Source organism: Pseudophryne corroboree, chromosome 4 (assembly GCF_028390025.1).
Source record: "Pseudophryne corroboree isolate aPseCor3 chromosome 4, aPseCor3.hap2, whole genome shotgun sequence".
NCBI lineage: Eukaryota > Metazoa > Chordata > Amphibia > Anura > Myobatrachidae > Pseudophryne > Pseudophryne corroboree.
The window spans coordinates 808,870,522-808,942,610 of record NC_086447.1 but is presented as its reverse complement, the minus strand read 5'-3'; the positions used below and the strand labels follow the sequence as shown (position 1 = coordinate 808,942,610).

Genomic DNA, 72,089 nt, shown 5'->3' with positions numbered 1-72,089 from the left:
CACGCAGGATGGCCCTTCCAAAAAACACTCCCCAAACAGCACATGACGCAAAGAAAAAAATAGGCACAATGAGGTAGCTGTGTGAGTAAGCTAAGCGACCCTAGTGGCCGACACAAACACCTGGCCCATCTAGGAGTGGCACTGCAGTGTCACGCAGGATGGCCCTTCCAAAAAACACTCCCCAAACAGCAGCACATGACGCAAAGAAGAAAAAAAAGAGGCGCAATGAGGTAGCTGTGTGAGTAAGCTAAGCGACCCTAGTGGCCGACACAAACACCTGGCCCATCTAGGAGTGGCACTGCAGTGTCACGCAGGATGGCCCTTCCAAAAAACACCCCCCAAACAGCACATGACGCAAAGAAAAATGAAAGAAAAAAGAGGTGCAAGATGGAATTGTCCTTGGGCCCTCCCACCCACCCTTATGTTGTATAAACAGGACATGCACACTTTAACCAACCCATCATTTCAGTGACAGGGTCTGCCACACGACTGTGACTGAAATGACGGGTTGGTTTGGACCCCCACCAAAAAAGAAGCAATTAATCTCTCCTTGCACAAACTGGCTCTACAGAGGCAAGATGTCCACCTCATCATCATCCTCCGATATATCACCGTGTACATCCCCCTCCTCACAGATTATCAATTCGTCCCCACTGGAATCCACCATCTCAGCTCCCTGTGTACTTTGTGGAGGCAATTGCTGCTGGTCAATGTCTCCACGGAGGAATTGATTATAATTCATTTTAATGAACATCATCTTCTCCACATTTTCTGGAAGTAACCTCGTACGCCGATTGCTGACAAGGTGAGCGGCGGCACTAAACACTCTTTCGGAGTACACACTTGTGGGAGGGCAACTTAGGTAGAATAAAGCCAGTTTGTGCAAGGGCCTCCAAATTGCCTCTTTTTCCTGCCAGTATAAGTACGGACTGTCTGACGTGCCTACTTGGATGCGGTCACTCATATAATCCTCCACCATTCTTTCAATGGGGAGAGAATCATATGCAGTGACAGTAGACGACATGTCCGTAATCGTTGTCAGGTCCTTCAGTCCGGACCAGATGTCAGCATCAGCAGTCGCTCCAGACTGCCCTGCATCACCGCCAGCGGGTGGGCTCGGAATTCTGAGCCTTTTCCTCGCACCCCCAGTTGCGGGAGAATGTGAAGGAGGAGATGTTGACAGGTCGCGTTCCGCTTGACTTGACAATTTTGTCACCAGCAGTTCTTTGAACCCCAGCAGACTTGTGTCTGCCGGAAAGAGAGATCTAAGGTAGGTTTTAAATCTAGGATCGAGCACGGTGGCCAAAATGTAGTGCTCTGATTTCAACAGATTGACCATCCGTGAATCCTTGTTAAGCGAATTAAGGGCTCCATCCACAAGTCCCACATGCCTAGTGGAATCGCTCTGTGTTAGCTCCTCCTTCAATGTCTCCAGCTTCTTCTGCAAAAGCCTGATGAGGGGAATGACCTGACTCAGGCTGGCAGTGTCTGAACTGACTTCACGTGTGGCAAGTTCAAAAGGTTGCAGAACCTTGCACAATGTTGAAATCATTCTCCACTGCGCTTGAGACAGGTGCATTCCACCTCCTATATCGTGCTCAGTTGTATAGGCTTGAATGGCCTTTTGCTGCTCCTCCAACCTCTGAAGCATATAGAGGGTTGAATTCCACCTCGTTACCACTTCTTGCTTCAGATGATGGCAGGGCAGGTTCAGGCGTTTTTGGTGGTGCTCCAGTCTTCTGTACGTGGTGCCTGTACGCCGAAAGTGTCCCGCAATTCTTCTGGCCACCGACAGCATCTCTTGCACGCCCCTCTCGTTTTTTAAATAATTCTGCACCACCAAATTCAAGGTATGTGCAAAACATGGGACGTGCTGGAATTTGCCCATATTTAATGCACACACAATATTGCTGGCGTTGTCCGATGCCACAAATCCACAGGAGAGTCCAATTGGGGTAAGCCATTCTGCGATGATCTTCCTCAGTTGCCGTAAGAGGTTTTTAGCTGTGTGCGTATTCTGGAAAGCGGTGATACAAAGCGTAGCCTGCCTAGGAAAGAGTTGGCGTTTGCGAGATGCTGCTACTGGTGCCGCCGCTGCTGTTCTTGCGGCGGGAGTCCATACATCTACCCAGTGGGCTGTCACAGTCATATAGTCCTGAGCCTGCCCTGCTCCACTTATCCACATGTCCGTGGTTAAGTGGACATTGGGTACAACTGCATTTTTTAGGACACTGGTGAGTCTTTTTCTGAGGTCTGTGTACATTTTCGGTATCGCCTGCCTAGTGAAATGGAACCTAGATGGTATTTGGTTACCGGGGACACAGTACCTCCAACAAGTCTCTAGTTGCCTCTGCAGTAATGATGGATACCGGAACCACGTTTCTCACCGCCCAGGCTGCCAAGGCCTCAGTTATCCGCTTTGCAGCTGTTATGAGCCACGGCTGTGGCTCATTCCTGTTTTGCAGTTTTGTTCTGTATTTCATGTTATACTTCTGTTTATGTTCCCCGTGGGTGTCATGGGGTGCTCGGAGCTCACCCTTAAGGAGGGGATACTGTTATGAACCACAGGTAGTGGTTCATTCCTATTTTATGTTTATAAAGTTGTCTTGCATGCCAGGATTTCCTGTTGCTCTGTTTTAGAATACTCTTGTCTGCTGCCGCTGGTGAGTCTGTGTAATTGCAGCTTGTTCCCTTGTGTTCAGCCTCACCTTGCTGCTAATTGCATCTGGTCAGTTTGGAATCATGCAACAAGGCAGCTGCATGGGATTATTAATTAGGCCTCTCTGTTATATGCTGGCTGTTTGCAATTCACAGATGCTGGTGATATTCCTTGGTTTGCAGTCTGCTTGAGTTCTGAGCTTGGTTCCTGCTAGTTCCTGAGCTTCCTGTGTTGATTCCTGTGTCAGTCCCTGTGTCGATTCCTATGTCTGATCCCGTGTACTGCCGTGAGGCGTTCCTGTCCTGAGGTCCAGTACCATTGCCTGTGCAAGTTTCTGGCTTCTTGGTGTCCACCGGTCTGCCGTTTGGGATTCTGCCTGTCCTCCAGTTCTGAGAGTCTGTGTCAGCAGCATTGGGAGTTCCTGTCCGTTTGCCAGTATTCGTACCGGTTCCGTGAGTAGCGGCACTACCGCGTCCGTCGGCCTAGGCTGCTGTGTTCCCTTATTATTTCTGTCACTGGTGTTTTGCAGAGGGTTCTGCTTATGCTGTCACCGCCGGTACACAAAAGTATTGTCGGCGTGTGGTCAGCATTTCCTTTGTTGTTCTTTTCCTTTGGCGGCAAGCCGCACATACTTTGGTTTTAGGTTTGTTAGTAGCCCCTGGCCTTGTTGTTTAGTCAGAGGGCCCCTTGTTATCACCCTGTCTCGGTTCACTCTTTGTCTCTCATTAAGACCTGAGGGGGCATCGAAGTTGGGCAGACGTAATCCGCCCTTCAAACGCGGCTGCCATGGGCTCAAGCAACCATAGTCTCGCAAGAGTGTACTGACAGCACGGGTGAGACAACGGAGATAGGGCGCCAGGGGCTATTCCCTTTCCATTCCCCTTTCCCAGCATTACGTCCTGGTGCTCTGGACTCGCTTCATAACATCTCCCTTGTTCTGAGCACCAGGAACCTAACATTATCACCAGTCATACCACAAAAAAGAAATAAAACTTTTTTCTTTTTTGGCCCAGTCCAGTGTCTAGTCTAGAATCCAGTCCTGTCTAGAATTCGGTGTTTAGAATCCAGTCCAGTGTTAGAATCCAGTCTTGTCTAGAATCCGGTGTTTAGAATCCAGTCCGGTGTTTAGAATCCAGTCCGGTGTTTAGAATCCAGTCCGGTTTTTAGAATCCAGTCTTGTTTTGTTTAGCAAAATTTAGTCTTGCCTTGCCTTGCCTTGCCTTGTCTTGTCTTGTCTAGTTTTAAATCCTCCTATGTCTACTATGCAAGCCCTGCAGGCATCTCTCGCAGCCCTGAACTCTGTATTCAGTGCTTTGAGACCAGAGCGACTAGAAGTTTTGCAGCAATCCCTAAAGCAACTGCAAAACCTACTGACTAAAATCTTGCTCATCTTGCCAGAAGTCGTTGAGAGTACATCTATCTCTAAAGAGACTCTTGTTCACAGTATGGTGACAAGAGAATCCTCTGGTTTAATTGAAGAGAAAAGATTTAAAAGTTTTCTGCGGCCCAGGCTCTCAGAAGAGGAGCGTCTGCGTCGCAGAAACTTAAACTTGTGCCTATATTGTGGGGGTTTAGGCCACTATCTGCAGACCTGTGAGTTGCGCAAGCCAAAGTGTGGTGACGAGTCTTGCCCTCTGGCCAAGTTGAGTCAGGATACAAGACCTACTCCTGTCTCTACTGTGGCAGAGGTACTTGTCACACAACCCACACTAAAAAGCTCTCTGTCCTATAATTGGGGTCCTTGGGCAAGGGAGCCCCATTGTAGATTCAGGAATCAAAAAAGAATGTTTTTCTCCTCTCTTGAGGTTCCTGTGGAAGCGGAGTTGCAAGCCCCTGGAGTGGTGCCCGTAGCCCAGGGTCCTGGAGTGGTGCCCGTAGCCCAGGGTCCTGGAGTGGTGCCCGTAGCCCAGGGTCCTGGAGTGGTGCCCGTAGCCAGGGTCCTGGAGTGGTGCCCGTAGCCCAGGGTCCTGGAGTGGTGCCCGTAGCCCAGGGTCCTGGAGTGGTGCCCGTAGCCCAGGGTCCTGGAGTGGTGCCTGTAGCCCAGGGTCCTGGAGTGGTGCCCGTAGCCCAGGGTCCTGGAGTGGTGCCCGATGCTCAGGTTCTTGGTGCGGTACCCGATGCCCAGAGTGCTGGAGCGGTACCCGATGCCCAGAGTGCTGGAGCGGTACCCGATGCCCTAGCTTATAGAGGGACATCAAATATTATAGTTCAGGTGTCCATACCGGAAGGGGTCTCAGAAGCTGTCACCCCAGGTAGGGACTTGAAAAGCGCAACCCAAGAAAGGGTCTCTAAAACCATAGTTCTTGAAGGGAACTCGAGAAGCAAAACCCCAGAAGGGATCTTTGAAGTAATATCCCCAAGTGGGGTCTCGAGAGACGCAGCCCCAAAGAAGGGTCTAGAAGTCGCTTCCCCAGGAAAGAACTTAAGAAGCATAGCATTAGTGGAGGATCTGAACGTTATTGCTTCAGCAAAAGTCCCGGAAGTCATAGTCCCGGGAGAACTTTCGATAATTATCGACTCAGAGAGGGAGGCCGATGGCCCGATCCCAGTCAGGGAGGCCAACGGCCCGGTCCCAGTAAAAGAATCCGAGGTGCTGGCCCCAGCGGGGTTCCCGGAGGCCACTGCCCCAGCGGGGTTCCCGGAGGCCACTGCCCCAGCAGGGTTCCCGGAGGCCACTGCCCCGGCGGGGTTCCCGGAAGTCTCTGCCCCGGGTGGGGTTCAGGAAGTCTCTGCCCCGGGTGGGGTTCAGAAAGTCACTGCCCCGGGTGGGGTTCAGGAAGTCACTGCCCCGGGTGGGGTTCAGAAAGTCACTGCCCCGGGTGGGGTTCAGAAAGTCACTGCCCCGGGTGGGGTTCAGAAAGTCACTGCCCCGGGTGGGGTTCAGAGAGTCTCAGCCTCGAGTAAGGTCAATAGTGACCAGGTCCTAGCAAAGCACTCCAGTCAGTCAGATGAGAAGGAAACAGATCCTGACTCTGATATCTCAACATCCATAATCTTTGATGGGGACTTAGCCCAATTTTTGGCACTTTACAAACACTATTACATTATTATGTTGTCTAGACCATTTCTGGGCATCACTTCAGAGAACATTGTGCTTTATCTGATTTATTCTTTTAGAGGAGAGCCTTTTGAGTGGGCGACCAGCCTAATGAAAGCTGAAGATCCCATTCTTCAGGATCCCCTAGCATTCAGTGATGCAATTATTAAAAGATATGGTTCCAAAGAAATTGGTTCAGGTTCCTCTAGGTCACCCGTCTTATATACTGAGAGTCCACCAAATACTGTAAACTCAGCACAAGAGTCTCAGCCCGTTGTTTTGACTGCAGGATGTGCTTTTCTGACTTCTTCTTCTAATAATAGTACTTTACCAGAAAGTTCAGCTCCCAAGGGTAAGAGACCTGTCTCTGATTTGAATGCAGCCTTGCTGGGTGGTACCATCAGTTCAGACAATGTGTGGGGAATTACCTTGGTCAGACCTAAAGAGCTTTGTAAAAAGAAGAAAAAGAAATAATTTTTGACTCTTGCCTTGATAAAAAAAAAAAAGAGTCCCCCCCCCCCCTTGTCTTGTGTCCAGTGGCCACCATCAAGGGGAGGGCACTGTTACAAGTTGTTGCTACAGCTTGTTTTTGTTTTCTTGTCTGTTAGACCAGTGTGTCAGGTTTTTTTTTTGTATCCCTTGTTCTGGATAGTCTGAATTTTGGGGTCTTTTGACCCCTCCTCAAGGGGGGGGTAATGTTATGAGCCACGGCTGTGGCTCATTCCTGTTTTGCAGTTTTGTTCTGTATTTCATGTTATACTTCTGTTTATGTTCCCGGTGGGTGTCATGGGGTGCTCGGAGCTCACCCTTAAGGAGGGGATACTGTTATGAACCACAGGTAGTGGTTCATTCCTATTTTATGTTTATAAAGTTGTCTTGCATGCCAGGATTTCCTGTTGCTCTGTTTTAGAATACTCTTGTCTGCTGCCGCTGGTGAGTCTGTGTAATTGCAGCTTGTTCCCTTGTGTTCAGCCTCACCTGGCTGCTAATTGCATCTGGTCAGTTTGGAATCATGCAACAAGGCAGCTGCATGGGATTATTAATTAGGCCTCTCTGTTATATGCTGGCTGTTTGCAATTCACAGATGCTGGTGATATTCCTTGGTTTGCAGTCTGCTTGAGTTCTGAGCTTGGTTCCTGCTAGTTCCTGAGCTTCCTGTGTCGATTCCTGTGTCAGTCCCTGTGTCGATTCCTATGTCTGATCCCGTGTACTGCCGTGAGGCGTTCCTGTCCTGAGGTCCAGTACCGTTGCCTGTGCAAGTTTCTGGCTTCTTGGTGTCCACCGGTCTGCCGTTTGGGATTCTGCCTGTCCTCCAGTTCTGAGAGTCTGTGTCAGCAGCATTGGGAGTTCCTGTCCGTTTGCCAGTATTCGTACCGGTTCCGTGAGTAGCGGCACTACCGCGTCCGTCGGCCTAGGCTGCTGTATTCCCTTATTATTTCTGTCACTGGTGTTTTGCAGAGGGTTCTGCTTATGCTGTCACCGCCGGTACACAAAAGTATTGTCGGCGTGTGGTCAGCATTTCCTTTGTTGTTCTTTTCCTTTGGCGGCAAGCCGCACATACTTTGGTTTTAGGTTTGTTAGTAGCCCCTGGCCTTGTTGTTTAGTCAGAGGGCCCCTTGTTATCACCCTGTCTCGGTACACTCTTTGTCTCTCATTAAGACCTGAGGGGGCATCGAAGTTGGGCAGACGTAATCCGCCCTTCAAACGCGGCTGCCATGGGCTCAAGCAACCATAGTCTCGCAAGAGTGTACTGACAGCACGGGTGAGACAACGGAGATAGGGCGCCAGGGGCTATTCCCTTTCCATTCCCCTTTCCCAGCATTACGTCCTGGTGCTCTGGACTCGCTTCATAACATCTCCCTTGTTCTGAGCACCAGGAACCTAACAGCAGCAGGATGACTGCTGTGATATTTCATCTTCCTCGCAAAGGACTGTTGGACAGTCAATTGCTTGGTGGAAGTAGTAAAAGTGGTCTTACGAGTACGACTTCCCCTCTGGGATGACCATCAACTCCCAGCAGCAACAACAGCAGCGCCAGCAGCAGTAGGCGTTACACGCAAGGATGCATCGGAGGAATCCCAGGCAGGAGAGGACTCGTCAGAATTGCCAGTGACATGGCCTGCAGGACTATTGGCATTCCTGGGGAAGGAGGAAATTGACTCTGAGGGAGTTGGTGGGGTGGTTTGCGTGAGCTTGGTTACAAGAGGAAGGGATTTACTGGTCAGTGGACTGCTTCCGCTGTCGCCCAAAGTTTTTGAACTTGTCACTGACTTATGATGAATGCGCTGCAGGTGACGTATAAGGGAGGATGTTCCGAGGTGGTTAACGTCCTTACCCCTACTTATTACAGCTTGACAAAGGCAACACACGGCTTGACAAATGTTGTCCGCATTTCTGTTGAAATACTTCCACACTGAAGAGCTGATTTTTTTGGTATTTTCACCAGGCATGTCAATGGCCCTATTCCTCCCACGGACAACAGGTGTCTCCCCGGGTGCCTGACTTAAACAAACCACCTCACCATCAGAATCCTCCTGGTCAATTTCCTCCCCAGCGCCAGCAACACCCATATCCTCCTCATCCTGGTGTACTTCAACACTGACATCTTCAATCTGACTATCAGGAACTGGACTGCGGGTGCTCCTTCCAGCACTTGCAGGGGGCGTGCAAATGGTGGAAGGCGCATGCTCTTCACGTCCAGTGTTGGGAAGGTCAGGCATCGCAAACGACACAATTGGACTCTCCTTGTGGATTTGTGATTTCGAAGAACGCACAGTTCTTTGCTGTGCTTTTGCCAGCTTGAGTCTTTTCATTTTTCTAGCGAGAGGCTGAGTGCTTCCATCCTCATGTGAAGCTGAACCACAAGCCATGAACATAGGCCAGGGCCTCAGCCGTTCCTTGCCACTCCGTGTGGTAAATGGCATATTGGCAAGTTTACGCTTCTCCTCTGACAATTTTATTTTAGATTTTTGAGTCCTTTTTTTACTGATATTTGGTGTTTTGGATTTTACATGCTCTGTACTATGACATTGGGCATCGGCCTTGGCAGACGACGTTGCTGGCATTTCATCGTCTCGGCCATGACTAGTGGCAGCAGCTTCAGCACGAGGTGGAAGTCGATCTTGATCTTTCCCTATTTTTGGAACCTCAACATTTTTGTTCTCCATATTTTAATAGGCACAACTAAAAGGCACCTCAGGTAAACAATGGAGATGGATGGATACTAGTATACTTATGGATGGACGAGCGACTGCCGACACAGAGGTAGCTACAGCCGTGGACTACCGTACTGCGTCTGCTGCTAATATAGACTGGATGATAATGATATAAAAAATATATATATATCACTACTGCAGCCGGACAGGTATATAGTATAATGACGGACCTGCTGGACACTGTCAGCACTGCAGACTCCTAAAGTAAGCTACTAGTATCAAGAAGATAGAAAAGAAAAAAAAAACACCACAGGTAGGTGGTATACAATTATGGATGGACGAGCGACTGCCGACACAGAGGTAGCTACAGCCGTGGACTACCGTACTGCGTCTGCTGCTAATATAGACTGGATGATAATGATATAAAAAATATATATATATATCACTACTGCAGCCAGACAGGTATATATTATATAATGACGGACCTGCTGGACACTGTCAGCAGCACTGCAGACTCCTAAAGTAAGCTACTAGTAGTATCAAGAAGATAGAAAACAAAACAAAACACCACAGGTAGGTGGTATACAATTATGGATGGACGAGCGACTGCCGACACAGAGGTAGCTACAGCCGTGGACTACCGTACTGCGTCTGCTGCTAATATAGACTGGATGATAATGATATAAAAAATATATATATATATATCACTACTGCAGCCGGACAGGTATATATTATATAATAACGGACCTGCTGGACACTGTCAGCAGCACTGCAGACTCCTAAAGTAAGCTACTAGTAGTATCAAGAAGATAGAAAAAAAAAAAAACACCACAGGTAGGTGGTATACAATTATGGATGGACGAGCGACTGCCGACACAGAGGTAGCTACAGCCATGGACTACCGTACTGCGTCTGCTGCTAATATAGACTGGATGATAATGATATAAAAAATATATATATATATCACTACTGCAGCCGGACAGGTATATATTATATAATGACGGACCTGCTGGACACTGTCAGCAGCACTGCAGACTCCTAAAGTAAGCTACTAGTAGTATCAAGAAGATAGAAAAAAAAAAACACCACAGGTAGTTGGTATACAATTATGGATGGACGAGCGACTGCCGACACAGAGGTAGCTACAGCCGTGGACTACCGTACTGCGTCTGCTGCTAATATAGACTGGATGATAATGATATAAAAAATATATATATATATCACTACTGCAGCCGGACAGGTATATATTATATAATTAATGACGGACCTGCTGGACACTGTCAGCAGAATGCGTTTATAGAATAAAAACACCACACGATGAGTGTTTAACTTTTTCAGGCAGACAATCACAATATACTGGTGGTCAGACAGTGGTCACTGGTCAGTCACACTGGCAGTGGCACTCTGGCAGCAAAAGTGTGCACTGTTAAATAATATGTACTCCTGCTACTGCTCCCCAGTCTCCCCCACAATTAAGCTGTGTGAGCACTGAGCACTCAGCACAGTCAGATATACATAGATGATGCAGCACACTGAGGCTGAGCACAGATATGGTATACTGTTACTGTGTCACTGTGTATCGTTTTTTTTCAGGCAGAGAACGGATTATATTAAATAATAATATAATAAAACTGCACTGGTGGTCACTGGTCAGTCACTAGTAAACTCTGCACTCTCTGAGTACTCCTAAGCTCCAGTAAATCAAGTTTCTCACTCTCACTCTCTCTCTTCTAATCTAAATGGAGAGGACGCCAGCCACGTCCTCTCCCTATGAATCTCAATGCACGTGTGAAAATGGCGGCGACGCGCGGCTCCTTATATAGAATCCGAGTCTCGCGATAGAATCCGAGCCTCGCGAGAATCCGACAGCGGGATGATGACGTTCGGGCGCGCTCGGGTTAGCCGAGCAAGGCGGGAAGATCCGAGTCTGCCTCGGACCCGTGTAAAAAGGCTGAAGTTCGGGGGGGTTCGGATTCCGAGGAACCGAACCCGCTCATCACTAATGTATGGTTCATAATAAGCATGGTTGTACAAGGACAAATCAACTGACATCTGAGCCCATTCATACGTTGATTTGGATAAGTGGTCAGTACCAATTTTTTTTTTGGACAGCGTTTTTGTCTAAACTGCACAAAAAAGCCAACATAGATTAGTCATGCCTAAAACTTTGATACACAGTATGTCCTGCCAGTAGGTGTGGTATATTTTGTTGACACTGATGTAATGTCAACATTATGACAATGTCAACACTTTCGATGTTGACATTATATCAATGTCGACATTTTGCAGGTGTCAGCATTAATGATTTCAACATGTTAACCATATTGACATCAATGTCGACCTTTAGCTCTCAACATAGTGAATGTCGACATTCAAAATGTTGGAGACATTCTGGGGGCTATTCAGTTGTTGGAGAGAGTGTTTTAACTAATGGGCATCTATCAGAGCTATTCAAATGTTGCTTCGATCAGACTCCCATTAACTGCAGCATTCACATTTCAGCTCGCACCACCGGAAGATGCGAGCTGAATTGTGTGAAAAATCAGCTGTTTGGGCGACCAAACTGTACATTTCCCTGTAGCGTCCATTAGATTAGACAGGTTTCGCTGCTTTATGAGGCTAAACCATGTCAAACTGGGCGCGCCAAGCGTGATAATTAAAGGGTGCCCAGAACAATTGAATAGCAACAATAGGCACCTTTTAATTATTATATTTAGATATTATACGTTAATCATTGCTAAAGAATGAGCATTTGAATAGCCCCCTCTGGCTGCACACCCAAGGTTTCCCATAACTGAATTCCCCTGAAGTGTCATCAAAGTGTAATTATCTACATTGACACACTACCTGTGACAAACCTTTAGAATACTGCATGTCAGTAGTGTTTAGCTGAAAATGGTTGGACATAATAATCTGTGTACCCAAAGCTTGTCCAAAGTCATACTTGCAATCATCCTTTGAGGTACCTTAAATTATTCTATGTAATACAGTTCAAAATCTAGGCTGTGTGTGTCTGTATTTTTTTACTTCCATTATATGATGACATTATTAGCACATTTTTCTGTTTTGCTACAGATTAAAATATTTTCCAGCAACTTCAAAATCTTTCATGCATCAGTAATTTGGCCATATATTAATTCCTGTATTGTGCTGCCAACAACTAGTCATTAAAGTTGTCATTACCAGTTATCTCCAGAAGAAAATGAGTCTCCTAGGTGAAAATAACTCGTACTTGCCAACTTGTGTAAGTGATGGCTGAAAATGATTACACTATATTTTAATACAAAACAGATGCTTTATTAAACCACTGCATGTAATACTGTACATGTCATTCAATATTTGTGTTTACATTCACAGAGTTAGCACATGGGTGTAGAAACATGGAGACTTGATAAGAGAAGTAAATTAGACAATTTTTCACTTTGACGTTTGCGTTTTGTTATGCAGCTGATGACAGAATGGCACGTTTTCAATTAAGTCAAGAGTATTGCAACTCACACACAAATATAAAGCTTAAATTGATCAATATGTTATGTTCTGTTAAGGTATGGAAACTTTTACAAACAATTCTATATGAATTTTACGGAGTATTCTTTCATAAATGATAAAAAAAAGGAGTTCAAGTTTTTTTATAAAATCTTGTAAAAAGTTCCTGGACATATACTGTATATTTTAATTAATTTGCTTTTCTGTTGGTAATCTCAGTGGCGTAACTACTGCCCCCGCAGTCCTCGCGGTGGCTTGGGGGCGAGGGGCTGCGGGGGCGCCACTGACTTTGCACAGATTGACATGCGGACGAGCATCCGCATGTCAATCTGCGGTCTCCCTCCCTGCTGTAAGGACTTGGAGGGACACGGAGCGCATAGCGCGTCTCTCCTGTGTCCCTCCTGGCTCTCCCCCGGCCGGTTTAAGTACCGTTCGTGAGCTCTGATTGGCTCACGAACCGGCACTTCCTTTATTAGACTTGCCGGGGGAGAGCCAGGAGGGACACAGGAGAGACGCGCTGTGCGCTCAGTGTCCCTCCAACACAAAGGTGCGGGGGGGGGGGGGGAGAGGAGAGCAGGCACTGGGCGCATATACCTGGCACTGGGGGCATATACCTGGCACTGTGGGGGAATATCTGGCACTGGGGGGCATATACCTGGCACTGGGGGCATATACCTGGCACTGTGGGGGTAGATCTGGCACTGGGGGCATATACCTGGCACTGGGGGCATATACCTGGCACTGTGGGGGAATATCTGGCACTGGGGGACATATACCTGGCACTGGGGGCATATACCTGGCACTGTGGGGGTAGATCTGGCACTGGGGGCATATACCTGGCACTGTGGGCATATACCTGGCACTGTGGGGAAGATCTGGCACTGGGGGCATATACCTGGCACTGGGGGCATATACCTGGCACTGTGGGGGTAGATCTGGCACTGGGGGCATATACCTGGCACTGTGGGCATATACCTGGCACTGTGGGCATATACCTGGCACTGGGGGCATATACCTGGCACTGTGGGGGAAGATCTGGCACTGGGGGCATATACCTGGCACTGGGGGCATATACCTGGCACTGTGGGGGAAGATCTGGCACTGGGGGCATATACCTGGCACTGTGGGGGAATATCTGGCACTGGGGGCATATACTTGGCACTGTGGGGGAATATCTGGCACTGGGGGCATATACCTGGCACTGTGGGGGAATATTTGGCACTGGGGGCAGCAGGCACTGAGGGGGCATATGTGGCACTGTGGGGGAAGATCTGGCACTGGGGGCATATACCTGGCACTGGGGGCATATACCTGGCACTGTGGGGGAAGATCTGGCACTGGGGGCATATACCTGGCACTGGGGGCATATACCTGGCACTGTGGGGGAAGATCTGGCACTGGGGGCATATACCTGGCACTGGGGGCATATACCTGGCACTGTGGGGGAAGATCTGGCACTGGGGGCATATACCTGGCACTGTGGGGGAGCAGGCACTGAGGGGGCATATGTGGCACTGTGGAGGAATATTTGGCACTGGGGGTAGCAGGCACTGAGGGGGCATATGTGGCACTGGGGGAGGGGTATATTTGGCACTGGGGGCATGTACCTGGCACTGGGGGCATATACCTGGCACTGTGGGGGAATATCTGGCACTGGGGGCATATGTGGCACTGGGAGCACGGCACTAGCAACAAGCACTACCCCCTAGCAACGAGCATGACACCCAGTGCATGAAACCCCTGGCAACGAGCATGACACCCAGTGCATGAAACCCCTGGCAACGAGCATGACACCCTGAGCATGAAAACCCCTGGCACCATGCATGGAACCAAGAGCATGAAACCCCTGGCAACGAGCAGGTAATTTAAAAGTAATTAGAAGCCTTACTGTAGAACTTAATGTGTAATGGGCATTACGGTGTGTGGCATAATGTATCACGGACATTGCGGTGTGTGTCATAATGTGTCGGGCATTACGGTGTGTTGTATACTATATCACGGGCATTGTGGTATGTGGTATAATGTCTCAGGATCATTGTGGTGTGTGTCATACTGTGTCACAGACATTGTATGTGCTATAATGTATCAGGGGCATTGCAGTGTGTAGCATAATGTATAACGGGCATTGCGATTCCTGTCATAATGTGTCACAGGCATTACGGTGTGTGGCATAATGTGTCGGGGGCATTACAGTATGTGCATATTGTGTCATGTGCATTGTTGTGTGTGGCATAATGTCTAAGGGCCATTGCAGTATGTGGAATAATGTATACTGGGCATTACTATAAGGAGGAAAAATGACAAATAATGTAATGGGCATGAATCAGGATTATTATTCTTTCCTGTGGTGGCTAACGTCTGGGCGTGCAGGTTGCAAAACTGGGGTATAAGGTAGTCTTTTCCTGCAATACCACGCCCCTTTACGCGAAGCCACGCCCATTTTAACGAAGCCACACACCCTTTTTGGCGGGGCGCGCCTACGGCGCGCACATATTTGTCCCTTTGCTAATGCCAATTATGGGAGGTATGGGGGGGGGGGGGGGCGACGAAGGATTTTTTGGCTTGGGGGAGGAAAATTTCTAGTTACGCCACTGCCACTGGGTAATCTACTATTATAAATGAATGGGGAGAGTTTTAAGAAATGCATTACAGACTAAGGAGGCAAAATGAGGCATAATTTTACGTTTCACATAAAGTTAGTTGCTCTGCACTTGTAAATAAGTTGCACAAGTCTTTTCAACCTCGTGTATCCAACACTTATGATGGCACTTATAGAGGTAGATCAGGGGAGTGTAGGTACAGGTGTCGTACAGTAAAGTAATGCAGACACAAATTTGGTACAACCATTTGAGTTACCATCGTATTGATGGTAATGACTTCCATATACTTTCTTTGGACACGTTTATGGAATAGATGTAACTTTGCCTCTTATGATGTGTATAATTCAAAATACAGACAAAGCAATGAAAGAAAGCCTTTACATATTGGCACCTACTGTATGTAAAATAATTTACATTCAACTCTAGATCACCCTCTTATTAGTCAGAGGATGACACAGGATCTTCCTTCTGATGGCTTGGATCTTCCTAGAGCTCATCAGTGTAGTCAGAAAATATTTTGCAAGATGATAGAACTGTAAGATAGGTACAATGATGCATTGTATAATTATAGGTACAATTGGTACAATGAGGCATTGTACAATGAGGTTCTGGTATGAATGGTCGACCATGTTAAGGTCAACATTCATTAGGTCGACCACTATTGGTCGACATAAACATGGTCGACATGGACTAATAGTTGACACATGAAAAGGTCGACATGGATTTTTTAACTGTTTTTGATGTAATTTTTTTCCTTAACATGACAAGGAACCCCAATTAGTGTACCGCGTCCCCTTAGGTACAATAGGTACAATGATAGGTACAATGATGCATTAAACTAATCACCTGGTCTTCAAAACCCCCCACAATAATTGGTATTGTGGGTTAGATATGTAAATGGTCTACATTGAGTTAAAACAGAGAATGGATGAAGGAGCTTCTGTAATTATGGCATACTTGTAGTGTTTAGAAGTGCATAGGGATCTGAAATGCCATCCTTGTTTCCCCTAATGGCTAATAGTGCATAATATACAAAACTATATGCATTTAAACAAGCATTAGAGACATTATAATTAGTGATGTGCACCGGACATTTTTCGGGTTTTGTGTTTTGGTTTTGGATTCGGTTCCGCGGCCGTGTTTTGGATTCGGGAGCGTTTTGGCAAAACCTCCCTGAAATTTTTTGGTCGGATTCGGGTGGTTTTTTTTACAAAAAACCCTCAAAAACCGCTTACATCATAGAATTTTGGGATAATTTTGATCCCATAGTATTATTAACCTCAATAACCATAATTTCCACTCATTTCCAGTCTATTCTGAACACCTCACACCTCACAATATTATTTTTAGTCCTAAAATTTGCACCGAGGTCGCTGGATGACTAAAGCTAAGCGACCCAAGTGGCCGACACAAACACCTGGCCCATCTAGGAGTGGCACTGCAGTGTCAGACAGGATGGCACTTCAAAAAATAGTCCCCAAACAGCACATTATGCAAAGAAGAAAAATGAAAGAAAAAAGAGGTGCAAGATGGAATTGTCCTTGGGTCCTCCCACCCACCCTTATGTTGTATAAACAGGACATGCACATTTTAACAAACCCATCATTTCAGCCACAGGGTCTGCCACACGACTGTGACTGAAATGACTGGTTGGTTTGGACCCCCACCAAAAAAGAGGCAATCAATCTCTCCTTGCACAAACTGGCTCTACAGAGGCAAGATGTCCACCTCCTCCTCATCGTCCGATTCCTCACCCCTTTCGCTGTGTACATCCCCCTCCTCACAGATTATTAATTCGTCCCCACTGGAATCCACCATCTCAGGTCCCTGTGTACTTTCAGGAGGCAATTGCTGGTGAATAGAAAAAAGAATTGTACAATCTCACTTTCTGCGCTCCAAATGCTCCTTCACTTGAGTAGTCCTCACACCGATGACATTGTTAACATGAAACAAAAAGATATAACACAAAATAGTGTAATACTGTATATAAAATAAAAGTTCTTTCCCCAGTGTGGAGGGAAACTAAGGTGAGACATCTATCTCACATGGTCTAATGAGGAGAGAATAAAACATCATCTCCAGTAAAGAAACCTTTATGTGTTTTCTACTACATTTAAAGAAGTAAGCATACACGTAAGAATTTACGTTCAAGTCCTCATCACTTTGGGTGACCCCATAAGAAGGTGGACGTCGAACCTTTTCTGGGACTGTTCTATCACCTTAGTTTCCCTCCACACTGGGGAAAGAACTTATTATTTTATATACAGTATTACACTATTTTGTGTTATATCTTTTTATTTCATGTTAACAATGTCATCGGTGTGAGGACTACTCAAGTGAAGGAGCATTTGGAGCACAGAAAGTGAGATTGTACCATTCTTTTTTCTATTTGTCATTTTCATAGGTTGGGTGACCTAGTAGGTACCATCTATTTGCTGCTCCCATTTGCAGCGCCATAGGAGAAAGTTTTTTCTTGTTACAATTGCTGGTGAATGTCTCCACGGAGGAATTGATTATAATTAATTTTGATGAACATCATCTTCTCCACATTTTCTGGAAGTAACCTCGTACGCCGATTGCTGACAAGGTGAGCGGCTGCACTAAACACTCTTTCGGAGTACACACTGGAGGGTGGGCAACTTAGGTAAAATAAAGCCAGTTTCTGCAAGGGCCTCCAAATTGCCTCTTTTTCCTGCCAGTATACGTACGGACTGTCTTCGGCACGCGGTGGCTGAATGCCAAAAGTGGCCCGCAATTCTTCGGGCCACCGACAGCATCTCTTGCACGCCCCTCTCGTTTTTTAAATAATTCTGCACCACCAAATTCAAGGTATGTGCAAAACATGGGACGTGCTGGAATTTGCCCATATTTAATGCACACACAATATTGCTGGCGTTGTCCGATGCCACAAATGCCCAGGAGTGTCCATGGGGTAAGCCATTCTGCGATGATGTTCCTCAGTTTCCGTAAGAGGTTGTCAGCTGTGTGCCTCTTATGGAAAGCGGTGATACAAAGCGTAGCCTGCCTAGGAATGAGTTGGCGTTTGCAAGATGCTGCTACTGGTGCAGCCACTGCTGTTCTTGCTGCGGGAGGCAATGCATCTACCAAGTGGGCTGTCACAGTCATATAGTCCTGAGTCTGCCCTGCTCCACTTGTCCACATGTCTGTGGTTAAGTGGACATTGGGTACAACTGCATTTTTTAGGACACTGGTGACTCTTTTTCTGACGTCTGTGTACATTTTCAGTATCGCCTGCCTAGAGAAATGGAACCTAGATGGTATTTGGTACCGGGGACACAGTACCTCAATCAAGTCTCTAGTTTCCTGTGAATTAACGGTGGATACCGGACACACGTTTCTCACCGCCCAGGCTGCCAAGGCCTGAGTTATCCGCTTTGCAGCAGGATGACTGCTGTGATATTTCATCTTCCTCTCAAAGGACTGTTGGACAGTCAATTGCTTACTGTCAGTAGTACAAGTGGTCTTCCGACTTCCCCTCTGGGATGACGATCGACTCCCAGCAGCAACAACAGCAGCGCCAGCAGCAGTAGGCGTTACACTCAAGGATGCATCGGAGGAATCCCAGGCAGGAGAGGACTCGGCAGACTTGACAGTGACATGGCCTGCAGGACATTTGGCTTTCCTGTCTAAGGAGGAAATTGACACTGAGGGAGTTGGTGGTGTGGTTTGCAGGAGCTTGGTTACAAGAGGAAGGGATTTAGTGGTCAGTGGACTGCTTCCGCTGTCATCCAAAGTTTTTGAACTTGTCACTGACTTCTGATGAATGCGGTCCAGGTGACGTATAAGGGAGGATGTTCCTAGGTGGTTAACGTCCTTACCCCTACTTATTACAGCTTGACAAAGGCAACACACGGCTTGACACCTGTTGTCCGCATTTCTGTTGAAATAATTCCACACCGAAGAGGTGATTTTTTTTGTATTTTGACCAGGAATGTCAATGGCCATATTCGTCCCACGGACAACAGGTGTCTCCCCGGGTGCCTGACTTAAACAAACCACCTCACCATCAGAATCCTCCTTGTCAATTTCCTCCCCAGCGCCAGCAACACCCATATCCTCATCCTGGTGTACTTCAACAGTGACATCTTCAATTTGACTATCAGGAACTGGACTGCGGGTGCTCCTTCCAGCAATTGCAGAGGGCGTGCAAATGGTGGAAGGCGCAACCTCTTCCCGTCCAGTGTTGGGAAGGTCAGGCATCGCAACCGACACTATTGGACTCTCCTTGGGGATTTGTGATTTAGAAGAACGCACAGTTCTTTGCTGTGCTTTTGCCATCTTAACTCTTTTAAGTTTTCTAGCAGGAGGATGAGTGCTTCCATCCTCAGGTGAAGCTGAACCACTAGCCTTGAACATAGGCCAGGGCCTCAGCCGTTCCTTGCCACTCCGTGTCGTAAATGGCACATTGGCAAGTTTACGCTTCTCCTCAGACGATTTTGATTTAGATTTTTGGGTCATTTTACTGAGTTTTATTTTTTTGGATTTTACATGCTCTCTACTATGACATTGTGCATCAGCCTTGGCAGACGACGTTGATGGCATTTCATTGTCTCGGCCATGACTAGTGGCAGCAGCTTCAGCACGAGGTGGAAGTGGATCTTTATCTTTCCCTATTTTACCCTCCACATTTTTGTTCTCCATTTTTTAATATGTGGAATTATATGCCAGTATCAATAGCAATGGCCTACTACTATATATACTGCGCACAACTGAAATGCACCACATGTATGGGTGGATAGTATACTTGACGACACAGAGGTAGGTACAGCAGTGGCCTTCTGTACTGTACTGCTATATATTATATACTGGTGGTCAGCAAACTATGCAAATCTAAAATGCACCACAGGTATGGATGGATAGTATACTTGACGACACAGAGGTAGGTAGAGCAGTGGCCTACTGTACCGTACTGCTATATATTATATACTGGTGGTCAGCAAACTGTGCAAAACTGAAATGCACCACAGGTATGGATGGATAGTATACTTGACGACACAGAGGTAGGTAGAGCAGTGGCCTACTGTACCGTACTGCTATATATTATATACTGGTGGTCAGCAAACTGTGCAAAACTGAAATGCACCACAGGTATGGATGGATAGTATAATTGACGACACAGAGGTAGGTAGAGCAGTGGCCTTCTGTACCGTACTGCTATATATTATATACTGGTGGTCAACAAAATTATGCACTGTACTCCTACTATATACTACAATGCGCACAGATATGGAGCGTTTTTCAGGCAGAGAACGTATAATACTGGTGGTCACTGGTCAGCAAATCTCTGTACTGTACTCCTCCTATATAATACTGGTGGTCCCCAGTCCCCACAATAAAGCAGTGTGAGCACAGATATATGCAGCACACTGAGCACAGATATGGAGCGTTTTTCAGGCAGAAAACGTATAATACTGGTGGTCACTGGTCAGCAAAACTCTGCACTGTACTCCTCCTATATAATACTGGTGGTCCCCAGTCCCCACAATAAAGCAGTGTGAGCACAGATATATGCAGCACACTGAGCACAGATATGGAGCGTTTTTCAGGCAGAGAACATATAATACTGGTGGTCACTGGTCAGCAAAACTCTGCACTGTACTCCTCCTATATAATACTGGTGGTCCCCAGTCCCCACAATAAAGCAGTGTGAGCACAGATATATGCAGCACACTGAGCACAGATATGGAGCGTTTTTCAGGCAGAGAACGTATAATACTGGTGGTCACTGGTCAGCAAAACTCTGCACTGTACTCCTCCTATATAATACTGGTGGTCCATAGTCCCCACAATAAAGCAGTATGAGCACAGATATATGCAGCACACTGAGCACAGATATGGAGCGTTTTTCAGGCAGAGAACGTATAATACTGGTGGTCACTGGTCAGCAAAACTCTGCACTGTACTCCTCCTATATAATACTGGTGGTCCCCAGTCCCCACAATAAAGCAGTGTGAGCACAGATATATGCAGCACACTGAGCACAGATATGGAGCGTTTTTCAGGCAGAGAACGTATAATACTGGTGGTCACTGGTCAGCAAAACTCTGCACTGTACTCCTCCTATATAATACTGGTGGTCCCCAGTCCCCACAATAAAGCAGTGTGAGCACAGATATATGCAGCACACTGAGCACAGATATGGAGCGTTTTTCAGGCAGAGAACGTATAATACTGGTGGTCACTGGTCAGCAAAACTCTGTACTGTACTCCTTCTATATAATACTGGTGGTCTCCAGTCCCCACAATAAAGCAGTGTGAGCACAGATATATGCAGCATACTGAGCACAGATATGGAGCGTTTTTCAGGCAGAGAACGTATAATACTGGTGGTCACTGGTCAGCAAAACTCTGCACTATACTCCTTCTATATAATACTGGTGGTCCCCAGTCCCCACAATAAAGCAGTGTGAGCACAGATATATGCAGCACACTGAGCACAGATATGGAGCGTTTTTCAGGCAGAGAATGTATAATACTGGTGGTCACTGGTCAGCAAAACTCTGCACTGTACTCCTCCTATATAATACTGGTGGTCCCCAGTCCCCACAATAAAGCTGTGTGAGCACAGATATATGAAGCACACTGAGCACAGAATATGGAGCGTTTTTCAGGCAGAGAACGTATAATACTGGTGGTCACTGGTCAGCAAAACTCTGCTCTGTACTCCTCCTATATAATACTGATGGTCCCCAGTCCCCACAATAAAGCAGTGTGAGCACAAATATATGCAGCACACTGAGCACAGATATGGAGCGTTTTTCAGGCAGAGAACGTATAATACTGGTGGTCACTGGTCAGCAAAACTCTGCACTGTACTCCTCCTATATAATACTGGTGGTCCGCAGTCCCCACAATAAAGCAGTGTGAGCACAGATATATGCAGCACACTGAGCACAGATATGGAGCGTTTTTCAGGCAGAGAACGTATAATACTGGTGGTCACTGGTCAGCAAAACTCTGCACTGTACTCCTCCTATAAAATACTGGTGGTCCCCAGTCCCCACAGTAAAGCAGTGTAAGCACAGATATATGCAGCACACTGAGCACAGATATGGAGCGTTTTTCAGGCAGAGAACGTATAATACTGGTGGTCACTGGTCAGCAAAACTCTGCACTGTACTCCTCCTATATAATACTGGTGGTCCCCAGTCCCCACAATAAAGCAGTGTGAGCACAGATATATGCAGCACACTGAGCACAGATATGGAGCGTTTTTCAGGCAGAGAACATATAATACTGGTGGTCACTGGTCAGCAAAACTCTGCACTGTACTCCTCCTATATAATACTGGTGGTCCCCAGTCCCCACAATAAAGCAGTGTGAGCACAGATATATGCAGCACACTGAGCACAGATATGGAGCGTTTTTCAGGCAGAGAACGTATAATACTGGTGGTCACTGGTCAGCAAAACTCTGCACTCTACTCCTCCTATATAATACTGGTGGTCCCCAGTCCCCACAATAAAGCAGTGTGAACACAGATATATGCAGCACACTGAGCACAGATATGGAGCGTTTTTCAGGCAGAGAACGTATAATACTGGTGGTCACTGGTCAGCAAAACTCTGCACAATACTCTTCCTATATAATACTGCTGGTCCCCAGTCCCCACAATAAAGCAGTCTGAGCACAGATATATGCAGCACACTGAGCACAGATATGGAGCGTTTTTCAGGCAGAGAACGTATAATACTGGTGGTCACTGGTCAGCAAAACTCTGCACTGTACTACTCCTATATAATACTGGTGGTCCATAGTCCCCACAATAAAGCAGTGTGAGCACAGATATATGCAGCACACTGAGCACAGATATGGAGCATTTTTCAGGCAGAGAACGTATAATACTGGTGGTCACTGGTCAGCAAAACTCTGCACTGTACTCCTCCTATATAATACTGCTGGTCCCCAGTCCCCAAAATAAAGCAGTGAGCACAGATATTTGCAGCCACCTGAATAAAACTGAGAGGACGCCAGGCACGTCCTCTCACTATCATTTCCAATGCATGAGTGAAAAATGGCGACGACACGCGGCTCCTTATATAGAATCCAAATCTCGTGAGAATCCGACAGCGGGATGATGACGTTCGGGTGCGCTCGGGTTAACCGAGCAAGGCGGGAAGATTCGAATCTGCCTCGGAACCGTGTAAAATGGGTGAAGTTGGGGGGGGTTTGGATTCCGAGGAACCGAACCCGCTCATCACTAATTATAATATTCTAATCTAACTTCTCTTAGTTTATGTTAAATTCAGCACCAGCCATTACTACATAAACTTATGAGTTGATCAGTGCTGATGAGAGTTCACCAGTAAATAAAATATAATCCTCTATGAATACAATTCCAAATGACTATTGATGCCAGTTCTAAAAATCACTTTAATGAATAAAACAAATAATTGTGATACGTGTGTGTAAGAAAAATGTACTTTTGTACAAAACTGTTTAGAAAACAAGACTTTATTACATACAATCTGGTATTACAAGGTTCAATAAGTAAGGTAACAAGACCTCTCACATCTGTAATGTTTTCTATTTCATTATAATTTCCCACCAGGCCAGAGCAGCTAGACCATTGCTTCCCCTCACGGCCATTAGACTGCACCTCATATCAATCATACTGTCCCAACATCAAATGTAAGATAACAGGGAGATGACCATTCATATAAGTTCCAACTACAGGCAGTGAGTATCACTGCCTGAGGAGGGAACACATTTGAATGATAGCTCTGTGCTCTGAGTTGTTAATTTTCCCACAAATGTCGTGGGTTTATCTACTTTATTCTTGCTTTGAATTACAACCTATTGATTTTCCATCTACTGAATATTCATAATCTTGCAAATGGAGTTGTGAACACTCTGTAAAAACTTATATGTGCATGTTCATTCTCCTGTTGATTTAACCCCTGATGAAGTCCTTGTGACGAAATGCATTGGTTTTGAAATACAACATGCACACCACATACAGATAACAGCTACCTATGGAATTATACCATTCCTACGTGCCTATTGGAATCTACATTATATCATGATTATTTCTCATACTATGTACTATTTGATGTGGATGTGAAAGAGTATTATGTAATTCAATGAATTTTGGTGATTAAAAAAATGGGAATTTTTGAATATGTATATCTTATATACTTGTACTAGGTGGTAGTGCATTAAGGAATTTAAGCCTTGTTGAACAAACCAGTAGCGCCCTCTAATTATATATATATATATATATATATATATATACTATTTTCATTAAAGCCATTCTTAGCTTCTAAAGGGGAGGATCAATGCGGGTTGCGAGGATTCAAGACATATTGGTGTACCATGCCCCAAGATTTCTGTTGCCAGCCCTTATGGAGGCTGGCAACATGATTTGTGGCGTAATGGGCATAATGATTTGCAGGAGAATAAGAAGGACACTGTAATACTGTTTTTTTTTAAGTAAACTGGGTACATGAACATGTAAAAGAAGATTTGCTCTGAAAGATGTATTTTATTTTGACAATTATTTTACTACTGGATCAAAGAACATGTATAGAGTATATAACTAGCAGAAGGATGACTTTTATGAGGGACATATTTCTATGATGCCATTTTCTGAGCTGTGCACAACATCCACCAAATTAAAGGTCTTGGTCTGTAGATCTGCAGAAAAATATTGTCCTTGTAACTGGATGCCTCATTTCAGAGTTATGCGACAAAACACCCTCCTGTCATTCTAAATTTGACGCCTAAGAGGGTGAAGTGGGATAAAATGTTCTGCTCAGCAAACCTTTGCCCGGTTGAAACCGGACACATCAGCTAGTTTGTATAAAAAGTCATTTGTTATTTAAAATGTATCCCTTTGTAGTGACTTTTACCTGTTTCCACATATATAATACAGGTTCAGTATGTCTTATCCAAAATGCTTGGGACCAGAGGTATTTTGGATATCGGATTTTTCCGTATTTTGAAATAATTGCATACCATAATGAGATATTATGGAGATGGGACCTAAGTCTAAGCACAGAATGCATTTATGTTTTATATACACCTTATACACACAGCCTGAAGGTCATTTTAGCCAATATTTTTTATAACTTTGTGCATTAACAAAGTGTGTGTCTGCATTCACACAATTCATTTATGTTTCATATACACCTTATACACACAGCCTGAAGGTCATTTAATACAATATATTTAATAACTATGTGTATTAAACAAAGTTTGTGTACATTGAGCCATCAAAAAACAAAAGTTTCACTATCTCACTCTCACTCAAAAAAGTCCGTATTTCGGAAAATTCCGTATTTCGGAATATTTGGATATGGGATACTCAACCTGTATTAGTACAAAAACTAAATTAAAAAAATATATATTTTGTCAATTTATTTGCTCTGCTCAACTTTTGCAAACTTCACTGACATATCATAACGAAAAGGTCCGTGACGAACAGCCTTTCACAACTTGAGCATTCACTGTGGCTATGTTTGCAGTCATACTGACATGCATCTACTAAAGTATAGTACAGGCTGAGTATCCCATAGCCACATATTCCGAAATACGGAATATTCCAAAATACGGAATTTTTTGAGTGAGACTGAGATAGTGAAACCTTTGTTTTCTGATGACTCAATGTACACAGACTTTGTTTAATATGTAAAGTTATGAAAAATAATGTATTAAATGACCTTCAGGCTATGTGTATAAGGTGTATATGAAACAGAAATTAATTGTGTGCATGTACACAAACTTTGTGTAATGTACAAAGTTATTAAAATATTAGCGAAAATGACCTTCAGGCTGTGTGTATAAGGTGTATATGAAATATAAATGCATTCTATGCTTAGACTTGGGTCCCATCGCCATGATATCTCATTGTGGTATGCAATTATTCCAAAATACGGAAAAATACGATATCCAAAATACTTCTGGTCCCAAGCATTTTGGATATGGGATACTCAATCTGTATCTGTAACCAACATAGGGTGACCTGGTATATTCTAGGTAAGGATATATTGATCTCAGTATATGATGTCTGTCTGCCATGTTTTACTAGATTTACGGTTTTGTGTGAACTAATGCCGCAACACGTAAATGTGTCATAAAACATTGCTTGTTAGCCATGGGCATTGATTATTCTGCACATAATCCAACATCCCAACAGTAAATTGTCCCATGAAATTGTTTTTAAAACTTGGCAAGCAAGCATTACTGTCATTAGACGTTATATAAAACAGTTAGGCACTGTGAAACACTTTTTGTAACTCCCCTGCATTTTGGAAAATCCTGCAGTTCTTGGCAGTCTGAAATGATGCTATTTTTTCCCAAATCATTTCATATGATGTAATAATTTCTTAAAACATTTTTGGAAAAAACCCGAAATAGTCTCAAAGTAATTCTTTACAATTGCATTTCTCAGAAGGGTATGTTTAGAAAGACGACGCTTGCGGAAGATAAAAAAAAGTAAACGGTAAAAGACGTGATCGTAAAAAAAACCCTTAGAGTTAAACACTAAATGAAAACACAAAATAATGCGATGCAAAGGGACTGCGAGGAAAAAATGGAGCCATCTAAGCATGAAGCAACAGATTTTCTGAAAGAGTCAGATATCATTTAACTTAGTTTAAATGCTCCACAAGAAAGTAATTTCAGATCTGTGTAAAGGATGTAACAAAATAGCAGGCTGTAGCAGCTTTAGCTGTGGTTTATTCTAGTGGAAAGAAAAACATTTACTGCAATGCCAATTAGCTCAAGAACACAGAAGTATGACATAAAACCCCAACATTATAAAAGACTTAAATCTCAAACCCAAAGAGGTATGAAATGCTAGACAAATACTTTAAGAACGGCATTTGAAAGCCAAATAAAATGAAAAGTGTGGCTTTACAGCCAAAGCCAAAAGCTTTTCTGCTCTTATCCTGCTGCCTGTTTGCCCATCCCAGACGGCAATAACAGGAACTAACGTGGCTGAGATGTAAACAGACATAAAAGTATCCAGCGAGCATGCAATCTAGTGAGGATGGAAGGAGGAAATTATTTTACACAATTTATCAAATACAAAGAGGAACAAGATTAGGGATGCAAAGCAACTTGTATATATTTACAGATTTTCCGAGACTTTGTTACTCATTAGATTTAAAGAATAGAATATGTAAATACAAAGCAATAACCACTAATACTGTACTTTACTGTACTGTAACATTCTTAATTAATCATGCATGTGTTGATTTAATATTATATTTTTAGTTAGCTTTATCCATTACTGCTAAATACTAAGTAATTTCAAAATATAGGGGGTCATTCCGAATTGATCGCTCGCTAGCAGTTTTTAGCAGCCGCGCAAACGCATTGTCGCCGCCCACCGGAGAGTGTATTTTTGCTTTTGCAGAAGTGCGAACGCTTGTGCAGCAGAGCGCCTGCAAAATCTTTTTGTGAAAAACAAGACCAGCCCTGTAGTTACTCTTCGTGTGCGTTGATTCTAACGACGGAGGGAAGGCTTTTGACATCACACACCCGCCCAGAGAATGCCCAGCCACGCCTGTGTTTTTTCTGCCATGCCTGCATTTTTCTAAGCACTCCCTGAAAACGGTCAGTTGACACCCAGAAACGCCCACTTCATGTCAATCTTCCTGTGTTCGGCCGTGCGACAGAAATGTTCGTTAGACTCTGTGCAAACCCACGATGCTCGTACCCGTACAACGCGCCTGTGCATTGCGGTGCTTACGCATGCGCAGAAATGCCAATTTTTAGCCTGATCGCTGCGCTGCGAACAACAGCAGCTAGCGATCAACTCGGAATGACCCCCATAGTGCACTGATAATTGTTAGTAAATAAAATCACATGTTGATGAATACGCTTTGCTACTGTTTAGCGGGCTACACATGTACTGATGTGTCCAGAGATGTGTGCTGAGTGATCTAGCACAGACCGCTCAGCACACATCTCAGGACGCTCAGCACACAGCGCGATGTGTGCTGACAGAGGGAGGTGGAAGAAATGCTCACTTCACCCAGCGGTGAAATGAGTGATATAGAAAGATTTGCATAGCTATCGCTATGGGGCATACACACGGAGCGATGTGTGCTTCATTTCTAAGCAATCTAGTCAGATTGCTTAGCATTTAAGCACACATCGCTACATGAGTACCCCGCCTCCCCCCATGTCTATAGTTCATTAGGTTGGCTATAATAAAGTAAAATTAGGTTAGACATTTACTATTTTATCTACAGCTTTTTAATATGGTATCTATCTATCTATCTATCTATCTATCTATCTATCTATCTATCTATCTATCTATCTATCTGTCTGTCCATATATATATATATATATATATATATCCAACACAGAAAAAAGGGGCACTCAGAGACAGCAAGGTAAGTCAAATAAATGTATTCAAGGTCGGTCAAGCACTTTCGAGGTCAGAACCCCGTCCTCAGGACCACATCACAAAAAGAATTATAGCCACAAACTAATACCACACTTACCCCACTTAAATCTCCCTCCACAGTCACGCTGGCTGGCGCCGCCGGACTCCGGGATCCGCTGGCCAGAAATGCGTCATCGTGACCTACTTCCTGTGGACGCGGCCAGCGTTGCCGCAGCAACCGCTGGTTTGCGTTCCACAGAGATCACGTATGCATTCCACACTGCCACCTCCTCCCAAGCAGTAGTTGCCATGGCACCGGATCATCAGGGGGCCCAATCGCGTGATCTGTGGAAGAATAAACAAAACAAAAATACATACATAAATAAAGACATATAACCGTGAAAACAACATGAATCAATGCAATATTCTAACTTCAGACAGAGATTCAATGCATATACATATAACACCTACACTAAGGAGTTCCAGTTAATCTTATCGTTGAGCCCTGCTGGTTTAGTGGTACCCAGTCTCACAATCCACCTGGATTCTTTGATTAAAAGAGCCTTAGCCCTGTCACCACCCCGTAAGGAAGCAGGCACATGATCGATCATAAAATATTTGATCGATTCCTGGGGATGTTTAAATTCGAGGAAGTGACGTGCCACTGGTTGGTCCACGTCCCTACCATTGAAAATCAATTTTAGAGCAGATCTATGCGCATTCATGCGCTCCTTAAACTTCCATGTGGTCTGCCCAACGTAGTATAAACCACACGGGCAGACCACCACGTACACAACAAAGGATGTGTTACAAGTCAGTACATACCTAATGTCATAGACCTTATCCAAATGTGGGTGTTTGAACTTCTTACATTGTAATAAAAATTTGCAGGTGATGCAGTTATTGCAACTATAGCAACCGGGCGGTTTCCTATATACATTAGGTGGTGGTAACTCATTGCGCCCCGAGATGTCTGCCTTCACCAATCTATCCCGCAAATTAGTGCCACGTCTAAATGCAGCCACTGGTCTAAGATTATGCAACATGGGCAAATCCCTATCGGAACGCACAATCGGCCATAACGCTTTTGACGCTCTTTTAATAATGGGACTAGCAGTAGTGTAATCGCTACTCCAAGGTAAAATGGTGTCAGGGTCCCTACGGGCTGGATTCAGTAATTGATCCCTAGGCATTTTAAGTACTTTCTCCATTTCCTTACAAACTCAGGGTTGTTGGGTCCTATCGTGGGCACATTACGGACTCCCAAATGATACGGGTAGCCAGAATTACTAGTGCTCCAGAAAAGGTTTCTACCGAATTGGATAAGATGGTGGACAAATTCTGCAGTAGAGGTTATGATCCTAAAACCTTGAACCTACAGAAGGAGAAAGTACTTAAAATTCTATTTCTATGTATTAAAAATTTATTTTTATATTTTAATACAAGGGAGTCTTCCATTGTATTATACGGATTGGATAAAGGTTTATATGACACGTGCAGGTTAAAGATTTGATTTGGTACGCGTGATTTATAGGGGTGGGACCCCTGGTTGATACATTAAGATACTACACTATATGGCGATGTTCTATGTCTCCTGATATATAGGTGGAGAACAGCCACTGGATAAGGAATTGATAGGCCTTGACACAAGTTGCTATTTGGTACGGATCTCTCCATTATTTGTGTTTGTAAATACACTATTAACAAAATTACTGCACCATAAGGCGCTTCTTCTTCTTTCCTAGTACCATATATATATATATATATACTGGTGGTCAGCAAAATTCTGCACTGTCCTCCTACTATATACTGCGCACAACTACAATGCAGCACAGATATGGATAGTATACTTGACGACACAGAGGTAGAGCAATGGACTACTGTACCGTACTGCTATATATATACTGGTGGTCAGCAAAATTCTGCACTGTCCTCCTACTATATACTGCGCACAACTACAATGCAGCACAGATATGGAGCATTTTCAGACAGAGCACAGATATTTGCAGCACACTGAGCACAGATATTTGCAGCACACTGAACATAGAAACTGAGAGAATGCAGCCACGTCCTCTCGCTATCATCTCCACTGCACGAGTGAAAATGGCGGCGACGCGCGGCTCTTTATATGCAATACGAATCTCGTGAGAATACGACAGCGGGATGATGATGTTCGGGCGCGTTCGTGTTAACCGAGCAAGGCGGGAAGATCCGAGGCTGGCTCGGACCCGTGTAAACCACGTGAAATTCGGGGGGGTTCGGATCTCGAGGAACCGAACCCGCTCATCTCTAGTATTCACCCAAGGGTTCTAATGGAGCTTCACTCTGAACTTGCAAAACCGCTATTTTTGATCTTTAAGGATTCAGTAATATCAGGTATGGTTCCCAAGGACTGGCATATAGTGGAAGTAGTGCCTATATTCTAAAAGGGAAGTAAAGCTGAACCAGGTAATTATAGACCAGTTAGTCTTACATCTATAGTGGGGAAAGTATTGGAAGGTATTCTAAGAGATAGTATTCAGAAGTTCCTTGAAGTCAATAAGGTCATTAAAAGGAATCAACATGGGTTTATGAAGGACAGATCGTATCAAAACAACTTACTTGTTTTTTATGAACAGTAAGCGCAAACCTAGTTTAGGGTAAAGAGGTGGATGTAATCTTTTTAGATTTTGCCAAAGCGTTCGACACTGTACCACACATGAGACTTATCTACAAGCTACAAGAAACAGGGCTAGGAAGCACAATATGCACTTGGGTCAAAAACTGGTTAGATAATAGGGAGCAGCGCGTTGTGGTTAATGGATCTTTTTCAAATTGGACTGAAGTGCTAAGTGGTGTGCCGCAAGGCTCAGTTTTAGGACCGCTATTGTTCAATATTTTCATTAATGACCTAACAGAAGGTTTAGAGAGCATGGTGTCAATTTTTGCAGATGATACCAAATTGTGTAAAGTTATAAATGCAGAGGGGGATGCTGAGTCGCTTCAGAACGACTTAGTTAAATTAGAAGCTGCGAAAGCAGAGAAATGGAGAATGCGCTTCAATACAGACAAGTGTAAAGTAATGCACTGTGGTAACAAGAACAAAAATAACACCTACCTACTAAATGGGGTAAAATTAGGGGATTCTGTACTGGAAAAGGACTTAGGTGTCCTCATAGATAGGAAACTAAGCAGTAGTACCCAAAGTAGGACTGCAGCAAAGAAGGCTAATAAGATGTTAGCATGCATAAAACGGGGAATTGATGCTAGGGATGAGAGTATTATACTCCCGTTATATAAATCACTTGTGAGTCCACACCTTGAATACTGTGTACAAAAAGGTTCAGAGGCGGGCGACCAAACTAATTAAAGGTATGGAGACGCTGGAATACGAGGAAAGGCTTGAAAGACTAGGCATGTTTACACTGGAAAAGAGGAGATTAAGAGGGGACATGATCAACATCTACAAATATATAAGGGGACAATATACAGATCTTGCGCAGGACCTGTTTGTTTTTGGTTAGATCAACACAGAGAACTCGTGGACACTCGCTCAGGTTAGAGGAGAGGAGATTCCGCACAATACGGCGTAAAGGCTTTTTTACGGTAAGGACGATATGTGTTTGGAATTCCCTGCCTGAGGGAGTTGTAATGGCCGACTCAGTCAACACCTTTAAGAATTGGTTAGATAAATTCCTAATGGATAAGGATATCCAGGGTTACGGGGCATAGTCAAGCACTATGGTTATTATAAAAAAGAGGGGTAAAATGTTACGGCAGTCATCAACTTCAGTCAAAATTTTATACAAAATAATCGTGCATAGGAGACCACAAATAGGTGGAACTCGATGGACAATTGTCTTTTTTCAACCTTAGATACTATGTTACTATGTTGGTGAGATGAGAGGACCATATTGTAAATTTTCTATGTGTGTGTATACTGTATGTGTGTGCTGGTGTGTATGCATTGCTGTGTATGTATGCATAAGTTTGTGTGAGTGGGCATAATGAGTGTAAGGGGCACTATTACTGTTTTGGCATAAAGTGTGTAAAGGGCTCTACCACTGTGTGGGCATAACGTGTGTAATGGGTACTGAATAATGGACACTATTGTGTGGGGTAATGTGAATAACGGACACTACTGTGCGGCGTAATGTATATTGGTACTATTCTTTGGCCGCACCCCTTCCCCATGAAGCCATGCACCTATATTTTCCATTGCTCACTGTGCTTATGTTAAATATGGGGGGGGGGGGGAGGACACCAATTCTCTTTGTGGCACAGGGCACCAAAATGTTAGTTACAGCTCTGGCCTTTGCCTAATCTCTCTACTCCTTTAACATGACAATTCCGTGCTTGTTTCTGGTGCTTACCAACAATAGCCTGAATTACTCTGATATTACCATTAGCTTGGTGCTGAATTATTATTGTATTTCTGTAGTATAATAGTTATATAAATATAGATTTATTTTGTGACATGCAGCTTGTTTCATTTGGGATAACAGTGACTGTGGGACTAGTGCATGAAACCTCCTCATAGAAAAACCTGTGGATTCGTCCAGTCCTAACCATTGTCTTAGGAAAGTTAGATGTGTAGGCGCTCGTCTATCTCTGTGAAGGGGGTGTGCTGGGGACTGCTCGACTGCTTCCCCCCGCCACGCATAATGCAGGGAAAGAGGACTGATTGCGCTGCTCTGCTGTCCTCTGCAGCCAAGCACACAGCAACGTGTGCTGGGTTGGTGACAGAGGGGGACATGTACTAAGCAGTCATAAAAGTGGAGAAGTAAGCCAGTGGAGAAGTGGCCCTTGGCAACCAATCAGCTCTGTATACTTTTATAGTATGCAAATTCTAAATGTTACAGTAATGCTGATTGGCTGCTATGGGCAACTTCTCCATTGGCTCACTTCTCCACTTTTATCACTGCTTAGTACATGTATCCCAGAGGCTGCTGCTGTAATCAATCTTTTCTCTCCCTGCCTAATGTGCCACTGCCAGTTAAGGGGGGTTGCCAGAATAAAGAGTACCCCCCCCCCCCTTTATCTCGGCACCCTAGGCGCTGGGGGATATTATGGTGTTTCATGTAAATAAAAAATAAAATTATCTGAATTGAACTGTGGTGCATAAATGTTTTTCCATGCGTGTATTGTTGCAATTTTGCAAAGTATACATACAAAGGAGGGAATACAAAAAGACATGGGCTTAACCCTGCAGCTAATTCATTGCGCTGCCTCATTTAATTAGCTGCAGGAACCCCGCTCGCTAATCCTGAGAGGCAGGATTTTCCCTTGCAGCCTCAAGAGCAGCCCTATGATTTAACAACCCACTAGATGTAGCATCTTATGCGGATTCAGTGGGTTTCACTTTCTATGCATTAGCCTTTGATTTAACTAGCGGGGAAAAGGCTAATTAATTGAAAAGCTTATCCCCATGTGGGGCAATCAATCAGCTGTGGGGTAAACCCTGTGGCTAACTGAATTGCCCCCAAAACTGTATGCATAAAGTTACATTGTCTATGCAAGATTGTTTCAGATTAGGATCATTGTGGGTAATTCAGAGTTGATTGCAGCAGCAAATTTGTTAGCAGTTGGGCAAAACCATGGGGGTCATTCCGAGTTGATCGCTCGCTAGCAGATTTTTGCAGTGCTGCGATCAGGTTAAATCTCGGCAAAACTGCGCATGTGTATGCACCGCAATGCGCAAGCGCGTCGTACGGGTACAAAAAGGATCGTGCTGGGCAATGGATTTAACGAAGAATCCATTCGTACAGCCGATCGCAAGTTGATTGACAGAAAGAGGGCATTTGTGGGTGACCGTTTTCAGGGAGTGGTTGGAAAAACGCAGGCGTGTCCAACTGTTTGCAGGGCGGGTGTCTGACGTCAGTTCCGGGACCAAAAAGACTGAAGTGATCGCAGCGGCTGAGTAAGTCCAGAGCTACTCAGAAACTGCTAAAAACTTTTTTGTGCCGTCGGCTGCAAAAGCGTTCGCACACTTGCAAAGCGAAAATTCACTCCCCCGTGGGCGACGACTATCTGATCGCTGCACTGCAAAAAGTTACTAGCGAGGGTTATTTTGTTTCTGTGCAGGGTAAATACTGTCTGCTTTATTTTTACACTGCAATTTAGATTTCAGTTTGAACACACACCACCCAAATCTAACTCTCTCTGCACATGTTACATCTGTCCCCCCTGCAGTGCACATGGTTTTGCCCAACTGCTAACAAATTTGCTGCTGCGATCAACTCTGAATTAGGCCCATTGTCTATTCAATTTATATGTCTCATTTTTACATTTACCTAGTGACTTACTGTATATCCTTTTTTCGATCACACACAAAAAAAAAAAAGCCCCCCGTGCCTACATAAATATCTCCCTAACTTACCTAACTTTATAGATTAAAGGTGGGAATCTGAATGGGAGAAGGCAGCAGGGGTTCGCCATAAGTAGGACTGCACAGCTAGTACCGTAGCTCGTATTCTTTCATCCTCATCATTGTTTAGAGAAATTTGTGTGTAGTTTACTTTGATTTTCTGCACGGCCTAGAAATCAATATCTCATTTATATATGTTTTATTACTTTATCTTTCCCTCTATTTAGAATCATACCTTATTGATTGTTTCTTGAAGGAATAAAATCTTCTGTGATTTCGTAGTGTTGAACATTTTGTCTGTTATAGATTTCCCTGTGTTGTTTTAAATGCTGGTAGTGTTCTTTGCAACTTAATTAAATGGCCATGTCAATAAGCAAAACCAAAGACACTTGCGCGATTTGTTTTGCTGGCCCTATTCTCGCTCCCTGCACAAAATTAGGTGGCAGGATTAAAGCATATATTTGTCTTTTATGCCATGTTTGAGCACTTGATCACAGAGGCATAGTTTAATCCAAACATCAATAGCACATCATCAATTTGGTCAGATGGAACTGTCACTGGTTTGTTTAGAGACTATTTTATCAACTTTGTTTTAAAGACTTGTATTAGTTCCTTTAATTCCTCCTGCTGAAACATGTCTAGGCAAACACGACTGGGGGCTTCTGGTTGCTCAGAAACACCCCTCCTCTTGACAAGTGGCTCAAGTTATGACAACAATACCAATGGTATATATTATGATTACTAGAGCTGCCACCACATCATGCAGTTTAAGGGACAGAGCAGAGCTGCTTCACATGCTCAGTGATAACAGCTTCTTCTACCAAGTTTGCTGAGTGTGTGGATCTGAGTCTTCCTTCGGCGCACTGGACCAGAGAGTAGCTACAAGGGAGAATAGACAGGAGCCTTGCATTAGGTGGAAGAATGTGTGCTTAGAAAGTGCAGTACTGGTTGTATTATGTCTGTGTATTTATTATGGTATGTTTAACCTTTTCCTAACCACTTATTTATATTATTTAAATGTTTGATACAACCTATGCTATAGACCATCTATAGTGTCAGATCATTACTGTATTCCATACAGTATATGGGGGGTAATTCCAAGTTGATCGCAGCAGGAATTTTGTTAGCAGTTGGGCAAAACCATGTGCACTGCAGGGGAGACAGATTTAACATGTGCAGAGAGAGTTAGATTTGGGTGTGGTGTGTTCAACCTGCAATCTAATTTGCAGTGTAAAAATAAAGCAGCCAGTATTTACCCTGTACAGAAATAAAATAACCCACCCAAATCTAACTCTTTCTGCACATGTTATATCTGCCTCCCCTGCAGTGCACATGGTTTTGCCCAACTGCTAAAAAAATTCCTGCTGCGATCAACTTGGAATTACCCCCATAGTGTAAAAAAGTACTTATGTTCAGGGTTGGTAATAGGTTACTCCCCCAGACTCCCACACTTGCTCCAGTGTTGTGCAGAATGGGAGATTGTGGATTGCATTTGGAACCCCCCCTCTTGAAATCTTGTGTTTGTCACTGCAGCTGTTGGGAAGGTGATCGCTGCAGCCAGCCACTAAAGGGCCCCATACACTAGACCGATTATGCCCGATTTCAGCCCAATTCGGGCATTTGGCCCGATATATTGGGTGAATTCAGGCATTTTTTGGGTGCTTTTCCCCGATCCGATGCACGTTCCCGTGAGCATCGGATCGGATCCCCCTAGATCCGACATATCATGAGCGCTGCACTCGTGATATGTCGGATCCCGCAGTAAATAGATGCGATAGTAAAAGATACATCGTATGCAAAAAAAACTGCATACGATATGTCTAATACTATCTTACCAACGGGGAGGCTGCCGGGAGGTTGGACGAAATCTTATACGACATGACGGACTGTTATGTCGTGTAAGTGTATGGGGCCCTTAAGGCTATGTATAATATTTGTCAGTGGACAGCTCACAGCTGATCACTGTGGTGTATTTTGTCTGGCAGCTGTGAATACTGTGAATCATATGTTTGGCCACATTAGCTTGGTTACCAAATGCAAGAAAGGAAACATGAAACAAATATATATTCTAGTATATAATAAGAAGGTAATATAATATGCTTGCTGGATTTGACCACAGAGGACCACAAGTGGCTGATGGTAATAATGATTAATGTTTGAAATAATTAATGATTGTTTAATGACTGAAGGGCAGAAGCTATGTTATAGCCTAATGCCCGGATCAAATTAAATGTTTGTGCTTTGTCTGTTTCAAGGAAATAAATTACTTTATACATGTAACTGTACATTTTCAAACTTTCTCAAGTTATATACAGTTGGTACTTTTATTATTCTTATAATGGGGAAAGAGACTGTATTAATTTGTCCTATATTTATTCTTTGTCTTCTAGGCCCTCTGCCAAACTATAGGGCAGATATATCAAAGGGTAGAAATTCTTTTTGCCAAAAGAAACGAGAATGATTCATCAGCAATAGGGCTTTTACACTATGACCTTTATATGTAAGGGATTTCTGCCAGCAATAACATCGATATTCCAGCAGTTCCCTGTATCTGCATGTGGGAGCCTGTTTATCAAGTAGTACAGCAGGACTTGTATAAACACAATATCTGTTAATGCCATCACAGTATAGCCTTAATAATGTTAACAGAAAGAAATAACACAAAATAAAATAAAAAATTTAAGCCAAAAATGATGGGGGAATAAAGAAAATCAAATCACCCTGAGAGGCTACAAAGGTCAGAGTATTTATTTAACTGTGGCTTAATTTCAGACTGTATTCAATTACCTGCCACACTTATGGTGGGTTTGTAGCTCCCAGTTAAAGTGCCCAGGGCTATTCAGTTACAGACCATGGTAAGCCTGCAAGTCGCACTTATTGTGGACTTCAGTTTTCACCCCTTCCTGAGGTGCAAACAAATTGAGCTTACAATGACTCCCCGCAAGTGGTTAATGCATTGTTCCGGGCACTTAACCCGGAATCTATTGGTTACTGCTTGAGAAAACTGTCTGCTAATTCAATACCTCCCGTAACTAACTGAATGCCCCCATTAACATTTGGCCAGTTGTAAAAGCCTGCATGGTAAGAGGCATCACATGAAATGCCTTTTTAATAGAGATGTGCACAGGAAATTTTTCGGGTTTGTGTTTTGGCTTTGGATTCGGTTCCGCGGCCGTGTTTTGGATTCGGACACGTTTTGGCAAAACCTCCCTGAAAATTTTTTGTCGGATTCGGGTGTTTTTTGTCAAAAACCCCTCAAAAACAGCTTAAATCATAGAATTTGGGGGTAATTTTGATCCTATAGTATTATTAACCTCAATAACCACACTTTCCACTCATTTCCAGTCTATTCTGAACACCTCACACCTCACAATACTATTTTTAGTCCTAAAATTTGCACCGAGGTCGCTGGATGACTAAGCAAAGCGACCCAAGAGGGCGGCACAAACACCTGGCCCATCTAGGAGTGGCACTGCAGTGTCAGACAGGATGGCACTTCAAAAAATTGGCCCCAAACAGCACATGATGCAAAGAAAAGAAAAAAAGAGGTGCACTGTGGTCGCTGGACGGCTAAGCTAAGCGACACAAACACCTCAATATCACAGGAATTATTTTTTCTAATCAATGGTATTATTGGTCCAAATCACTGGAAGAAAATGACAAAATCACTGGAATTATTCGTTCTAATCAATGGTATTATTGGTCCAAATCACTGGAAGAAAATGACAAAATCACTGGAATTATTCGTTCTAATCAGTGGTATTATTGGTCCAAATCACTGGAAGAAAATGACAAAATCACTGGAATTATTCGTTCTAATCAATGGTATTATTGGTCCAAATCACTGGAAGAAAATGACAAAATCACTGGAATTATTCGTTCTAATCAGTGGTATTATTGGTCCAAATCACTGGAAGAAAATGACAAAATCACTGGAATTATTCGTTCTAATCAATGGTATTATTGGTCCAAATCACTGGAAGAAAATGACAAAATCACTGGAATTATTCGTAAACATTTGTAGAAAGTCTCTGCTTTCTGATTACAGAAATGCTCAGATATTCCTGCGAATCCACAATCCCTTCCCAGAGGAAAAAGAAATTGAGAAACCGTTGTTTGAGAATGTTTGTTCTCTTTCCCTTACAAAGGAACAAACCACTTTCCAAGAAGACTGACGTTTTTTGGGATTATGGAGACATAATGTTTTTGAATATATCATCCTAAAGCAGGTTCTGTATTAGAGCAAAAGAGTGCAAGAGACCAGCCATGCAGTTTCTGAAATATTATGACAAAATGTTACTGTATTTCATAAGCAATCATTCCTAACTCTGCTAAGTACTGTTTGGTATACTGTATCTGGCTTCCATGAGGTAGTTGTCCATTATTTCAGCTTCCATTGACCTTTTTGAAAGCGGTAGAAGTTATTGATTCTTTTTTTTAAATTTTTATTTTCCCCTATTTTTAATTTTCTCCTGCATAGCCCAGTAAAATGTTGCAATGTTAAGTATTGACTTGTGCCTTCTGGGGGTCCACTTCTTCACCAAACCCAGCCAAATCTCATCCTAACCCTATGTTACACGTTCTCTATGTACCCCATATGTGTCACCCTTGTCTGTCTACCCCTCCCCTTTATATTGTAAGGTCTCACGAGCAGGGCCCTCTTCCCTCATGTGCTTATCCTTTGTCTTACTTTAATAATCTTCAACTGTACCACATCCAGCAGTTTTCTGCCACCTGATACTTATTCCAGTGTCATTTGCTGATGTAGCTATGTTTATTTACCCTGTACTTGTCCTATATTGTCTTCAATTGTAAGTTGCTGTTTTCCTGTTTGATTATTTATGTACTCTGTAATTGGGTGCTGCGGAACCCTTGTGGTACCATATAAATAAAGGATAATAATAATAATAATAATAATAATAATATAGGGTGTATAATCCTCAGGTGTACTGTATCTCACACATCACACAGTACAGTATATAGGGTGTATAATCCCCAGGTGTATCTCACACATCGCTCAGTACAGATTACAGGATGTATAATCACCAGGTGTCTAACACACATCGCACAGTACATTATATAGGGTGTATAATCCCCAGGTGTATCTCACACATCACTCAGTACAGTATACACGGTGTATAATCACCAGGTGTATCACAAACATTGCACAGTACAGTATACAGGGTGTATAATCCCCAGGTGTATCTCACACATCGCTCAGTACAGATTACAGGATGTATAAAATCACCAGGTGTATAACACACGTCGCACAGTACAGTATACATATTGGTCACAACAATGCAGCAGATATTGAGCACTGATCAGGATACTAGAAGTGACACAGAGCTGCAAGATACAGCAATGGCCTACTGTACTGTACTATATGTATACTGTTTGTCACCAAAATGCTGCACTGTCTTACTATATACTGCTCACAATAATGCAGCACAGAGATAGTATACTTGACACAGAGCTGCAAGATACAGCAATGGCCTACTGTACTGTACTATATGTATACTGCTGGTCACCAAAATGCTGCACTGTCCTACTATATACTGCTCACAATAATGCAGCACAGAGATAGTATACTTGACACAGAGCTGCAAGATACAGCAATGGCCTACTGCACTGTACTATATGTATACTGCTGGTCACCAAAATGCTGCACTGTCCTGCTATATACTGCTCACAATAATGCAGCACAGAGATAGTATACTTGACACAGAGCTTCAAGATACAGCAATGGCCTACTGTACTGTACTATATGTATACTGCTGTTCACCAAAATGTTGCACTGACCTACTATATACTGCTCACAATAATGCAGCACAGAGATAGTATACTTGACACAGAGCTGCAAGATACAGCAATGGCCTACTGTACTGTACTACTATAATTATATACTGGTGGTCCCCAGTCCCCACAATGTAGCACACTGAGCACAGATATTTGCAGCACACTGAGCACAGATATGGAGCGTTTTCAGGCAGAGAACATAGATATTTTCAGCACACCGAGCACAGATATTTGCAGCACACTGAGCACAGATATTTGCAGCACACTGAGCACAGATTACGGAGCTTTTCAGGGAGAGAACGCAGCCACGTCCTCTCCGTTCAATCTCCAATGCACGAGTGAAAATGGCGGTGACGCGCGGCTCTTTATATAGAATACGAATCTCGCGAGAATCCAACAGCGGGATGATGACGTTCAGGCGCGTTCTGGTTAACATAGCAAGGCGGGAAGATCCGAGGCTGCCTCGGAACCGTGTAAAATAGGTGAAGTTCGGGGGGGTTCGTATCTCCGAGAACCGAACCCGCTCATCTCTACTTTTTTAGGTTTCCAATCATGTAATTACCCCAGCAACCACAACCAAGGAATGTTGCCAAGCACTTTTCAGCACAGGACAGCCTGTAGGCATCTATGCAGAGCCGGTCCTAACCAATTTGGTTCTCTAGGCAAGATTTTGCCTAGGGACCCCCCCCACCTTGTGGAGAAAAAAGGGCCTGGCCTTGTGGAAAGGGCATGGTCTCACAGAAGGGCGTGGCATTGTAGTGCTGTGCTTCACTTCCCCCACTGTATTGTGCTCCCCATCAACACAGCCTCATCCCCCCATGTGTCCCTCTAATCCAGCCCAAGAACATTGTTAAAACAGTGCACACTAATATATATATATATATATATATATATATATTAGTGTGTTCCACCAAGAGCGGAACAAGGCAGCAATCTCAGCCATGGGTGAGGCGCAGACATGTGTTCCACCTGGCGCCAAATCTGGAACTGGCTGTCGTTGGAACGCTGATAAGCGTTCCACCTGCTACCAAACCCGGAAACAGCTGGAGGTCCCGCACTCCCATTTTTGCTCACGGACATGAGAGTAGAGCAAATAGCTCACTAACAGTCTCCAGAATTTTGAGTTCATATGGACACGGATAGGTCTTGCTTTCCAATAATGTTAGCTGTTAGGTTATACAATAAACATAGCGGTATGGTCATATCACCCACTTTTTTCCCATAGGAAATTATGTCTCAGTCTGTTAGGTATAAATACCCAGCAGGGGCAGATAGGTTCATTCCCACTGCATCCACTGAAGGAGTAGGAACCCTGCTGATTAATATGTACCTAGAAGGATCATATGTAAGCATAATTATGGTGTTGCTGTCTGGAATTCTCAATGTGGTCTTAATTGTCTTCTGTAAAATTATATTAATTATATTGTGGAATTCTCAATGTGGTCTTAATTGTCTTCTGTAAAATTATATTAATTATATTGTATTAATTCATTTCTATATTGATCATAATTTGATATTGTGATTTAAGTAAATAAATATGTATGCATATAGCTCCCATACATGTATTAGACACTGAGCTATGCATTGTAATTTATTCTTATGTATAGGTGTCTATTGATCCTCTAAGGGACATGATTGGCCAGTGATTTCACTAGGGAACATCCTTTGTTACCCGTTATTTATCGCAATCTGTGGTATGTACTAAAACTGCTTTATGCAGAATTATACTTTTAATTAATATAATTATCTGAATTAATTCATACTTTGTACCGCAGTTTAATGATAACTCCCATTTCATGTATAGGTTCTCATTTGATTGGCCAGTGGAATCTAGTAGTTTTTATTTTATTTACCTGCAATTTGTTAGGAATTGCCGTATGTATCAAACCCACTTCTTACAGAATCACATCCACTAAAAGAATAATGTAAATAAGAATCTCCTTGACAGCTCCTTATTTTCTTTTTAGATCTTTTTTAACCCCAGAAGAAGTCCTATGCTAACTATGATACGTGAAGGGAATTTGGTGGTTGGACCCATTATTGTCTGTATCGAGACTCCACCATTGAGCTCACACCCTAGGGGTGATTGGTGGAAGTAAAATACATCTGTTCCTGGGGGAGGGGGGGCCTGGCTTGGCAGAGCATTGAATAATCAGCACATTGCTGTAGCTCCCCCCAAAAATCCTATTTTTATCCTGCATACCTGATGAATGTGGCTGCCCAATCACCCTACTTGTCTATGAACCCCCTGTGGATACCCTGGGGTGACTTGCTGGGATCTGCTGCAGTGTTTGGATACTGCTGTGAGGTGCGGCTTCCCTGTTCTCTGGATCCCCAGCCACGCTAGTTCCCTTGGTGATCTGCCCCCCTGCTGGCTCCTGTGGCTGAAGGGGTCTGGGACACTGCCTTGTCATCGGCTTTGAGGTGCGGGCGCTGCTGACTACACTGTCTGGCTCCGGAGAGCCTTACTGCAGCAGTGGCCCCCCTGCTGATACTGGAGCTATCTTTGACACGTGTGCAGCGCTGCTGAAGGCTGCCCACCACTTCCGGATCTCTGGTCCCCTCATCCATCAGCTGCCTGCCCGCTGTACTATATACCTCTCCTGGGAGGGAGACTCATTGCAGCTTATTGCCTGGCGTATGCCTGCTCAGACAGTACTATACAGGAGTGTGACTGCCTTGCTCCTGCAATCACTTGTGCTGCACTAGAGCGGAGACATCTTACGTAACAGGTCAGACACCATTTCTTCTTTGCCTTATGGTGCACTGGCCAATATACTCAGCCTACCTGACTGTGCCCTATCTGTAACTTGATCTCTGGCTGTTGTCCGGATAAGATTTCTGGACTTCTATTCACCTTTCATTAAAGTCATAGGACTGTCATTGGATCCACCTGGTATACTATACCTTTGACAGGATCTATAATATTGTATAGTCTCTATGATTTTTGGAAGTGCAGTTTTGATTATAAAGTATATTGTGGGGCCCACCTGCTGCCTCTGAGTACCCCTCTACTGATGTCTTCGGAGTGCAGTTTTGATTATAAAGTATATTGTGAGGCCCACCTGCTGCCGCTGTGTGTCATTATACTGACGTCTGGTACCGTGCTTTCTGATACTGTCATTATGGGCAAAACAGGAAATGCAGCTGGAGCTGCAGCACGTTTGGAAAGATTTGCTAGGGAACAATCAATCCTCTGCACATCCGCCCTTCCGAAATTTGTCCCCTCCTTCCCCCCAGGACCCTTCAGGGGGATCCTCTGCTGAAGATGTTCTACATTCTACTCAACAGATCCTACAAGGTATTACTACCTCTGAGCAACGAGTGACCGATAAGATTGGTCAGGTTCAAGCGGACATATCGCTCATACGTCACGACATGCAGAAACTCAGAGAGCGAGTGGGGGGAGTGGAGTAACATGTATCCGACCTTGAGATTGTTACTAACCCACTCAAGAACTGTGTTGCTGATCTGTCTTCCCAAATGGCAGCTGTCAAGACCAAGTTATCAGATATGGAGGGCCGACTCCGGAGGAATAACATACGCTTTGTTGGGTTACCAGAAGGGGTGGAAGGCTCGCATCCGGAAACATTCCAGGAGGACTGGCTCCTGAGCATCTTTAAAGTGGAGGAATTTAGTGCATAGTTTGCTGTTGAGCGGGTGCATCGTCTTCCATTCCAGGCTCCTCCTCCTGGTGCTCCAGCTCGTACCTTCATCGCCCGTATGCTACACTACAAAGATCAAGATGCTATTCTCCGTCTAGCTCGAGTACATGGGCCGTTAAAGTTTGAGAACCATACTGTGACCGTGTATCCAGATTTCGCAATGGATGTGTAAAAATCCAGGTCACAGTTCTTACAGATCAAGAGTAAGTTGAGAGACAGGCAAATCCAGTATTCTATGTTGTTCCCGAATCGGCTTTGTGTGGTTTATGAAGGTTCCACACACTTTTTTAATACTCAGAGAAGCTGAAGTATGGTTGGAGCAGAGACCCCGTGCCCCTCGCTGAGGCCAGAAGCTATTGTTGTTATTTGTTGAAATGATTAACCTTTTCCTTCTTTCCTAACAAGCAGCGGTTCTTCACCACATGTGAACATTTATCAGTTTGGTTGTATGTCAAAGAAGGGGAACAAAATAGCTAAACAGCTGTAGTGCTACTCTTTTTGTCTTTTTATTTCTTTTTCTCTTTGGGGTATGCTAAAATGGCTTTTTGTCAGGTATTGTCTTTATTACTGGGAGCTATATGTCAGGAGTGTTTAATTCCTAATATTCCCACCTTTGTAACTTTTGAAGTTTTAGTTGAACACGGGGGAGTTTTCTAGTTGGGCTATGGGTATATCTAGGTTTCCAATAAATATACGGGGTGGGGTGCAGTTGGGTTTCTGTTGTTTTCTTGCACTTATTTTATTTTGTTGCAAGGTCTTGTATTTTTTCTGTACTACTATTGAAGTATACTCACAATGTTTTTTTATAGGGAAGTTTTGGTGCCAGCACACAGTATATATGTGCTCTTTCCAGCGTGTGCAGTCTCTGGGTTTTCATCTGTGTTTTTTTTTTTTAACGTAATCATTTTTATTAACAATGCATCACTTCACAATACAAAAATATCAGGTTCCGCATTATCGAGAAATATGTACATGCAAGTAATCAAATACATTAAGCAGAAAAATCCTCAATGCCAATTAACACCAGATCTTCGGTCTGTTATCAGATGTAGTGTTGAGCAGAGGCATGTACACATCATAACATCACTTAATACACCTCCGTGTAAAAAGACTATAAGCGATAGAACCCCAGAATAGAAGTAAAAATAAATAAATAAAAAGAATGGGGGAAAGGAGAAAAAAAAACCCTGCTAGTCTCCATACTATGGGTTTATGAGGAGGCCGGGACCATGCAGCACCCCCAACAATCAATTTACTATTACTATAGGAGGGTCACCAACCGCCGATCTGGTCTCATACCATAGCGTTTCTTTCAATGAATTCTTTATTCTAATTTGAAAATCAGTGGGGAGGGTGGCGATGTAGCTTTCCCAGGATTCAAAGAACTGCCCCACCAGTTTATCTTTCTGTATAGTAGTTTCTATCCAATGCATTTGAAATAGGTGGTGTAATTTCCCTTTGAATAGAAGTAAGGTAGGAGGATCTTTAAGGATCCAGGCCTGTAAAATCGCCTTTCGTGCAGCCGCACTTATTGCCAAAAGTAACCTTTTACATCCCTTTGTGACTCTCTGCCCCGGTGGAAGAATTCCGAAAATTGCCCATTCCGCCGTGAAGGGGATAAAATTAATCAGCTCATCCATGGCATACCGCCGTACTTGCAGCCAGAAACGTCGGATAATCGGGCATAGCCAGAAACAGTGCATGAGATCGGATTCGGGCGTATGGCATTTCAGACACCTATCCGAATCCGTCATGCCTGCCAAATATTGCTTATGTGGGGAGAAATAGGTCCTATGGATAATATTATAGAACATTTCTTGATACTGTGCCGAAGGCAATAGCTTACAGGATTGAAGCAGGCTGTTTAAAAGTATTTCACAGGTAAGCCTAGGGAAATCAGATGTCCATTTCTGCATCCCATATTGTGATGCAGAATGGTCGAGTAAAGTGGTGAGTTTTCTATAATGTATGGACATAGCTCGTTTCGTGGCAGGCGGGGTCAATAGCATAGTATCTAAATCGTTAGTAAAATCCGCCTCCGAAAGAGCTGTGATCACTGAGCTGGCATAATGTTGCATCTGAAAGAACGCTAATGGGAAGTCAGAGATAAATGGGTAAATCTCCCGCGCCTCTGCAAATGTCAATGGCTTCCCTCTACCCTCATTAATTATGTGACGTATGTTTTTCAGGCCCCCTCTACTGAACAGCGTGAACGGAAAGACCGCCTCCCCATGTTGGAACTCCGGATTGCCCAGGAACGTCTGAAACAAGGACTTGTGCCCCCCTAAATTTCTAACGCGTCTGAGAATATGCCACAGGCGATATGTCGACCAAAGAAGAGGGTTATCTTTCAATTCCTGGTCGAATTCCGCTTCCACCCCGTGAAGGAAAGATATTAGGTTTCTGGACCCTACAAATTGTGCCTCCAGCTGTGTATTAGCATAAGTGTTACTATCATGTAACCAGTCTCTTAAAAATCTCAATAAAGAAGCATGGTTGTATTTTTGGACGTCTGGGAAATTAATTCCCACATTAATTTTAGGCTGTTGTAATTTATGCATAGCAATACGCGGTCTTTTACCCTTCCATATGAATTGTCTAAACAATTTAGTTATGTATGCTACGTCAAATCTACTAAGCAGTACAGGGAGGGATTGCAGGATATACAACAGTTTGGGGAATGTGCACATTTTAATCAAGTTAGCCCGTCCTAGGTATGAGAGCGTCAAGCTCTTCCAAGCCTCCAACTCCTTCGCTATGTTGTCAATCGCCGCCTTAACATTCAGCCTGTATAATTCTGATGGGTATTTAGGGAGTTTGATGCCCAAGTACGTGATATATATGGGAGCCCACTTGATAGGCAGCTGGCGGCCCCACCCTGGACTTCTTATTCCGGTTTTTAAACATAAACCTACTGACTTGGCAAGGTTAACCTGAAAGCCCGATATTTTACCAAAATCGTCTAACAATCTCAAAGTATCCCGTAATGACTCTCTAGGGTTCCCTATATATAATAGAACATCATCCGCGAAGGCAGATAATTTTATCTCCATGTTTCCAATAGGAATACCCTTATAAACGGTGGAGTCTTGTAGAACTCGGAAGAGGGGATCTATAGACAAATTAAAGAGAAGAGGGGATAATGGGCAGCCCTGCCTAGTGCCCCTTTGCATGGTAATTTGAGTACCGCGTTTGCCATTAACCAATAACGAGGTTTTCGGGGCAGTATATAGATATTTAATGAGGTTCACGAACCTGTCGCTGAAGCCCCTACACTCCAACACATCAAATAAATGATGCCACGCCACAGTGTCGAAAGCTTTGTGTGTATCTAGGCTTAAGAGGATATGTTCTGAATGGGGTGAATTCCTCGACGCAATTGTGGCCGCTATGGCTGTTCGGATGGCTTTAACTGATTGGCGATCCCGAACAAAGCCATATTGGTGGTCCGTCAGTAAGTCAGGAAGAATCAATTGTAACCTATTGGCCATTATTTTCGTAAAAATCTTAAAATCAGAGTTTAAAAGAGTAATGGGCCTATATGAGTCGGCTGACATTAAATCCCTATCCGGTTTGGGGATTAGTGTCGTGAATGCTTGAGAAAAGGAAGAGTAGTTTGGGTGCTCCCTGTAGATTTTATTAAATAGTTCCAACAACGTCGGTGTCAGTTCCCGTTGTAACAATTTATAGTATGTCCCTGTGAACCCATCTGGTCCAGGCGATTTGTGTGGCTGTAGAGAAGCAATAACCTCCCGTATTTCCTCTTCCCTTATGTCCCCGTCAAGCGCCTCTTGCTGATCAGTACTGAGGTGAGGTAAATTCGCCATAGTCAGGAATTCCCTTTGTAACTCTTCGTGTGGGGGTATGGGGCTATAAAGGGCAGTGTAATAATCACTCAAATGTGTTAAAATGTCATCTGTCGTTGTGTAAGTTTTGTTCAGGGAATCATCTCTCAACGCTGCTATGAAGGAGCGCTGTCTTCTCGGCTTAGACATAGTGGCCAGTAGTTTACCAGTTTTGTTGCCCCACTTATAGTAATGAAATTTGGTGTAGTCTAAGCGTTGTTGAGCTTGAGCCGTCAGAAAGGCATCAAGTAATTTTTTATCTCTGACATATCCCTCCAGATGTTCCTCCGAGGGGATGGCTTTATACATGTTGAAGCTTTGGGACAAAGCGTTGTGTAAAATATGATATTGTCTTGAGCTGTCCTTCCTCAACTTTGCTACGTAACCTATTATATGACCTCGCAACACCGCCTTTGACGCTTCCCAAAAAAGGACCGTGTCATCCCAATGTGCTATATTGTCATCTACAAAATTATGCCAGGAATGTAATAGGAATTTCTTGAAATCTTCTGAATTTGATAGGTGATCCGGAAAACGCCAAAGGCGGTCCACGCCCCCCCGGGAGTCCACATATAGCTCTAATCGTACAATAGCATGGTCCGAGATAACAATATCGTCCAATGCAGTACTTTTCACCTGATCCAATAGATGATTGGCCAGCAATATATAATCTATCCGGGACATAGTGCCGTGTACCCTAGAAAGGTGACTATAAGACCTGTCCGTTTGATTTAGTAAGCGCCATGGGTCACTCAATTCTAAGAGTTCCTTCATCTCCTGTATAAATTGCCAACATGGGGAGGTTGGTCTAGCAACATGAGCCGATTTGTCCAGTATGTGGTCATCCACCGCGTTGAAGTCTCCTCCAACTATTAAAGAGTAATTGGTTCTGCTGGCTAGAATCTGCGTAATGTGACGTAAAAATTCCCCGGTTGCCACATTGGGTGCATATAAATTCACTAAGGTAAATTTTCTACCCTCAATCTCCACATCAAGAATTAAATAGCGGCCCTCAGGGTCCACCAGTGTATGGAGAATCTCGTATCTCAAGTGTTTATGAAACAAGATTGCCACTCCTCTGGACTTTGAGGAGTAAGAGGCCTGTATGCATTCCGCCAACCAGGGGGCTCGTAAAGTAGATTCATCGCCCAGCCTCCAATGAGTTTCTTGGAGGAAGGTAATAGAGGGTTTTTTCCGACGAAGGTGAATGAGTACTTTTTTTCTCTTGATCGGGGTATTTAGTCCACCCACGTTCCAAGACAGTATAGAACGGTGGCTGGTCTCCCGGCCCGCAGCTGTGCGGCTAATATCATCCGCCATCATCGGCGATGAAGAGATGACTGAGGTTCCCCGGAGCGCCCCAAACATTCCCAATTGGGAGCAACTGTTCCCCCTCAGAGAGTATAACAGCAGGGGTCCGAGAGACTTTGGCGCTCAGGTCCCAGCCCCCTTCCCCCGTCACACAACCCCTGGAGACTGCTGGGGGTACAGAGCAGGTTATCACATACAGTAATTTCAGGTGAAGTAATGCATTTCCATTTTTTAGAACTATAACTAAACGTGGGTCATCTAATTGACCCATGCCAACAAACTGAGGATTCCCCACCGTAATGGAGGGAATGCTCCGTTCATGAACAAAAAACAACACAAACAACAAACATTGTAGTGCAGTTATAGAAAACCCACAAAACATCCTAAATGAAAAACAAAGAGAAGATTGAGAAAAAACAAAAAGCCAAAAAAAAAAACAAACCAAAACCTTCAGAGTCTAGGTAAATATTAAAATCTTGGGTAAGACCTAATATAAGGGGGAAGTGCGTCCGGCCCTCCGACCCCCAGAGCCCCCTCCTTCATTGGCATGGCGGCAAAGAAATAAACGATAATTGTAAGGGTGTGGTTGCCAAGTGGGCTCAGGTCAAGCGCCCCCCCCCCCCCCCCTGAGAAGATAGCATGACTAGGGGCTATATGAGTGTGACCCACCTAGTCCCGTGAACTGGCATTAGAGCGAGCAGGCGAGGGCGGGCCATGTCTAAGGAAGTGGGACTTCGCCTGTTGGGGGTCAGTAAATAACTGAGTGCGGCCATTTTCAGTTACTTTCAATTTGGCTGGATAGAGTAAAGCGAATCTTATCTTTTTGTCTACTAAAAACCTACAGACCTCCGAGAATGCCTTACGTTTCTGTGAGACCAAGGCTGAGAAGTCTTGGAACACCAGGATTTTATGACCCCCCACTCGCAGCTCTGGGGCAGCGCGGTAAGCCTGCAGTACTTTTTCTTTGTCTCTGTAATCCAAGAATTTAGCAATAGTAGGTCTAGATTGGTTACCTCTATCCCTGCGAATTGCACCCAGCCTATGCGCCCTTTCCACTGGCAGTGGCAAGTCAGAATCTAGCAGACCTAGAGCAGACGGGACAAGGTTCCCAACGTAATCCTGCAATTGTGTGTCAGTTACCTCTTCGGGAATGCCGATAAAACGTAAATTACATCTCCTATTCCTGTTTTCCAGGTCATCAAGTTTCTCGACCATGGTGTGTATAGTTTGAGATTTAATCGCTAGTTCTTGTTGCAACGCGTGAACTGAGTCTTCAGCATCGCTGGTTCGTTGTTCTAAAGTGTCTATTCTAGCCGTGTTTGACTCTATCTTAGCTAGAGATGTGTCTAGTCGCGCATGCAGATCCTCTAATTTTTTATCAATGAGGGGCATTAGCATGTTAATAACTTCTTTGGCATTATCCGCTGGTGACGGAATTGCCATATGGATAGAATGGGTGTCCTCAATTCCTCCCGATAATGGAGAAGGAGGAGAGGGTGGGTGAGAAGCATTTGTTTTCTGGTTGGTTTGGCGTTTATAGCCTGATTTAGCCACGGAACTAGGCATGTCTGCGGAGGGATTTTGGCTCTTAGCCAAATACTTGTCCATACCACGGCGGACCAGCGGTAGAAGCAGAGCAGGGGGGACCAATAATAACCACAGTAGTAAAATAACCCCTATAAAGTATGCATAAGTCTTACTGAGATGTGTTCGTTAGACTCTGAAAGTGAAACGTTAACTACATATTATCACAAAATGAGTAGCTTGTACATAAAAGGGCACCTGGCAAGTATATAGAGCCGGAGGTCAAAAGACCAGCGGTCACACCAACGCCGGTAGTCGTGTACGGGCAAATGAACGGTAGATAAGAGACGTAGCAACTGCCACTCACATAACAGACATCATATCTTAGTCGTCTAGTTCAGAAGCATATGCAAGGGTAATAGCAATTTCGTGATAAATAAAGGGAGGGAAAAAAAAAAAAAAAAAAAGAAATTAGGAATAAAAGCAAAAATTTAAACCCGTAGCAGAACCAAGCGTAGTGGAACCTGTGCGGATCATACAACAAGTAAGTATGTTAAATCGATGGCAGCAGCCTGCAAGTTAGATTTTAAGAGATATTTTCAATCCCGCCACCAGGTGTCACTACAGGCACATATACAACGTTTCTAACTCTGTGGAAAGTCTGAAAACCTGTACTGTGTGTGGAGGTAAGAAATGTGAAACAGGGGGACAAGGGGGATCGTAGAAGTTCTCTATAAAAGAACCTCCCCAGTGTATAGGATCGTCCACTTTCTCTGATAGGTGTGGGAGCCAATTAGAACCAGTCCATAAACTGTCCGTAAATCAAATTAGAGCAGTCCACCTTGTGCCCTGTGATTATTATACGGAGTGACAAACAGCTGATCACAGCCTACGTCCTGTTGTCCCGGAGAAATGTGCAGAGTAGAGGGGAGGGAGATATCAGAAGGGATCATGGAGTGGGGAGGGAAAATATGAGAAGGGGGGGATGTGGGAAACACATAAGGGGGGGCGGATTCAAGTATGGGAAGGGTGTAGGTAGTTATAAGGAATGTTAATAAGTAGAGAAAAGGGGTGTACACACAGAATTAGTACCTGGGTGGGTAGAAGAAACAAAAGGCGCGGATCTTGGAGGGGCACTGCGGGGAGCCGTGTGTGTGTGGTCCTGTGGTCTCCGCTTTTAAACTCCTGTCTAGGCTCCGATCACCGCGCTGCGGGTGACGTGCGGGAAACTCCGCTGTCCACTGCCGCAGTTGTTCTGCCTTGAAGTGCCCTCCGGTCCAGCCAGCGTGTCGCGGGCTCAGCAGGGACAAGGCTGCCAGCGGTTCCTCTTCATCCGTGTTCGCAAGCGGCTCTGGCGTCCCGCTGGGAGGTTAGCACCTGCAGCTGTTTTCAGTGGCCGGGCACCCGTCCGAGACGCGGCACATGCATACAGCGTCCTCCGATCAGGCGTCTTTCCTTCCCTCTCAGCCCCACTCCACGGGCTCACCGCTCACAGCGCCGCCGTCCTCTAGGTCTGTAGGGGTTGTAGTTCAAGTGGGCTCAAGCATCACCAGGGATATGAACCATCAGGGCACGTTCACATAGGCAGCCTCATTTTCGCGCCCACGCCATGTTGGCAAGCCTGCCGGCCGTCTCTTCCGATGGCCTGACTCCGGGGTATTTGGCAAGTCTCCCCAATAATTGTGCAGTCCTGAGATCCCTCAGGTGTCAGCAACGAAAATCTAGGTGTTTGAAGTCCCAATTTTTGTTAATATTAGGGGATCGTTGTGGATTCCAATTCAGCTCAGGGAGCCACATTAAAAGGCAGCCATACTCGCTGGCTCCGCCCCCGGAAGTCTTTTCATCTGTGTTTGATTATGTGTTTCCCTATGCTGCTATGTCTCATCCTTTCTTCTTTTTCTTTCTTTTACCTTTTTATCCCGCCTCTCTCACTTTTTTCTTCTACTTCTATGACAGAGATATCTGAGGGGCTCCACCTACTCGGATGAAATATACGGGGCCTTAACAACAAAATCAAGAGAGCACTGGTACTGTCGCAAGTAAAAAAGTATAGAGCAGATATTGATTGTTTTTCAGAAACCCATCTCACTGGCAGCAAGGTATTAGCTCTTAAAAAGCCATGGATGGGTGGATGTTTCATTCTACTTTCTCACAAAATGCCAGAGGGGTTTCCATTTTGATTAAAAGATCTGTAAATTTCCATCTTGAGCACAGCCATATAGATCAATATGGTTGTTTTGTTTTCCTTAGGGCCTTTATTAATTCTATTCTCATGAACATTCTTGCTGTATATGTCCCTCCTCCCTATAGTAATGAAGTTTTACGGCAGGCTGTCTCTTTCATTGCCCTGTCACCTTCCACTCCAACTATTTGTATAGGGGACTATAATAATGTCATGGACTTTATTCTGGACAGGTGGAGGGAGGCCCCAGGGAATGAACTTCCTGCCTCTTCCCCAACCCCTTTTTCTAACTTAGTGTCGGAGCTTGGTTTGGTGGATGTGTGGAGATTTAGATTTCCCCTGGATCTCCAGTACTCCTGCTATTCGTCTACTTTTAGCACATTTTCTCGTATAGATTTGGCCCTTGTGTCCCCAGATTTGGTCCCTAAAGTGGTTCAGGTAAATTACCTATCTAGAGGGATCTCTGATCACTCTCCTCTGTTTGTGGTGTTGGATAATTTAACGCCCCAAGGAATAAAATTTTGGAAGCTAAATACATCCTGGCTGTCATTAATGGGAGAAGGGACTGACTTGATTACTGACTGGAGGGATTTTCAAATGCATAATACCTCCTATGGTGAAACCACTGTTAGACACGATGCTTTTAAAGCATCTATTTGTGGCTCCCTTATCAAAAAAGTGGTGGCTATTAAAAAATCCAGTAGAGAGGACGAGTGTCGTCTTGAGCGCACCTGCTACCAGCTTGAGGCTGAATATCTTATATCTAAATCACCTTCTGTACATGTGTGTTGGGATTTAGCGAGAAAAGAATGGTCTGATTTTTTATTGGACAAGTCAAAACGTAAGCTGTTGTTCACCAGGTACACTCTATACTCTCAGGGTGAAGTGGGTGTGAGTTACCTAGCCTTTCTATTTATGGAGGATAAGGGTAGTGTATCTGTCCAACAAATATATGACTCTCAGGGGGGGTTTGAAGTGTTCCGGCTCTGATATTAATGAGGTTTTTCTTGCCTATTATTCCTCACTTTATGCTTCCAGGGTATCTTACACAACAGGCCAATTGACTGATTATCTATCACAAATTCAGTTACCGCAGTAGTCTCGAGACTCTGTCGATTTTTAGACTCTCCTTTTACTATTGAGGAGCTATGCGCTGCGATAGCCTCCTTCCCAAACAACAAGGCACCCGGGTGTGATGGAATACCAATAGAACTGTATAAGCGATTTAGGGAATTTTACACCCCGTACTTACTAGACTTATTTAATACTTTTTTTGAATATGGGTTATTACCCTCTTCCATGTCTGAAGCTATTATAAATGTACTCCTTAAACCGGGTAAAGATCCTACCTCCCCTGACTCCTATCGCCCTATCTCATTACTCTCCACAGACATTAAGATACTAGCTAAAGTTTTAGCCACCCATTTAAATACCGTAATCACATCTATCGTCCATGATGATCAGACGGGTTTTATGCCGGGCAAGTCTACGGTGCAGAACCTCCGGAGACTCTTTTATAATTTACAGAGGGGTGACCGGACTTGGTGGATTGGGGATATCTATGGGAGGTGCTTAAGAAATTTGCCTTCGGTCCTAGATTTCTGCGGTGGGTCCAATTGCTGTATGCTTTCTTGGCAGCCCATATCTCAGTCAATGGTCATGTCTCCCATCCATTTCCATTGGAGAGAGGCACGCGGCAGGGCTGCCCGCTATCGCCAGCTCTGTTTGCCATTGAAATTGAACCACTTGCTAGTTGCTTGCGATATTGAGAGTCTTCGTGTTGGGGATTCTGTGGATGTTGTTGCCTTATATGCAGACGACATGCTCTTATTCCTTAAGGATACTGAGTACTCATTAACTAATATGCTGCATATTATTAATCAATTCGGGACTTATTCCGGTCTGCATATAAATTGGAACAAGTCTATTTTTTTTCCTATTTCTAGCATTCTTCCCACTGTACTGGCCCCTCACTGTCTGCTGCAGTGGACTCTACATTTTAAATATTTAGGTGTTTGGATCCTTCCAAAATCCCAAGATTATGTTGCACAAAATATTGATCCTGTGATGAATGATTTCAAAAGGAAAGCCCATTTGTGGAGGAAGCTCTCGCTCACCGTTATGGGTTATATCAACCTAATTAAGATGTCTATTCAACCCAAGTATCTCTATGTATTGCAACATTCACCCATATATCTCCCTAAAAATTTGTTCTCTACTATTGATAGTGTAATATCATCTTTTATATGGAGAGGTAGAACGCCTAGAGTATCCCTGAAAGCTCTTGTCAAATCCAAACTGGATGATGGGTTGGGACTTCCCAACATACGTGTATAACATTTGGCCTCCCAATTAGTCCACCTCTCTAATTGGATCCTGGGTAAGGGTGGAACTACATTGGCTGGATTCTATGCTGAGTGGGTGGGGTCTCCTCTCTCTCCTGTTTAGTTTTTACTGTCCGGCTCTTTTATCTCTGCTCTACGTCCTATTTTGCAGCAAGCCCTATAGGTGTGGCGTCTGACGCACACTTATTTTGAATGGCGGTACTTTGATGAGGAGTCTTCTCTGTGGTTCAGTGCCGCATTTAAGGAATTACTTCATCTATCACAAGATAATTTATGGTTGAGGGCGGGAGTTACAGCATTGAATCAGTTGTATGAAGGGGGTATGTTTAAGTCCTCTGCACAGATACATAATGATTATGATATCCCCAACTAAGCATTTTTTCGTTATCTTCAGCTGCGACATGCAACACAGGCGCAGTTTGGTAACTTGCCTCTAGCCATTTCAATATCCCCGGTTAAAACGTTGCTTATTAAGTAAGGCTCGAAAGGGCAGATTTCTACAATATATGCCATATTAAATGAACATGTTAACATTAGAGATGAGCGGGTTTGGTTCTCTGAGATTCGAACCCCCCGAACTTCACCTATTTTACACGGTTCCGAGGCAGCCTCGGATCTTCCCGCCTAGCTTGGTTAACCCAAACGAGGCTGAACGTCATCATCCCGCTGTCGGATTCTCGCGAGATTCGTATTCTATATAAAGAGCCGCATGTCGACGCCATTTTCACTCGTAGATTGGAGATTGAACGGAGAAGACATGGCTGCGTTCTCTCCCTGAAAAGCTCCGTAATCTGTGCTCAGTGTGCTGCAAATATCTGTGCTCAGTGTGCTGCAAATATCTGTGCTCAGTGTGCTGAAAATATCTACGTTCTCTGCCTGAAAACGCTCCATATCTGTGCTCAGTGTGCTGCAAATATCTGTGCTCAGTGTGCTGCATTGTGGGGACTGGGGACCACCAGTATAATAGAAGTACAGTACAGTAGGCCATTGCTGTATCTTGCAGTTCTGTGTCACTGCAAGTATCCATTCCATATCTGTGCTGCATTTTTGTGAGCAGTATATATAGTATTACAGTGCAGCTGTCACAACTGAGGGCCTGAGCTGACGGGAGGCATCCTCAGTTGTAGGGGCTGAGATGTAACGGAACCTGGGAGGTTGTATCAGACCCCTAGACATGTAAGTAACATGTAGAATAACTGCCCGAAGGCGTGACCACGACAACCAGGATAAAAGTCAATGATGTTTATTATGACAAACTCCGTAACACAGCAGCAGTAAAAGGAAACATAAAAGTCAACAGAGGATAAATACAATTCCTGGGTACTACAGGGTGGCAAGGGCCACAGGCACTGGTAGAGTGAGACAGTTCTTATAATCTTCTAGTTGGAAAGTCCTTACCAGGCCTGACTGTAGCAATGGAGAGAACCCAGGATCGTACCAGCTGATGTTCCAGGAAAGGCTGGGCTGCTGAAGGTAAAACGGCTGCTGTGGATACTGGCTGGAACCAGACTGTTGTTGGTACGGAGTGGATACTGGCTGGAACCAGTTAAATAATAAACGAACTTGAGAGCGGTGAAATAATAATACCGGTGGAGAGTGGTAAACTGCAGAAAAGGACACCGGCCCTTTAAGAGAAGCTATACACTGCTGGAAGCTGGGCTGGAAGCAGGTGATTGTTGTAGCTGGAAACAGGTGAGTCCAGAATGGATCGGAGAGTCAGGCTACACCGCAGATGGAATGCTGGTGCGGGTCTCTATAGCAGAAGTCTGGAGACAGGAGCTGGAACCTGGAAGACAACCACAGGAGAGAGACAAACTGGAACTAGGTTAGACAACCAAAGCACTGACGCCTTCCTTGCTCAGGCACAGCTTACTTATACCTGCAGCAAGGAAGGGGTTGGCTAGGCAATTATGCAAATCAACAATACAGACAGCAGATTGGTGGAAATGCTCAGATGACAAAATCCAAGATGGCTGCGCCCATGCAGACACTTGGAGGGAAGTTTGGTTTGTAATCCATGTGAGAATTGAAACAGTAATGGCGACGCCGGCCACAGGAGACAGGAGACGCCAGACTGACAAGCGCACATTTAACCACGCGGGCACAGCGGAGGCCGCGGCTGATGAAATCACCACTCTGACATTCTGCATGTGGAAACTCAGGAACAGCGGGATCCGGTCCTGGAACGCTGAGCCAGCCTTAGGAGGCATCTGAAGGGTAAGTAATGGCGTCCAGATACCCGGATCGTGACAGCACCCCCCCCTTTAGGAGTGGCCCCAGGACACTTCTTAGGCTTTAAAGGAAACTTTGCGTGGAAATTTCGGACCAAGGCAGGAGCATGGACGTCTGAGGCATTAGTCCAAGAGCGTTCTTCAGGACCATAGCCCTTCCAGTCAATGAGGTATTGTAACTGACCGTAACGGAAACGTGAGTCCAAAATCTTGGCCACCTCGTACTCGACTCCCCGTTGAGTCTGAACTTTGGGAGCTGGAGGAAGTGCGGAATGAAACCGATTCAGGATCAGTGGTTTCAACAAAGAAACATGAAATGTCCTGGGTATTTTCAAGAAGGATGGTAACTGTAACCTGTAGGCAACAGGATTGATGACTTGTTCAATCTTGAAGGGTCCGATGTAGCGAGGTGCAAATTTCATGCTGGGAACTCTCAACCTCAAATTCTTCGTGGACAGCCACACACGATCACCCACCTTGAGAGCAGGAACCGCTCTACGCTTCCTATCGGCAAACTTCTTATACCTGAATGAGGCTTTAAGCAGGGCTGCGCGGACGTTCCTCCAGTTATTTGAAAACTGACGCAAGGTGACATCCACTGCTGGAACAGAAGTTGCGGGAAGCGGTTGGAATTCTGGGACTTTAGGGTGGAATCCATAATTAATGGAGAATGGTGTAGAAGAAGATGAGGAATGGTATTGATTGTTGTGGCTGAACTCGGCCCAAGGAAGGAGTTGAACCCAGTCATCTTGAGAGGAAGACACATATATACGGAGGAAGGCCTCCAAGTCCTGATTCACCCTCTCGGTTTGACCATTGGTCTGAGGATGGTAAGCCGTGGAAAACTTTAACTTGACTTGGAGGGCTTGACACAAACTTCGCCAAAATTTGGCTACAAATTGTACTCCACGATCCGAGATGATCTCTTCAGGAAGACCGTGAAGTCGGAAGATCTCTTGTATAAACACTTGAGCCAACTTGGAAGCTGACGGAAGACCGGTGAGAGGGATGAAATGTGCCATCTTGGTGAACCGGTCAACTACCACCCAGATGGTATTAAACTTGTTGCAGATAGGTAGATCGGAAACAAAGTCCATCGACAAATGGGTCCAAGGTCGACGGGGAACAGATAATGGAACCAGTTGCCCCGCAGGCGACTGGCGGGAGACTTTGTGTTGGGCACACTTTGGGCAGGAGGCAATAAATTCCATAACGTCCTTCTTCAGAGTTGGCCACCAGTAGGACCTAGAAATAAATTCAAGGGTTTTCTGAATGCCTGTATGTCCAGCAAAACGGGAAGCATGGGCCCAATGCATGAGCTTCTTCCTTAGAACTGGCTTAACAAAACTTTTCCCTGGTGGAGGCGTAGAGTCCATCCCTACCGTGGAGAATGCCAACGGATTAATAATAGGATGCTTGTCTGCAGACTCGGACTCATTTTCTTGCTCCCATGAGCGGGAAAGGGCATCGGCCTTACGATTCTGAGAACCCGGACAGAACTGGAGTTTAAAGTCAAACCTAGAGAAGAAAAGTGCCCATCTGGCCTGACGAGGATTCAGACATTGTGCGCCTTTGAGATATAAAAGATTTTTGTGGTCGGTAAGTATGGTGATTGAGTGGGAAGCTCCCTCCAACAGGTATCTCCACTCCTCCAGAGCGAGCTTGATGGCTAGCAATTCCTGATCGCCAATGGCATAGTTGCGCTCAGCTGGGGAGAACTTCCTGGAGAAGAAACTGCAAGGATGTAGATGTCCATCTTTGGCCCTCTGGGATAACACTGCTCCTACTCCAACGGAGGAGGCATCTACCTCTAAGATAAAAGGAGAGTCGGTGTCGGGCTGTTTCAGAACTGGTGCAGAGATGAACCGTTGCTTCAGAAGGTGAAAGGCCTGTGTAGCTTCCTTGGACCACTTGGATGGATTAGCACCTTTCTTGGTTAATGCAGTGATAGGCGCCACAATGGTGGAAAAGTCTCGTATAAATTTTCTATAATAATTGGCGAACCCTAAGAACCTCTGGACCCCTTTGAGGCTTAAGGGTATAGGCCAATTCTGGATTGCTTGGAGTTTCTCAGGATCCATCTCTAGTCCGGAACCGGACACAATGTAACCTAGAAACGGAATGGTTTTAACTTCAAACACACACTTCTCCAATTTACAATAGAGGTGATTGACACGGAGACGGGAAAGAACCTCTTTTACCCAGAAACGATGATCTTCGAGATTATTAGCAAAGATGAGGATGTCGTCTAGATAAACCACGACATGGCGGTACAAGATGTCCCTGAAAATCTCATTCACGAAGTGCTGGAAGACTGCTGGAGCGTTGCTCAATCCGAAGGGCATGACGAGGTACTCATAATGTCCGTCACGGGTGTTAAAGGCGGTCTTCCACTCGTCACCCTCACGGATTTGGATGAGATTGTAGGCACCCCTCAAGTCCAGCTTTGTGAAAATAGTTGCACCACTAACTCTATCAAAGAGCTCGGTAATCAGGGGTAAAGGGTATCGGTTCTTGACGGTAATGTCGTTCAGACCTCTGTAGTCGATGCACGGACGCAGACCACCGTCTTTCTTCTTAACGAAGAAGAAGCCTGCGCCGGCTGGAGAAGAAGATGGTCGGATGAAACCCTTCGCCAGGTTCTCTTTGATGTACTCTTCCATGGAGTGTGTCTCAGGCAGAGACAACGGATAAGTTCGACCTCGCGGTGGAACCTTCCCTGGAATGAGGTCGATTGGGCAGTCCCATTCTCTATGAGGAGGAAGGATATCAGCAGAGGCTTTACTGAACACGTCCGTGAAGTCTTGATATGGAGGAGGCGGAACATCAGATGACCTGGGGAAGGAAGAACAAACAGGAAGAACTTTGGCTAAACAAGTCTCAGCACAGGAGGGACCCCATGCCAGTATTTGCGTAGTCGTCCAGTCAATTGATGGGTTGTGGAGACGGAGCCATGGAAGGCCTAAAACCACTGGATGTGTGGCTCTTGGAATCACTAAAAAAGAAATATACTCAGAATGAAGAACTCCCACTCTCAGATGAACTGGAAGAGTCCTTAAGGAAATGACTGCGTCAAAAATCTTGCTGCCATCCACGGCAGTCAAAGAGATGGACGAGGACAGTCTCTCGGTGGGTAGGGACCACCGTTTAACATAAGCTTCGGTTATGAAATTCCCAGCTGCTCCGGAATCAAGGAGGGCAATGACGTTCCTGTAACGTTGAGCAATTTGGAGCGACACTGGGAGGTTACAGTCATGAGGAGATGGAGAGGAGATCATTACTCCTAGCCGGCCCTCTCCTTGGCGAGCTAGGTTCTGGAGTTTCCCGGACGTTTGGGACAGGCATTGATAGTGTGCGACGGAGCTGCACAGTAGAGACAGAGAGACTCAGAGAGACGTCTTCGGCGCTCAGCGGGAGATAGACGGGAACGACTAATTTGCATAGGCTCATCCTTGGATGGAGATGGTTGACGAGGAGGAGGAGCAGAAGATTTAGGAGTAGATGATCTTCCTCGCTCGGTTGCTCTCTCTCTGAAACGTAGATCAACCTTCGTGCAAAGAGAAATTAGCTCATCCAACTTAGAGGGCAAGTCTCTGGTAGCTAACTCATCCTTGATGCGTTCTGATAAGCCATGCCAGAATGCAGCATACAGGGCCTCGTCGTTCCATGCCAGTTCGGATGCCATGATTTTAAACTGTATAAGATACTGTCCCACAGTACGTGTTCCCTGGCGTAAACGGAGAATCTCAGATGAAGCAGATGTTATCCGGCCTGGCTCGTCGAAGATGCGCCTGAATGTAGCTACAAAGTCAGTATAGGAGGATAGCAGGGGATCAGACTTCTCCCATAAAGGTGATGCCCAGTCAAGGGCTGAGCCACTGAGAAAGGAGATGATATAGGCAATTTTGGTACGGTCACTGAAGAAATTGCCAGGTAGAAGCTCAAAGTGGATTTCACATTGATTGAGAAATCCCCTGCAGAACCTTGGAGATCCATCAAATTTTGCTGGCGTTGGAAGATGAAGATGTGGACTGGAAATGGGTAAGGTGGGTGGGGTTACAGCTGGTGTCACTGTAGTGGACGCAGCGGACGTGCCAGGTCCACGGAGGGTCGTTTGAATCCCATCCAGCCGTGTAGAGAGATCCTGGAGACAGCGGATGATGTGGCCCTGTGCAGCCTCCTGATGTTCAAGTCGGGCTGCCAGTTCTTGCATCGGCCTGGCCGCTTGATCCTGGTCTCCAGCTGGATTCATCTGGTCAGTGCTTACTGTCACAACTGAGGGCCTGAGCTGACGGGAGGCAGCCTCAGTTGTAGGGGCTGAGATGTAACGGAACCTGGGAGGTTGTATCAGACCCCTAGACATGTAAGTAACATGTAGAATAACTGCCCGAAGGCGTGACCACGACAACCAGGATAAAAGTCAATGATGTTTATTATGACAAACTCCGTAACACAGCAGCAGTAAAAGGAAACATAAAAGTCAACAGAGGATAAATACAATTCCTGGGTACTACAGGGTGGCAAGGGCCACAGGCACTGGTAAAGTGAGACAGTTCTTACAATCTTCTAGTTGGAAAGTCCTTACCAGGCCTGACTGTAGCAATGGAGAGAACCCAGGATCGTACCAGCTGATGTTCCAGGAAAGGCTGGGCTGCTGAAGGTAAAACGGCTGCTGTGGATACTGGCTGGAACCAGACTGTTGTTGGTACGGAGTGGATACTGGCTGGAACCAGTTAAATAATAAACTAACTTGAGAGCGATGAAATAATAATGAAGTTTGGAGTTTGAGAGCGGTGAAATAATAATACCGGTGGAGAGTGGTAAACTGCAGAAAAGGACACCGGCCCTTTAAGAGAAGCTATACACTGCTGGAAGCTGGGCTGGAAGCAGGTGATTGTTGTAGCTGGAAACAGGTGAGTCCAGAATGGATCGGAGAGTCAGGCTACACCGCAGATGGAATGCTGGTGCGGGTCTCTATAGCAGAAGTCTGGAGACAGGAGCTGGAACCTGGAAGACAACCACAGGAGAGAGACAAACTGGAACTAGGTTAGACAACCAAAGCACTGACGCCTTCCTTGCTCAGGCACAGCTTACTTATACCTGCAGCAAGGAAGGGGTTGGCTAGGCAATTATGCAAATCAACAATACAGACAGCAGATTGGTGGAAATGCTCAGATGACAAAATCCAAGATGGCTGCGCCCATGCAGACACTTGGAGGGAAGTTTGGTTTGTAATCCATGTGAGAATTGAAACAGTAATGGCGACGCCGGCCACAGGAGACAGGAGACACCAGACTGACAAGCGCACATTTAACCACGCGGGCACAGCGGAGGCCGCGGCTGATGAAATCACCACTCTGACATTCTGCATGTGGAAACTCAGGAACAGCGGGATCCGGTCCTGGAACGCTGAGCCAGCCTTAGGAGGCATCTGAAGGGTAAGTAATGGCGTCCAGATACCCGGATCGTGACAGCAGCATTTTGGTGACCAACAGTATATAGTTGTACAGTAGGCCATTGCTGTATCTTGCAGCTCTGTGTCACTGCAAGTATCCATTCCATATCTGTGCTGCATTATTGTGAGCAGTATATATAGTATTACAGTGCAGCATTTTGGTGACCAACAGTATACATATATAGTACAGTACAGTAGGCCATTGCTATTGATATATTACTGGCATATAATTCCACACATTAAAAAATGGAGAACAAAAATGTGGAGGTTAAAATAGGGAAAGATCAAGATCCACTTCCACCTCGTGCTGAAGCTGCTGCCACTATTCATGGCTGAGACGATTAAATGCCATCAACGTCGTCTGCCAAGGCCGATGCCCAATGTCATAGTAGAGAGCATGTAAAATCCCAAAAACTAAAGTTCAGTAAAATGACCCAAAAATCTAAATTAAAAGCGTCTGAGGAGAAGCGTAAATTTGCCAATATGCCGTTTACGACACGGAGTGGCAAGGAACGTCTGAGGCCCTGGCCTATGTTCATGGCTAGTGGTTCAGCTTCACATGAGGATGGAAGCACTCATCCTCCCGCTAGAAAACTGAAAAGAGTTAAGATGGCAAAAGTACAGCAAAGACCTGTGCGTTCTTCTAAATCACAAATCCCCAAGGAGAGTCCAATTGTGTCGTTTGCGATGCCTGACCTTCCCAGCACGTGACGGGAAGAGGTGGCGCCTTCCACCATTTGCATGCCCCCTGCAAGTGCTGGAAGGAGCACCCACAGTCCAGTTCCTGATAGTAAAATTGAAGATGTCACTGTTGAAGTACTCCAGGATGAGGATATGGGTGTTGCTGGCGCTGAGGAGGAAATTGACAAGGAGGATTCTGATGGTGAGGTGGTTTGTTTAAGTCAGGCACCCGGGGAGACACCTGTTGTCTGTGGGATGAATATGGCCATTGACATGCCTGGTAAAATTACAAAAAAAAAAATCACCTCTTTGGTGTGGAATTATTTTGACAGAAATGCGGACAACAGGTGTCAAGCCGTGTGTTGCCTTTGTCAAGCTGTAATAAGTAGGGGTAAGGACGTTAACCACCTAGGAACATCCTCCCTTATACGTCACCTGGAGCGCATTCATCAGAAGTCATTGACAAGTTCAAAAACTTTGGGTGACAGCGGAAGCAGTCCACTGACCACTAAATCCCTTCCTCTTGTACCCAAGCTCCTGCAAACCACACCACCAACTCCCTCAGTGTCAATTTCCTCCTTAGACAGGAACGCCAATAGCCCTGCAGGCCATGTCACTGGCAAGTCTGACGAGTCCACTCCTAACTGGGATTCCTCCGATGGATCCTTGAGTGTAAAGCCTACTGCTGCTGGCGCTGCTGTTGTTGCTGCTGGGAGTCGATCGTCATCCCAGAGGGGAAGTCGGAAGACCACTTGTACTACTTCCAGTAAGCAATTGACTGTCCAACAGTCCTTTGCGAGGAAGATAAAATATCACAGCAGTCATCCTGCTGCAAAGCGGATAACTCAGGTATTGGCAGCTGTGTTGGTGTTAAACGTGTGTCCGGTATCCACCGTTAATTCACAGGGAATTAGAGAATTGCTTGAGGTACTGTGTCCCCGGTACCAAATACCATCTAGGTTCCACTTCTCTAGGCAGGCGATACTGAGAATGTACACAGACGTCAGAAAAAGAGTCACCAGTGTCCTAAAAATGCAGTTGTACCCAATGTCCACTTAACCACGGACATGTGGACAAGTGGAGCAGGGCCGACTCAGGACTATATGACTGTGACAGCCCACTGGGTAGATATATTGCCTCCCGCAGCAAGAACAGCAGCGGCGGCACCAGTAGCAGCATCTCGCAAACGCCAACTCATGCCTAGGCAGGCTACGCTTTGTATCACCACTTTCCATAAGAGGCACACAGCTGACAACCTCTTGCGGAAACTGAGGAACATCATCGCAGAATGGCTTACCCCAATTGGACTCTCCTGGGGATCTGTGACATCGGACAATGCCACCAATATTGTTTGTGCATTACATGTGGGCAAATTCCAGCACGTCCCATGTTTTGCACATACATTGAATTTGGTGGTGCAGAATAAAAAAAAAAATTACAGGGGCGGTGCAAGAGATACTGTCTGTGGCCCGAAGAATTGCGGGCCACTTTCGGCATTCAGCCACCGTGTGTCGAAGACTGGAGCATCAGCAAACACTCCTGAACCTGCCACGCCATCATCTGAAGCAAGAGGTGGTAACGAGGTGGAATTCAACCCTCTATATGCTTCAGAGGATGGAGGAGCAGCAAAAGGCCATTCAAGCCTATAAATCTGCCTACGATATAGGCAAAGGAGGGGGAATGCACCTGACTCTAGCGCAGTGGAGAATGATTTCAATGTTGTGCACGGTTCTGCAACCCTTTGAACTTGGCATACGTGAAGTCAGTTCAGACACTGCCAGCCTGAGTCAGGTCATTCCCCTCATCAGGCTTTTGCAGAAGCAGCTGGAGAGATTGAAGGAGGAGCTAAAATGGAGCGATTCCGCTAGGCATGTGGGACTTGTGGATGGAGCCCTTAATTCGCTTAACCAGGATTCACAGGTGGTCAATCTGTTGAAATCAGAGCACTACATTTTGGCCACCGTGCTCGATCCTAGGTTTAAAGCCTACGTTGTATCTCTCTTTCCGGCAGACACAAGTCTGCACATGTTCAAAGACCTGCTGGTGAGACACTTGTCAAATTAAGCGGAACGTGACCCATCAACAGCTCCTCCTTCACATTCTCCTGCAACTGGGGCTGCTAGGAAAAGGCTAAGAATTCCAAGCCCACCCGCTGGCGGTGATGCAGGGCAGTCCGGAGCGAGTCCTGACATCTGGTCCGGACTGAAGAACTTGAAACACAATTACTGACATGTCGTCTACTGTCACTGCATATGATTCTGTCACCATTGAAAGAATGGTGGAGGATTATATGAGTGACCGCATCCAAGTAGGCACGTCAGACAGTCCGTACGTATACTGGCAGGAAAAAGAGGCAATTTGGAGGCCCTTGCACAAACTGGCTTTATTTTACCTAAGTTGCCCCCTCTCCAGTGTGTACTTCGAAAGAGTGTTTAGTGCAGCCGGTCACCTTGCAAGCAATCGGCGTACGAGGTTACTTCCAGAAAATGTAAAGAAGATGTTCATCAAAATTAATTATAATCAATTCGTCCGTGGAGACATTCACCAGCAATTGCCTCCAGAAAGTACTCAGGGACCTGAGATGGTAGATTCCAGTGGGGACGAATTAATACTCTGTGAAGAGGGGGATGTACACAGTGAAAGGGGTGAGGAATCGGACGATGAGGAGGAGGTGGACATCTTGCCTCTGTAGAGCCAGTTTGTGCAAAGAATGATTAATTGCTTCTTTTTTTTGGGGGGGGGGCAAACCAACCAGTAATTTCTGCCACAGTCGTGTGGCAGACCCTGTGGCTGAAATGATGGGTTTGTTAAAGTGTGCATGTCCTGTTTATACAACATAAGGGTGGGTGGGAGGGCCCAAGGACAATTCCATCTTGCACCTCTTTTTTATTTTTTATTTATCTCTGCATCATGTGATGTTTGGGGCTAATTTTTTGAAGTGCCATCCTGTCTGACACTGCAGTGCCACTCCTAAATGGGCCAGGTGTTTGTGCCGGCCACTTGGGTCACTTAGCTTAGTCATCCAGCGACCTTGGTGCAAATTTTAGGACTAAAAATAATATTGTGAGGTGTGAGGTGTTCAGAATAGCCTGGAAATGAGTGGAAATTATGGTTATTGAGGTTAATAATACTATGGGATCAAAATTACCCCCAAATTCTATGATTTAAGCTGTTTTTGAGAGGTTTTTGAAAAAAAAACACCCGAATCCAAAACACACCCGAATCCAACAAAAAATTTTCATGGAGGTTTTGCCAAAACGCGTCCGAATCCAAAGCACCACCGCGGAACCAAATCCAAATCCAAAACACAAAACCCGAAAAATTTCCGGTGCACATCTTTAGTTAACATGCATTTGTTTGATCCTTTGAAAGTTAAATGGGAACAGGATCTAGCTGAGCTTTCTAATGAACAATGGACGCAAATGTTAGGTTCCATTAGATATACTACCCCCTGTGTTCGATACCAACAGGTCTTTTTTAATATAATACATAGAGTTTATCGTACCCCAGTATCGCTTCATAGAGCACAACTCCGTTCGTATACTCGCTGCCCAAACTGTGGTGTGGAGGAGGCTGACTTCTGGCACCTATTATGGTCCTGCTCAAAGGTATTTCCATTTTGGACCAAAGTTTAGGATGATACTACCCTCACCGTGCCATCCCTACCTGAGATGAACCCTAAAATTTGCCTGTTTGGGTTAGATGTTGAGGAAACACATTCTCTAATACTTTACAGATATGTTTTATGTCTGATCACTATAGCTAAGGTGTTGATAGCGAGGAAGTGGTTCTCACCTGCATCACCTAACATCTCTCAATGGAGAGCTCTCATTAATGACATCTCTGGACACAAGAGACAATTGTTTCGGTCCAGGGGTGCAATTTCTAATTACTATGCGAAGTGGGACAGGTGGAATACATCAACCTTTGGGACGGACCCATCACTATAGGAAAGGACACAGGTTGAACTATGTGTAGGGACCTGGTATGTTGCACACATATGGCTAAATTTCAACCAATATGCAACACTTCTCTCGTTCTAGATGTATATTTGATACATTGCTGTATACATACTGAGACTGATGCTTCTGAGACTGATGCTTATGTGCACTTGGACTTCTTTCTTCCTGACTGTGATATTCTCACTGAAATGATGAGTATACTGATTTCTATGTACAAATGACCAGATACGCATTGTTTAATGTGTTTAGATGTTTGTTATTTAGTTCTTTTTTCCATGTTACGCGTTTTGTAGTGTAACGTGTACTTGTATACCAAGCTCAATTTAAACCAATAAAAATATTACACAATGAAAAAAAAATACATCTGTTCCTGTATAGCAATGGTTTCATGTAACACCTATTTTATGATGCAAGAATTTTTATATTTATATACATTTTATGAATGTCATGAATAAATGTATATCAGATGTTCTATTAATAAGAGGAGTCTTGTGCCATGTTTTTAGGGTGTCTTCTCTGGTGAGAGGATATCTTTCAGGTCTTTATTCCGCCGAGTACAATATCTGCTGTTTCAAGCTCCATTGAACAACATTTCCACTCTGAGGTTAAAATCAAGTACGTTTGGAATTCCACTTAAATATTCGACTTTTATTTAAAACCGCATGGACTTTTATACACCACTCATCATTTGCGGAAACTTGCTGTTGTCCTGGATGGTGGCTTGATACTTAAACATCAGATATCAGCCACAATCAAATCCTCATTCTTACTCAGAGGAACATAGCCAGAATCAAGCACTTAATTCCCTCAGAAGATCTGCAAAAAGTCATCCATGCATTTGTATCATCTCAATTAGACTACTGCAATGCCCTCTACCTGGGTCTCCCAGCAAAAGAATTTCACCGCTTACAGCTGGTGCAAAACACAGCTACCAGGCTCTTAACCAACCAGCCCCGTTCTAGTACATGACCAGGGCCCAAGGTACTTGAATCAGCTTCTGATTCCATACTGCCCCACTCAATTACTGCGATCTGTAGATGAAGGACTTTTAGCAGTACCTAGAATCTCCCGGAATTCATCTGGGGGTCGAGTTTTTAATCATGCAGCTCCGACTCTATGGAACTAACTTCAGTTCGAGAGGCCCCCACTCTAGAATCCTTCAAAAACAGACTCAAGACTTTCCCGTTTACTTAGCATTTCCATAATGTCCCTTTAGTATCTCAATGCTCTCTGTATTTTGTGAAAAGCCTTTCTGTACTTCATTGTTTCTATTCGATATTATGTTCTTTCTATCTCTTAAGCGCCTTGAGTCCTATTGGAGAAAGAGAGTTATATAAATAAAATTATTATTATTATTATTATTATTATTATATGGACAATCACAACTAAAGTATATATATATATGTATATATATATACACACACACACAAACATAAACTGTCATTCTATATAATTCTTTATCATGGCAATAAGTAATGATTTTTTTTGTTCCAATTTGTGAAAAATTAAATTAAATAATAATAAAAAATAATTATATATATATATATATATATATATATATATATATATATATGTATATATATATATATATATATACTGCTCAAAAAAATAAAGGGAACACTTGAACAACACATCCTAGATCTGAATGAATGAAGTATTCTTATTAAATACTTTGTTCTTTACATAGCTGAATGTGCTGACAACAAAATCACACAAAAATTATCAATGGAAATCAAATTTATTATCCCATGGAGGTCTGGATTTGGAGTCACACTCAAAATTAAAGTGAAAAAACACACTACAGGCTGATCCAACTTTGATGTAATGTCCTTAAAACAAGTCAAAATGAGGCTCAGTAGTGTGTGTGGCCTCCACGTGCCTGTATGACCTCCCTACAATGCCTGGGCATGCTCCTGATGAGGTGGCGGATGGTCTCCTGAGGGATCTCCTCCCAGACCTGGACTAAAGCATCAGCCAACTCCTGGACAGTCTGTGGTGCAACATGGCGTTGGTAGATGGAGTGAGACATGATGTCCCAGATGTGCTCAATTGGATTCAGGTCTGGGGAATGGGCGGGCCAGTCCATAGCATCAATGCCTTCGTCTTGCAGGAACTGCTGACACACTCCAGCCACATGAGGTCTAGCATTGTCTTGCATTAGGAGGAACCCGGGGCCAACCGCACCAGCATATGGTCTCACAAGGGGTCTGAGGATCTCATCTCGGTATCTAATGGCAGTCAGGCTACCTCTGGCGAGCACATGGAGGGCTGTGCGACCCCCCAAATAAATGCCACCCCACACCATTACTGACCCACTGCCAAACCGGTCATGCTGGAGGATGTTGCAGGCAGCAGAACGTTCTCCTTGGCGTCTCCAGACTCTGTCACGTCTGTCACATGTGCTCAGTGAGAACCTGCTTTCATCGGTGAAGAGCACAGGGTGCCAGTGGCGAATTTGCCAATCTTGGTGTTCTCTGGCAAATGCCAAACGTCCTGCACGGTGTTGGGCTGTAAGCACAACCCCCACCTGTGGACGTCGGGCCCTCATACCACCCTCATGGAGTCTGTTTCTGATCGTTTGAGTAGACACATGCACATTTGTGGCTTGCTGGAGGTCATTTTGCAGGGCACTGGCAGTGTTCCTCCTTGCAGAAAGGCGGAGGTAGCGGTCCTGCTGCTGGGTTGTTGCCCTCCTACGGCCTCCTCCACGCCTCTTGATGTACTGGCCTGTCTCCTGGTAGCGCCTCCATGCTCTGGACACTACGCTGACAGACACAGCAAACCTTCTTGCCACAGCTCGCATTGATGTGCCATCCTGGATGAGCTGCACTACCTGAGCCACTTGTGTGGGTTGTAGACTTCGTCTCATGCTACCACTAGAGTGAAAGCACCGCCAGCTTTCAAAAGTGACCAAAACATCAGCCAGAAAGCATAGGAACTGAGAAGTGGTCTGTGGTCACCACCTGCAGAACAACTCCTTTATTGGGGGTGTCTTGCTAATTGCCTATAATTTCTACCTGTTGTCTATTCCATTTGCACAACAGCATGTGAAATTGATTGTCAATCAGTGTTGCTTCCTAAGTGGACAGTTTGATTTCACAGAAGTGCGATTGACTTGGAGTTTCATTGTGTTGTTTAAGTGTTCCCTTTATTTTTTTGAGCAGTGTATATATATTAGAGCAAACGCAGCAGCACTCAGAGTCACTCAGAAGTAATCCAAGTGTATAAGTAACACATATCAAGACACCAAAATTTGGGGGGCCAAGTGCACCCCTTTCTCATGGTGACACCTTGACACCTCACCTTGACAAAGAGGCGCACTTGGCCCCGAAACTTTGGCGTCTTAATATGTGTTACTAATACCCTTGGATTACTTCATCTCAGACTCTGAGTGCTGCTGCCTTTGTTCTATTGTACAAGTACTTCACGGTGGGCATCAGAGCATCTTACGTGACATTGTGGAGTGTCGGACTTTATTTTCTGTATATATATATATATATATATATATATATATATGAAGCAAAGAACATCCGGCACTCCAAAAACAATAATAGATAAATGCCAGGGTGCCCTCCTAATGGTAATGTAGAGGAGATATCCTTCCCCACCTGTGGCTCAGGTGTTAGCAGCGAAGGAAATAAGGCGGCACTCCATGGACTTAAGCAAAAAAGGTTATATGTATTTGAAACATAGTGACATCAAAAATGCATCGTGTCAAACAAAACAAAAAGCAGGTATCTTACGACGTTTCAAGGCATGGCAGCCTTTTCTTCAGGTAAGTAAACCCTGGTGCTGTGAAAGAGAAAAGAACCAAACCAAACAAAGAAACACTCACCTGTTAAGTAGCGTGAAGTACAGGAGAGAGGTGTTCCCGGCGTCTGTGTCCGGGACTTCCGGGTGAGTCACATGAGGGGCTCACCAGTGACGTGTTGCGTTGCTAGGCAACGTGCACAAACTGTAGCAGGCGCCGGGAAAGCCTGTCTGTGACAGAAACTGATAAAGTGAATAGAGGCATGTGTTTACATGCCATGCCCAGCCAAAGTAGTGTAATCACGTGAGAAAAATTCTATAGGGTGAAACGTGACAAGTATACAAAAGATAAAAAGTTACTAACAACAGCTGCACTGGAAAGATAAGGTGCAAACATAGGTATATTAGTGTTATCTTCAAAGAGGCAAATTGCTACACAAACTTCTGTATACATGGTAACAATTAAACCATAATAGCATTTGGTACTTATTGCATGCACATTTCAATATACATGGTAATCATTGGGCCATATTGGCCATTTGGCACTTAGCTCACACAGTTATCAATCACAGGGCCGGAGTGAAAAAAAGGGGGGGGGGGGAAGGGAGGGGGGGGGTTGGTTGGTGAGGGGGGGGGGTTGAATTTGAGGGGACAGGATCAGTGAGGGGGGGGGGAATGGTGGGGAACAGAAAGAAAGGG

The 72,089-nt window shown here is 44.6% G+C and overlaps 1 long non-coding RNA gene across 1 annotated transcript; it reads left to right on the top strand.

The window, feature by feature from the left end:
- The first annotated feature begins 35,418 nt into the window (after window positions 1-35,418).
- Window positions 35,419-46,605, top strand: LOC134911802 (uncharacterized). Its single transcript, XR_010176852.1, has 2 exons — window positions 35,419-35,618; window positions 46,294-46,605. It is a non-coding gene; the product is annotated as an uncharacterized LOC134911802 (long non-coding RNA).
- The last annotated feature ends 25,484 nt before the right edge of the window (window positions 46,606-72,089 follow it).